This window comes from Perna viridis, chromosome 8, assembly GCF_037379345.1.
Source record: "Perna viridis isolate PV_CMFRI_1.1 ecotype Kerala chromosome 8, ASM3737934v1, whole genome shotgun sequence".
NCBI classification, from domain to species: domain Eukaryota; kingdom Metazoa; phylum Mollusca; class Bivalvia; order Mytilida; family Mytilidae; genus Perna; species Perna viridis.
The window spans coordinates 15,467,389-15,539,477 of record NC_142452.1 but is presented as its reverse complement, the minus strand read 5'-3'; the positions used below and the strand labels follow the sequence as shown (position 1 = coordinate 15,539,477).

Here is a 72,089-nt window from a genome sequence, read left to right as displayed (position 1 = left end):
ACAACTCCTTCTTAAAGGAGTGTCTTATGAACAAGACAAAATGTGAATCTGTGTGCATAAAATGCAGTCTGTGCACTTGAAATATGCCAAATGCAGATTCCAATAAACATCAGACATATCAGATGTATTGATATGTACACTTGGACATGAAGAGAGTCATCCGTTTTTCTCAGTCAAATGTAAAAGTAAGATAATGGATGACTATACCAAATGTCAAATAAAGGGTAATCTGAGGGCTGAAAACACATTGTGAAATGATATCATTTTGTCAAAATGGGGAGTATTCTATTTAAAGTTGGGATTTTATAGTAGTTAGAGTATAAATAGCCAATTGATGCAAAATGATTTTACTTCCATGGTACGATAACAAAATATATATATAAAAAAAAAAAAAAAAAAAAAAAAAAAAAAAAATCCATGGGAGCACAATTATTTGTTGCAAATTGTGCTACATCAGTTAACATACATGTATATATACTTCTATTGGGAAAATAATTCTTGTGACTGCTCACTCTTTTGGGGAAACCTGAAATCACAACAAGGGTTGAAGTCGGGTTCAGTGTTGCTCAAATACTATCATTTTTCCAACTTAAGTGATTTCTGGATGTGTTTTGTTTTGTTTTCATAGATTACACAGCTTTTGGCACTGGTGTATGACTCTATTGTCTTCTACTTTCGTGACAAGAACAGTTCTAGAGGCTGTGAACTGCCAGCTTTGATGAAAACTTGAAACTTTCTTTTGAAATTGAGATCTATGTCCATATTTAGTTTAAATGGATTTTGAATTTTCATTTTCAAATATTTGAAGGCCATATATGAGGATGTCTTGTGTTAAAATTTTTGGAAATGGTATATTTTTGTTTGGAAAAATGTCATTTTTCCTCATCACAGAGAACATATAAACTGTTTGCTGTGTAGAGAAATAATCTAGCTATCAAAGGGGGATAATCCAACTTCCATGTTTACCATCTGTTTAGCCGTGAACTCCTTGAGATGGATTTTAATGAAACTTTACATGGATAAGGTTAAGCTTCATATGTGTATGAGCATAAAGCAAGGTACTGTTTAGTGTATGTAGATGCTGAGAAAGGAAGACCATCCAACTTACAGTCTTAAATGTTTGATTTCAATTTGCATGGAACTGGGTATCATTTTGTGAGATCACTGACAGTTTTTCTTAGGTACTAGTATTCGGATGTGCATGTGAAATATTTCTTGAAATATTGTGTGAAGATTTCAAAATAATGAACACCATGCAAGTTTTGGATATTGTAAGATAGTACAAATATTAGGTTAACATTGTATAAGCATTCTAATATTGATATAAAGGAAAATATCTAAATGGTAATATATGGAGGGGTCCGGCTATAGTTAATTTCAAGCTTAACTTAAAAGAGATGTGTTCCTGGGCCAGGCCTCACACACCAGTGTGAGGTGAATTAAAATCTTTTTATATACCAAAAGGGTCAGATGAAGTGAAGTTGGGCAGTGTTTTTAGTGCATGACCCGCCATGATGCATTTCCCGTTTTGCCCCATAATTTGTTCCATTTTGGTAATTTGGTAGTTAATGGGTCCAATCAGTTTGGCTATTTTCTGTTGTTTCTTATCTTTCAAGAAAACAAATTACTAGTTTATTTCAAAAACTACATTTCGTATTCACAATGTGCAAGCATGGAATTTTACTGTTTGGAGGAAAATTTCATTTTCATAAAACTGGTGAAAATTTCAGATAAAGTATGTTTATATTCCTTGTAAGTTTTTGGCTTAAAATTTCATTCAAGCTAAATCACCAAGTAATCTTTTTCATCTTAAGAATTTCTGGCGTGTTGCCTGTCGTTTCAATGTATTGTGTTAGGCGGAACTGTTCAAGAATAGTTTTTATATTATTACGATTCGTCCAAGTCAGAAAAGTATCTTGAGGGTAGTTTCACAAATGAGTAACACAGATCAAGGAGAAGTAGTTTTGTTCTACTTATTTATTAATTGCGACCGGTAACTAATTGATGGCGTGTCGTGTTTCAATATATCGCGTTATGCGAAATTGCTCAAGAATAGTTCTAATATTATTACGATTTGTCCAAGTCGGAAAACTATCTTGAGGGTAGTTTCACAAATGAGCAACACAGATCAAGGAGAAGTAGTTTTGTTCTACTTATTTATTACTCGCGATCGGTAACTAATTGATGGCGTGAATTGTGTGTTATTGAAATGCTTTAACTTTCAGAATTTTAACGATTTTCTTTTAAATATTTTAAAATGTGGGAGAAGGCAAGCAAAAGCTGATTGAATTACCACACAGATGGCAGAAGCCTGAACATTGCATGGTTGTGAACATCTGGATAAACAAGCATCCACATGCAGTTCTGACGATGTTCTTTTTCAACCTAGGATGACATCCTTACCATGAAGTAAGTTCAAAATTACTTCTATGGAATGTTGTTTAATTTAAAGCAACATTAATTTGTGGTTGCTAGATCTCCTACATTTATTGTGGAAGTTTAATGAAACTTTACACACTTAAGTTCAGTGAGAAGATGTGCAAAGCACATTTTAAGAAATTATTTTCTATGTTTTTCTTTTTCATACGACTGAATGTTTCTGTGTTACAGTAAAGATGCACTTATTAATTGGTGGCATTTGTGCCTTTAGGCAGAATTCTATAGAGAAAGTATCACTTAGTAGTGCATGGACAACACCATACTTCATCTCTGAGACCCCCCCCGTGGGACCCCCGGGGTATATAAATAGGACCCAGTATCTGCAACTGTGTGGTACAACTCCTTAAAGGAGTGTCTTATGAACAAGACAAAATGTGGATCTGTGAAGGTAGTTTCACAAATGAGTAACACAGATTTATTAATCGCGATCGTCAACTAATTGATGGTGTGTCGTGTGTCAATATATCGAGTTATGTGGAATTGCTCAAGAATAGTTTTTATATTATTACGATTTGTCCAAGTCAGAAAAGTATCGTGAGGGTAGTTTCACAAATGAGTAACACAGATCAGGGAGAAGTAGTTTTATTCTACTTATTTATTACTCGCAATCGATAACTAAATGATGGCGCGAATCGTTTGTTATATTTGAAATGCTTTAAGTTTCAGGTTTTGAACAATTTTCTTTTAAATGTTTTAAAATGTAGGAGAAGACAAGCAAAAGCTGATTGAATTACCACACATATGGGTGAAGCCTGAACATTGCATGGTTATGAACATCTGGATAAACAAGCATCCACATGCAGTTCTGATGTTCTTTTACAGCCTGGGATGACTCCCCTACCATGAAGTAAGTTCAAAATTACTTCTATGGAATGTTGTTTAATTTGAAGCAACATTATTTTGTGGTTGCTAGATCTCCTACATTTATAGTGGAAGTTTAATGAAACTTTACACATTTAAATTCACTGAGATGTACAAAACACATTTTTAGGATTATTTTCTATGTTTCTGTACTACAGTAAAGATGCATGGCATCTGTGTCTTTTAGGAAGACTTTTTTTTATAGAAAGTCTGTCTCTCTTTATAGTGCATCAACAACTCGTCTGAATATAGCTGAAATATTGCTGCTCGGACATTAAACCCCAACAAACAAGTGCATGAACAGCACCATACTTCATCTCTGAAACCCCTCGTGGGACCCCCGGGGTATATAAATAGGACCCAGTATCTCCTACTGTTTGGTACAACTCCCTCTAAAAAGAGTGTCTTATGAACAAGACAAAATGCCAATCTGTGTATACAATGCCATGTCTGGGCACATTAATCTTCTGATTAAGAACTTTGTAGAAGCATGCATTTGTGAAATGTAAGTTAGTAAATCTTAGTACAGATGTTATAAGGTTGAATGAAGGGAAAATGGTCAATAAATGGTGATGTCTTGGTGAGTAAGGCTATTGCTGATTTTAGGGTTCGTACTGGCCTAGGGACACATCTCGACTCCCCCCCCCCATTAAAATAAAAACCGTTTCCTTGAGATTAGTGTAGTCTTACTTTTCCATGCATCTGCTTTGTTGTCAATCTCCTTTTGTTTCTATCTGAAAACGACTGTGCAGAGTTTTGCTACCTTATGGTCCATAAGTGCATGCTTCATACAGTTCCCAATTAGAAAAGGACTTCCATGATGTGATGTCATCATATAGATTTCCTGAAATATGGAATATGCATTTTCAAGTATACATGAAATATTGTGAGGAGAATCGTGAGGTGATACCACACATTCCCACAGAACTCAATATTTCAGAAGAAAAAAGTTGAAATTGTGTGCATATCTCTAGATGTAATCCATCTTCTTGTGCATTTACACATGAATCTTAAGCTTTGTTTCGTTTCAAAATCCTTATGATTCCTGTAGCTGATGTGAAATCTTGCAAATATGATACTTATTAAAGTTGGATCTTACATATAGTTCTGAGAATTTCTTTGAACTTTATGAATAGGTATTTTGTAGATGGGCACAAAGAAGACACTAACATTATAAGTGTATGTCTCATTTCTGTCCATTTGTCATTGTTTCTTTTCACTTTTTCTTGTTTTTGTAAGAAAACATGTCATGAACTATAACTGCAAGTATATAATTTTGATTTTTAAATGCCTGCCAAAATGTTTTTCCCATCGTATAATGGTATCAGACTGTCGTCATTGCTCCTAGGGACATAGCAGAAGGTCCATTTTTTTTATATGAATGTTTTTTTTTTATGTAACCCCTTTTGAAAATAAGGATGCTAAAAGAGGAAAATAATTGTTATTATTAGACTTGACAATAGGTCAGATGAAGTGAAGTTGGGCAGTATTTTTAGTGCATGAGCTGCCATGGTGCATTTTCTGTTTTGCCCCATAATTTGTTCCATTTTGGTAATTTGGTAGTTAATGGGTCCAATCAGTTCGGCTATTTTCTGTTGTTTCTGATCTTTCAAGAAAACAAATTACTACTTTATTTCAAAAACTACATTTCGTATTCACCATGCACAAGCATGGAATTTTATTGTTTGGAGGAAAATTTCATTTTTATTAAATTTGTGAAAATTTCAGATAAAGTATGTTTATATTCCTTGTAAGTTTTTGGCTTAAAATTTCATTCAATCTTAAATCACCAAGTAATCTTTTTCATCTTGAGAATTTCTAGCGTATTGCATGTCGTGTTTCAATATATCGTGTTAGGCGGAACTGTTCAAGAATAGTTTTTATATTATTACGATTTGTCCAAATCAGAAAAGTATCGTGAGGGTAGTTTCACAGATGAGCAACACCATCAAGGAGAAGTAGTTTTGTTCTACTTATTTATTACTCGTGATCGGTAACTAATTGATGGTGTGCCGTGTTTCAATATATCATGTTAGGCGGAATTGTTCAAGAATAGTTTTAATATTATTACGATTTGTCCGAGTCGGAAAAGTATCGTGAGGGTAGTTTCACAGATGAGCAACACAGATCAAGGAGAAGTAGTTTTGTTCTACTTATTTATTACTCACGATCGGTAACTAATTGATGGTGTGTCGTGTTTCAATATATGGTGTTAGGCGGAATTGTTCAAGAATGGTTTAAATATTATTCGATTTGTACAAGTAGGAAAAGTATCGTGAGGGTAGTTTCACAAATGAGCAACTCAGATCAAAGAGAAGTAGTTTTGTTCTACTTATTTATTACTCGCGATCGGTAACTAATTAATGGCGTGAATTGTGTATTATATTTGAAATGCTTTGACTTTCAGGTTTTGAACAATTTTCTTTTAAATGTTTTAAAATGTAGGAGAAGACAAGGAAAAGCTGATTGAATTACCACACATATGGCTGAAGCCTGAACATTGCATGGTTATGAACATCTGGATAAACAAGCATCCACATGCAGTTCTGATGATGTTCTTTTACAGCCTGGGATGACTCCCCTACCATGAAGTAGGTTCAAAATTACTTCTATGGAATGTTGTTTAATTTGAAGCAACATTATTTTGTGGTTGCTAGATCTCCTACATTTATAGTGGAAGTTTAATGAAACTTTACACATTTAAATTCACTGAGATGTACAAAACACATTTTTAGGATTATTTTCTATGTTTCTGTACTACAGTAAAGATGCATGGCATCTGTGTCTTTTAGGAAGACTTTTTTTTATAGAAAGTCTGTCTCTCTTGATAGTGCATTGACAGCTCGTCTGAATTTAGCTGAAATATTGCTGCACAGACGTTAAACCCCAACAAACAAGTGCATGGACAGCACCATACTTCATCTCTGAAACCCCCGTGGGACCCCCGGGGTATATAAATAGGACCCAGTATCTCCAACTGTGTGGTACAACGCCCTCTAAAAAGAGTGTCTTATGAACAAGACAAAATGCCAACCTGTGCATACAATGCCACGTCTGGGCACATTAATCTTCTGATTAAGAACTTTGTAGAAGTGTGCATTTGTGAAATGTAAGTTAGTAAATCTTAGTACAGATGTTATAAGGTTGAATGAAGGGAAAATGGTCAATAAATGGTGATGTCTTGGTGAGTAAGGCTATTGCTGATTTTAGGGTTCGTACTGGCCTAGGGACACATCTCGACTCCCCCCCCCCCCCCACCCCCCAAACCCCCCACTAAAATAAAAACCGTTTCCTTGAGATTAGTGTAGTCTTACCTCTCCATGCATCTGTTTTGTTGTCAATCTCCTTTTGTTTCTATCTGAAAACAACTGTGCAGAGTTTTGCTACCTTATGGTCCATAAGTGCATGCTTCATACAGTTCCCAATTAGAAAAGGACTTCCTTGATGTGATGTCATCATATAGATTTCCTGAAATATGGAATATGCATTTTCAAGTATACATGAAATATTGTGAGGAGAATCGTGAGGTGATACCACACATTCCCACAGAACTCAATATTTCAGAAGAAAAAAGTTGAAATTGTGTGCATATCTCTAGATATAATCCATCTTCTTGTGCATTTACACATGAATCTTGAGCTTTCTTTCGTTTCAAAATCCTTATGATTCCTGTAGCTGATGTGAAATCTTGCAAATATGATACTTATTAAAGTTGGATCTTACATATAGTTCTGAGAATTTCTTTGAACTTTATGAATAGGTATTTTGTAGATGGGCACAAAGAAGACACTAACATTATAAGTGTATGTCTCATTTCTGTCCATTTGTCATTGTTTCTTTTCACTTTTTCTTGTTTTTGTAAGAAAACATGTCATGAACTATAACTGCAAGTATATAATTTTGATTTTTAAATGCCTTCCAAAATGTTTTTCCCATCGTATAATGGTATCAGACTCGTCATTGCTCCTAGGGACATAGCAGAAGGTCCTTTTTTTTATATGAATGTTTTTTTTTTATGTAACCCCTTTTGAAAATAAGGAGGCTAAAAGAGGAAAATAATTGTTATCATTAGACTTGACAATAGGTCAGATGAAGTGAAGTTGGGCAGTATTTTTAGTGCATGAGCTGCCATGGTGCATTTTCTGTTTTGCCCCATAATTAGTCCAATTTTGGTAATTTGGTAGTTAATGGGTCCAATCAGTTTGGCTATTTTCTGTTGTTTCTGATCTTTCAAGAAAACAAATTACTACTTTATTTCAAAAACTACATTTCGTATTCACCATGTACAAGCATGGAATTTTACTGTTTGGAGGAAAATTTCATTTTTATTAAATTCATGAAAATTTCAGAAAAAGTATGTTTATATTCCTTGTAAGTTTTTGGCTTAAAATTTCATTCAAGCTTAAATCACCAAGTAATCTTTTTCATCTTAAGAATTTCTAGCGTGTTGCGTGTCGTGTTTCAATATATCGTGTTAGGCGGAACTGTTCAAGAATAGTTTTTATATTATTACGATTTGTCCAAATCAGAAAAGTATCGTGAGGGTAGTTTCACAAATGAGCAACACCATCAAGAAGAAGTAGTTTTGTTCTACTTATTTATTACTTGCGATTGGTAACTAATTGATGGTGTGTCGTGTTTCAATATATCGTGTTAGGCGGAATTGCCCAAGAATAGTTTAAATATTATTCCGATTTGTCCAAGTCGGAAAAGTATCTTGAGGGTAGTTTCACAAATGAGCAACACAGATCAAGGAGAAGTAGTTTTGTTCTACTTATTTATTACTCGCGATCGGTAACTAATTAATGGCGTGAATTGTGTATTATATTTGAAATGCTTTAACTTTCAGGTTTTGAACAATTTTCTTTTAAATGTTTTAAATATAGGAGAAGACAAGCAAAAGCTGATTGAATTACCACACATATGGCTGAAGCCTGAACATTGCATGGTTGTGAACATCTGGATAAACAAGCATCCACATGCAGTTCTGATGATATTCTTTTACAGCCTGGGATGACTCCCCTACCATGAAGTAGGTTCAAAATTACTTCTATGGAATGTTGTTTAATTTGAAGCAACATTATTTTGTGGTTGCTAGATCTCCTACATTTATAGTGGAAGTTTAATGAAACTTTACACATTTAAATTCACTGAGATGTACAAAACACATTTTAAGGATTATTTTCTATGTTTCTGTACTACAGTAAAGATGCATGGCATCTGTGTCTTTTAGGAAGACTTTTTTTTATAGAAAGTCTGTCTCTCTTTATAGTGCATTGACAACTCGTCTGAATATAGCTGAAATATTGCTGCTCAGACATTAAACTCCAACAAACAAGTGCATGAACAGCACCATACTTCATCTCTGAAACCCCCCCGTGGGACCCCCGGGGTATATAAATAGGACCCAGTATCTCCTACTGTTTGGTACAACTCCCTCTAAAAAGAGTGTCTTATGAACAAGACAAAATGCCAATCTGTGCATACAATGCCACGTCTGGGCACATTAATCTTCTGATTAAGAACTTTGTAGAAGCGTGCATTTGTGAAATGTAAGTTAGTAAATCTTAGTACAGATGTTATAAGGTTGAATGAAGGGAAAATGGTCAATAAATGGTGATGTCTTGGTGAGTAAGGCTATTGCTGATTTTAGGGTTCGTACTGGCCTAGGGACACATCTCGACTCCCCCCCCCCCCCCCCATTAAAATAAAAACCGTTTCCTTGAGATTAGTGTAGTCTTACTTCTCCATGCATCTGCTTTGTTGTCAATCTCCTTTTGTTTCTATCTGAAAACGTCTGTGCAGAGTTTTGCTACCTTATGGTCCATAAGTGCATGCTTCATACAGTTCCCAATTAGAAAAGGACTTCCATGATGTGATGTCATCATATAGATTTCCTGAAATATGGAATATGCATTTTCAAGTATACATGAAATATTGTGAGGAGAATCGTGAGGTGATACCACACATTCCCACAGAACTCAATATTTCAGAAGAAAAAAGTTGAAATTGTGTGCATATCTCTAGATATAATCCATCTTCTTGTGCATTTACACATGAATCTTAAGCTTTCTTTCGTTTCAAAATCCTTATGATTCCTGTAGCTGATGTGAAATCTTGCAAATATGATACTTATTAAAGTTGGATCTTACATATAGTTCTGAGAATTTCTTTGAACTTTATGAATAGGTATTTTGTAGATGGGCACAAAGAAGACACTAACATTATAAGTGTATGTCTCATTTCTGTCCATTTGTCATTGTTTCTTTTCACTTTTTCTTGTTTTTGTAAGAAAACATGTCATGAACTATAACTGCAAGTATATAATTTTGATTTTTAAATGCCTGCCAAAATGTTTTTCCCATCGTATAATGGTATCAGACTCGTCATTGCTCCTAGGGACATAGCAGAAGGTCCTTTTTTTTATATGAATGTTTTTTTTTTATGTAACCCCTTTTGAAAATAAGGAGGCTAAAAGAGGAAAATAATTGTTATCATTAGACTTGACAATAGGTCAGATGAAGTGAAGTTGGGCAGTATTTTTAGTGCATGAGCTGCCATGGTGCATTTTCTGTTTTGCCCCATAATTAGTCCAATTTTGGTAATTTGGTAGTTAATGGGTCCAATCAGTTTGGCTATTTTCTGTTGTTTCTGATCTTTCAAGAAAACAAATTACTACTTTATTTCAAAAACTACATTTCGTATTCACCATGTACAAGCATGGAATTTTACTGTTTGGAGGAAAATTTCATTTTTATTAAATTCATGAAAATTTCAGAAAAAGTATGTTTATATTCCTTGTAAGTTTTTGGCTTAAAATTTCATTCAAGCTTAAATCACCAAGTAATCTTTTTCATCTTAAGAATTTCTAGCGTGTTGCGTGTCGTGTTTCAATATATCGTGTTAGGCGGAACTGTTCAAGAATAGTTTTTATATTATTACGATTTGTCCAAATCAGAAAAGTATCGTGAGGGTAGTTTCACAAATGAGCAACACCATCAAGAAGAAGTAGTTTTGTTCTACTTATTTATTACTTGCGATTGGTAACTAATTGATGGTGTGTCGTGTTTCAATATATCGTGTTAGGCGGAATTGCCCAAGAATAGTTTAAATATTATTCCGATTTGTCCAAGTCGGAAAAGTATCTTGAGGGTAGTTTCACAAATGAGCAACACAGATCAAGGAGAAGTAGTTTTGTTCTACTTATTTATTACTCGCGATCGGTAACTAATTAATGGCGTGAATTGTGTATTATATTTGAAATGCTTTAACTTTCAGGTTTTGAACAATTTTCTTTTAAATGTTTTAAATATAGGAGAAGACAAGCAAAAGCTGATTGAATTACCACACATATGGCTGAAGCCTGAACATTGCATGGTTGTGAACATCTGGATAAACAAGCATCCACATGCAGTTCTGATGATATTCTTTTACAGCCTGGGATGACTCCCCTACCATGAAGTAGGTTCAAAATTACTTCTATGGAATGTTGTTTAATTTGAAGCAACATTATTTTGTGGTTGCTAGATCTCCTACATTTATAGTGGAAGTTTAATGAAACTTTACACATTTAAATTCACTGAGATGTACAAAACACATTTTAAGGATTATTTTCTATGTTTCTGTACTACAGTAAAGATGCATGGCATCTGTGTCTTTTAGGAAGACTTTTTTTTATAGAAAGTCTGTCTCTCTTTATAGTGCATTGACAACTCGTCTGAATATAGCTGAAATATTGCTGCTCAGACATTAAACTCCAACAAACAAGTGCATGAACAGCACCATACTTCATCTCTGAAACCCCCCCGTGGGACCCCCGGGGTATATAAATAGGACCCAGTATCTCCTACTGTTTGGTACAACTCCCTCTAAAAAGAGTGTCTTATGAACAAGACAAAATGCCAATCTGTGCATACAATGCCACGTCTGGGCACATTAATCTTCTGATTAAGAACTTTGTAGAAGCGTGCATTTGTGAAATGTAAGTTGTAAATCTTAGTACAGATGTTATAAGGTTGAATGAAGGGAAAATGGTCAATAAATGGTGATGTCTTGGTGAGTAAGGCTATTGCTGATTTTAGGGTTTGTACTGACCTAGGGACACATCTCGACTCCCCCCCCCATTAAAATAAAAACCGTTTCCTTGAGATTAGTGTAGTCTTACTTCTCCATGCATCTGCTTTGTTGTCAATCTCCTTTTGTTTCTATCTGAAAACGTCTGTGCAGAGTTTTGCTACCTTATGGTCCATAAGTGCATGCTTCATACAGTTCCCAATTAGAAAAGGACTTCCATGATGTGATGTCATCATATAGATTTCCTGAAATATGGAATATTCATTTTCAAGTATACATGAAATATTGTGAGGAGAATCGTGAGGTGATACCACACATTCCCACAGAACTCAATATTTCAGAAGAAAAAAGTTGAAATTGTGTGCATATCTCTAGATATAATCCATCTTCTTGTGCATTTACACATGAATCTTAAGCTTTCTTTCGTTTCAAAATCCTTATGATTCCTGTAGCTGATGTGAAATCTTGCAAATATGATACTTATTAAAGTTGGATCTTACATATAGTTCTGAGAATTTCTTTGAACTTTATGAATAGGTATTTTGTAGATGGGCACAAAGAAGACACTAACATTATAAGTGTATGTCTCATTTCTGTCCATTTGTCATTGTTTCTTTTCACTTTTTCTTGTTTTTGTAAGAAAACATGTCATGAACTATAACTGCAAGTATATAATTTTGATTTTTAAATGCCTGCCAAAATGTTTTTCCCATCGTATAATGGTATCAGACTCGTCATTGCTCCTAGGGACATAGCAGAAGGTCCTTTTTTTTATATGAATGTTTTTTTTTTATGTAACCCCTTTTGAAAATAAGGAGGCTAAAAGAGGAAAATAATTGTTATCATTAGACTTGACAATAGGTCAGATGAAGTGAAGTTGGGCAGTATTTTTAGTGCATGAGCTGCCATGGTGCATTTTCTGTTTTGCCCCATAATTAGTCCAATTTTGGTAATTTGGTAGTTAATGGGTCCAATCAGTTTGGCTATTTTCTGTTGTTTCTGATCTTTCAAGAAAACAAATTACTACTTTATTTCAAAAACTACATTTCGTATTCACCATGTACAAGCATGGAATTTTACTGTTTGGAGGAAAATTTCATTTTTATTAAATTCATGAAAATTTCAGAAAAAGTATGTTTATATTCCTTGTAAGTTTTTGGCTTAAAATTTCATTCAAGCTTAAATCACCAAGTAATCTTTTTCATCTTAAGAATTTCTAGCGTGTTGCGTGTCGTGTTTCAATATATCGTGTTAGGCGGAACTGTTCAAGAATAGTTTTTATATTATTACGATTTGTCCAAATCAGAAAAGTATCGTGAGGGTAGTTTCACAAATGAGCAACACCATCAAGAAGAAGTAGTTTTGTTCTACTTATTTATTACTTGCGATTGGTAACTAATTGATGGTGTGTCGTGTTTCAATATATCGTGTTAGGCGGAATTGCCCAAGAATAGTTTAAATATTATTCCGATTTGTCCAAGTCGGAAAAGTATCTTGAGGGTAGTTTCACAAATGAGCAACACAGATCAAGGAGAAGTAGTTTTGTTCTACTTATTTATTACTCGCGATCGGTAACTAATTAATGGCGTGAATTGTGTATTATATTTGAAATGCTTTAACTTTCAGGTTTTGAACAATTTTCTTTTAAATGTTTTAAATATAGGAGAAGACAAGCAAAAGCTGATTGAATTACCACACATATGGCTGAAGCCTGAACATTGCATGGTTGTGAACATCTGGATAAACAAGCATCCACATGCAGTTCTGATGATATTCTTTTACAGCCTGGGATGACTCCCCTACCATGAAGTAGGTTCAAAATTACTTCTATGGAATGTTGTTTAATTTGAAGCAACATTATTTTGTGGTTGCTAGATCTCCTACATTTATAGTGGAAGTTTAATGAAACTTTACACATTTAAATTCACTGAGATGTACAAAACACATTTTAAGGATTATTTTCTATGTTTCTGTACTACAGTAAAGATGCATGGCATCTGTGTCTTTTAGGAAGACTTTTTTTTATAGAAAGTCTGTCTCTCTTTATAGTGCATTGACAACTCGTCTGAATATAGCTGAAATATTGCTGCTCAGACATTAAACTCCAACAAACAAGTGCATGAACAGCACCATACTTCATCTCTGAAACCCCCCCGTGGGACCCCCGGGGTATATAAATAGGACCCAGTATCTCCTACTGTTTGGTACAACTCCCTCTAAAAAGAGTGTCTTATGAACAAGACAAAATGCCAATCTGTGCATACAATGCCACGTCTGGGCACATTAATCTTCTGATTAAGAACTTTGTAGAAGCGTGCATTTGTGAAATGTAAGTTGTAAATCTTAGTACAGATGTTATAAGGTTGAATGAAGGGAAAATGGTCAATAAATGGTGATGTCTTGGTGAGTAAGGCTATTGCTGATTTTAGGGTTTGTACTGACCTAGGGACACATCTCGACTCCCCCCCCCATTAAAATAAAAACCGTTTCCTTGAGATTAGTGTAGTCTTACTTCTCCATGCATCTGCTTTGTTGTCAATCTCCTTTTGTTTCTATCTGAAAACGTCTGTGCAGAGTTTTGCTACCTTATGGTCCATAAGTGCATGCTTCATACAGTTCCCAATTAGAAAAGGACTTCCATGATGTGATGTCATCATATAGATTTCCTGAAATATGGAATATGCATTTTCAAGTATACATGAAATATTGTGAGGAGAATCGTGAGGTGATACCACACATTCCCACAGAACTCAATATTTCAGAAGAAAAAAGTTGAAATTGTGTGCATATCTCTAGATATAATCCATCTTCTTGTGCATTTACACATGAATCTTAAGCTTTCTTTCGTTTCAAAATCCTTATGATTCCTGTAGCTGATGTGAAATCTTGCAAATATGATACTTATTAAAGTTGGATCTTACATATAGTTCTGAGAATTTCTTTGAACTTTATGAATAGGTATTTTGTAGATGTGCACAAAGAAAACACTAACATTATAAGTGTATGTCTCATTTCTGTCCATTTGTCATTGTTTCTTTTCACTTTTTCTTGTTTTTGTAAGAAAACATGTCATGAACTATAACTACAAGTATATTGAGATATGCATATTAAGATTTTGGTCAGAATTAGATAAATATACCTGTCAAAGAATTGGTTTTGAGCAGAAAATCAGGGTATTCACACTGTTGAACTAAAATATTTTGTTAATGTATCAAATTGATGAAGGTATGCATAGTAAGGTTTGGTACCAGTTGAAGAAAAAGGTGTGTGCAAACTTAAACTTCATTTGTTGTTAATGTGACTAGCTTGTGTGCAGCCGGATTCAGATTTCTTCTCCATCATACCAAAGACTTTAAAGATGGTGCTCACTGTTCCATGAATGCAGTATATTAGTGATAGAGTAAACACTTGTTTGCTCTGATCGGGATGTTATTCTTGCCTGTATGTTGTTACTTCTGCAAAGTAGCACATGAAAAATTTGGCTCAGCATGTTAATCTGGTACAAAACATGTCTATTAGATTGAATTATGGTCATGCAAAGGAGATTTTAACACAATCAGACAACTTATATTTATATTTTAATTGCTATGTGAAAGTGTTTATTTTTGAGTTTAGTAGTTTTTACAGCAAAATCTCTTAAAAATACATCTGAAAAAATATTTTTATTACATTAATTACCACGTTCAATTGGTGGTTAACATTTGGATCAATATTTTATTAAGTAACAGATTTTTAAAATCAGATGTGACAGCTGCTTGTTCCACCAAAACAAAAAACAAAACAGTCCTATGACGACTGAACTAATAAATGTATAATGATGTGCAATATGGAGTGATTACAGTTGAATGAATCTTTATGTAAATTTTCATGGAGGAAATATTTGTTTCAAATGACCCTGTATTTTTTTTTCTATTGTATAATGATATCACTGTTATCATTAGCATCCATTAACTTCTGTTTAATTTATTAAGTTGAGCTAATTTACATGATCTTTTTTTAATATTAACACAACATACCTAGGGAAATGGCAGAAGGCCTTGTTACACATAAAGGTTTTTGAAAAATCAGAGAGTTAAGGGAAAAAATAGTTATCAGAATTTATAGAATAAATTGTTTATCTGATTTTGATGACTCAAATGTTAATGTTTTCTTTGTATATTCTGTTTTAAATTCTTTTACTTTAAGGAAATTAACTTCTTTTTTTTTGTGTCCATAAATTTTTTTATTGATTCCATACCAAAATGTCTCCTTATAGACATCTTTTATACATTATTTTAGGGGCACATCCCCCCCCCAAAAAAAAAAAATCTAATTTCTGGTTCGATTTTTAAACTTTTTTGCATAATAGATACCTGATGAAAGCCCAGCCCACAGCTTTCAAATCAGACAATATCTTAATTGATATACACAAGTGTTAACTTTTCAGTTCATTAGTTTTTACTGCCAAATCTCAAGACTCATCCGAACATTGTGTTGAGCTGAAGTATGTAACCTTATAAAGATGTATCAAACTAACCACAGTTCAAAAAGAGGACACTTCAAACTGCTTTATTTCTTCAAGAAAAAATTTAATTCTGTTACAATTTGTATCAAAATGACATTATTTACCAATATAATTTCTGTTCTTCATTAAAAAATGAAAAATGTTAACCATTGCTTTCAAATATATTGAAGTAGGGAGTTCAATGAAGTGGAGATCTTGTTAAATAATGCTTTTCCATTTACTGACACATGAATAGCACTATCTGTCAATACTAAATAACTGCCTCTTTTCTATATAATTGTAGTGAGTAGTGAAGATTTATATATTTAACTTGGGTAATAGTTTGGCCAACACTCTTGTAAAGTCACATATCATGAATAAATGCTTTCAAAGAAAGTCATTCCAACTGACATGACTTTAATTATAGTATCTGGGATCATCTTGTGAGTCTGCTCACAGTATTTTGTATGTATGTGTGTGCTTGTTACATATATCATGAAATGTTTTATGAAGGTACATATCATGTTAGTCCTCTTCTGATTAAAAACTTTGTAGTAGTATGCTTTTGTGAAACTTGAGTTAGTAAAATTTAGTACAGATGTTATAAGATTGAATGAAAGGGGTCAATTAATGGTGATGTTTGGTTGAGTAAGGCTATTTCTGATTTCAGGGTTTGAACTGACCCTGGGACACATCTCTACACCCCCATTTTACTTGAGATTAGTGTAGTCAGTCTTATCCATTCATCAGTTATGTTGTCAATCTCCTTTTGTTTTGATCTAAAAACAACTGTACTGAGTTTTGCTAACTTCTAGTCCATAAATGCATGCTTCTAACAGTTCTCAATTAGAAAATGACTTTCATGGTATGATATCATCATTAACATTTCATGAAATATGGAATATGCATTTTCTAGTATATATAAAATATTGGGAGGAGACTCATGAAGTTATCCCACTGACTCCGCTGAACCCTTGAAATTTAAATATTTTTAAATGATCACTTTTCTGTGCAAACTGTATTTCTATTGTTAAACACAATATTATGATAAAACCAGGTGTACAGTATAACATTCGGCTAAACATTTTTTTAGTAAATTATTGTCTTTTGAAAATAAGAATACTTCTCCAAAAGAAAAATTGTTGAATTCTATTTTACATCATTTAAAAAAAAAAAAAACAGACCTTGACTGTGTCCTGTGATCCGCTCATATTTAGTAAGTTTTTCTATTTTAATGGTTAAGAGATGTAACCTCTTTCTGTAACATAAAGCATTTAATTGAAGTAATATTTACATAGGATCCATTTGTCCATCTGTAAGATCTTGTGAAGACGACACCTAAAACCACTGGTTAAATTTCTTTCATAATTGGTAGGTCTGTTAAGAAGTGTGGCTGGGCATGCTATGCCATATATTTTATTTTGGTTCAACAATCATAAGGTATTAATACATTAAAACATGTAAACTTAAGCTTTAATTAACAATTTAAGAGTTTATAAGACTGCTTTTGATTAAGGTTCAATTGATGAAAGTTCATGGTAGTTCAAAGTCATATATACTTAAAGAAGTATTTTGTAAAATAAGAAATTACTTTCTTGCCTTTACATCTGAACACATAAATTTGTGTATTTTCACACAATTTGTACTAAATAGCCTGATAGATATTGATTCATTTTTGGGCAGTAAGTTCATGTTTGAGGTCTCCTAGTAGGTAAAGAATTAAAATTTGGTATTCCAAACTTAATTATTTTTTAATTTTCAATTTCTTTTAAAATCTTTTAGGAGTGAGAGAGTGAGTGATTCATTCATGACAGGGTCAGTAGCTCAAAGATCAAGATTTAAAGTACATTTCAGAAATAAAATATTTTTTGGGGAAAACATGCATTCCAGAGAATAAGTATAACCGGTGAGCATGTATGAAAAAAAATTTCAATTATAAAGTTTAGCATTTAAATAGATCAGCTGAAAAAAATTATGTCACAAAGTTGATACTTTTCTAGTTCTGTTGACACACTTAAAGTATTTTTGTTTGGTTGTATTTTTGGAATCCTAACTGCTGTTTGTTTCAATTTGGGCTTTCATTTTTTTTCTATGGTAGGGTAAATATTGCTATGTGCAGAAATACTTTCTATTTTGAAATTGATTATCTTGTTTTTGGACTTTAATCCTTTCTATTTTAAAATTTGTTTTCTTGTTTTTGGACTTTAATCCTTTCTGTTTTGAGATTCATTATCTTGTTTTTGGACTTTAATCCTTTCTATTTTGAAATTTGTTTTCTTGTTTTTGGACTTTAATCCTTTTAATTTTGAAATTTGTTTTCTTGTTTTTTGGACTTTATTTCAGTTTTGATCAATTTTTTAATCTTGACACCAAATTGTGGCATTCTGAAATGGTTATACACCTGTCAAACCTGCAAATTGGCTCAGGCTTGCAGTGTAGACACTATTTTGAATGTTCACACTATCAGCACATGATGATGAGGATTATTGAACAGATTCAAGTCAAGACACATACAGGTCATGCAACAATTACTTTCCAGGTATGTTAACCTGAATTACCAGAAACTACACAATATAAAATTAAAAGAATATGCTTGCCAACCTACACAATTTATACCAACTTGAAAAAAAAATGATACTATTTTCAAAACAAAAATATTTAAAGAATAATAAACTCATGACATGACAAGGACACTTCTTTAATATAAACTAAAAGTCCAATAAAATCATCAAAATACATTAATGAACAACATCTACACAAATGTACACTTAAAACATAAAAGAGTTAAAGTTCAGCTGAAAACTAATTTCAAGCTGAACTTAACAAAATCTTTTTTTGTACCAAAAGGGTCGAATGAAGTGAAGTCAGGCAGTGTTTGGGGTTCACTGCAGCAGCCATCGGCTGCCACGTCCCCCAATTCGACCCTATGCTAAGTAATTATAGGGTGGCATCAGGAGATGTGGCAGACTGTTCAGCTTCCATGAACAAGTTTTGTTCAGCTTCCATGAACAAATTTTCTACTACCTTTTTGTTTTTTGTCAAACGATGTGTTAACAGTGGGTTTTTTTAGTCAAAATTAATTCAAGTAAACTGTCTTCTGTCCTTTTCAGGACTACCCAAGCATTTCAAGCTGATTGTTAGTCCAATGTTTCATCAACAAGTATGACCTGTTTCTCTGTCTATTAGGCTATTCCTCAGTCCACCCATAGGACAAAGATATTTTCTATGTGCACAACACTTCTTTCACTGTTGAAATGATTGAATTGATGAAACTAACATCAGATGTACATTTGCTAGTTGCAATGAAATATTGTAACAATACTTGAATAAAGGAATACATAGAATATGATGCTAGAAAATATAGCATTACTTATACAGTTTAAAGGATTTTGATGAAACTTTATATGGAGGTGATATAGAAGTCCATTATATAAGGTTAAAAAAAAATTCAATGCTTTTAAAGGGGGTAGTCCAACTTCCATATTTTGACACCATAGTTTTTGCCTGGAACTCCTCCTTCAGATGGATTTAAATGAAACTTTACATGGATAAGGTCACGCTTCATATGTATATGTGCATAAAGCAAGACTACACGAAGTTGCTGGCAAAGGAAGACCATCCAATTTACAGGATATATAGAGGAGTCAGGCTACAGCTAATTTCATGCTTAACTTAAAAAGAGATGTGTTCCAGGGTCAGGCCTCACACACTAATGTGAGGTGAAATAAAATCCTTTTAAGTATTAAAAGGGTCCCCTGATTCAACCCTATAATTACTATTTCAGTAATTATAGGGTTGCATCAGGAGATGTGGCAGATTGTTCAGCTACCATGAACACATTCTTTTTCTGTCAAAAGAAGACAAAAGGCTACAGCTGATTTTATGCTTAACTTAAAAGAGATGTGTTCCAGGGTCAGGCCTCACATACTAATGTGAGGTGAATTAAAATCTTTTATGTACCAAAAGGGTCCCCTGATTCAACCCTATAATTACTATTTCAGTAATTATAGGGTTGCATTAGGAGAACTTTTCTTTTGTGTCTTTAGTCCAAGTACTTGCAATTTTAAGAACCAAAAATTGTATTGCCAACAGGTTGTGAGTCAGGTCATAGTATATCTGTCTAGGTAGTTCAGTAGGATTTTAATCAAAAAGTACATTGACTTCCATTTTTTTTAAAAAACAGATCGAGATTTGGTTACTTTCCTTCTTTGGGTATTTTTTTTTTTTCTAAAATAAAATAATAACATGTAAAACGATTTTCTCACGGCGTATTTCTTGTCAAAATCAGTTCAAGTAAATTATCTGTAGGATCATGTGAAGACTTGGCATGCTATGCCATATATTTTATTTTGGTTCAACAATCATAAGGTATTAATACATTAAAACATGTAAACTTAAACTTTAATTAACAATTTAAGAGTTTATAAGACAGCTTTTGATTTAGGTTCAATTGATGAAAGTTCAAGGTAGTTCAAAGTCATATATACTTAAAGAAGTATTTTGTAAAATAAGAAATTACTTTCTTGCCTTTACATCTGAACACATAAATTTGTGTGTTTTCACACAATTTGTACTAAATAGCCTGATAGATATTGATTCATTTTTGGGCAGTAAGTTCATGTTTGAGGTCTCCTAGTAGGTAAAGAATTAAAATTTGGTATTCCAAACTTAGTTTTTTTTTAATTTTTCAAATTTTTTAAAAAATCTTTTAGGAGTGAGAGAGTGAGTGATTCATTCATGACAGGGTCAGTAGCTCAAAGATCAAGATTTAAAGTACATTTCAGAAATAAAATATTTTTTGGGGAAAACATTCATTCCAGAGAATAAGTATAACCGGTGAGCATGTATGAAAAAAATTTTCAATTATAAAGTTTAGCATTTAAATAGATCAGCTGAAAAAAATTATGTCACAAAGTTGATACTTTTCTAGTTCTGTTGACACACTTAAAGTGTTTTTGTTTGGTTGTATTTTTGGAATCCTAACTGCTGTTTGTTTCAATTTGGGCTTTCATTTTTTTTTCTATGGTAGGGTAAATATTGCTATGTGCAGAAATACTTTCTATTTTGAAATTGATTATCTTGTTTTTGGACTTTAATCCTTTCTATTTGAAAATTTGTTTTCTTGTTTTTGGACTTTAATCCTTTCTATTTTGAAATCTGTTTTCTTGTTTTTGGACATTAATCCTTTCAATTTTGAAATTTGTTTTCTTGTTTTTTGGACTTTAATCCTTTCTATTTTGAGATTCATTATCTTGTTTTTGGACTTTAATCCTTTCTATTTTGAAATTTGTTTTCTCGTTTTTGGACTTTAATCCTTTCAATTTTGAAATTTGTTTTCTTGTTTTTTGGACTTTATTTCAGTTTTGATCAATTTTTTAATCTCGTCACCAAATTGTGGCATTCTGAAATGGTTATACACCTGTCAAACCTGCAAATTGGCTCAGGCTTGCAGTGTAGACACTATTTTGAATGTTCACACTATCAGCACATGATGATGAGGATTATTGAACAGATTCAAGTCAAGATACATAATGATTATGCAGCAATTACTTTCCAGGTATGTTAACCTGAATTACCAGAAACTACACAATATAAAATTAAAAGAATATGCTTGCCAACCTACACAATTTATACCAACTTGAAAAAAGAAAATGATACTATTTTCAAAACAAAAATATTTAAAGAATAATAAACTCATGACATGACAAGGACACTTCTTTAATATAAACTAAAAGTCCAATAAAATCATCAAAATACATTAATGAACAACATCTACACAACTGTACACTTTAAACATAAAAGAGTTAAAGTTCAGCTGAAAACTAATTTCAAGCTGAACTTAACAAAATCTTTTTTTGTACCAAAAGGGTCGAATGAAGTGAAGTCGGGCAGTGTTTGGGGTTCACTGCAGCAGCCATCGGCTGCCACGTCCCCCAATTCGACCCTATGCTAAGTAATTATAGGGTGGCATCAGGAGATGTGGCAGATTGTTCAGCTTCCATGAACAAATTTTCTACTACCTTTTTGTTTTTTGTCAAACGATGTGTTAACAGTGGGTTTTTTTAGTCAAAATTAATTCAAGTAAACTGTCTTCTTTCCTTTTCAGGACTACCCAAGCATTTCAAGCTGATTGTTAGTCCAATGTTTCATCAACAAGTATGACCTGTTTCTTCGTCTATTAGGCTATTCCTCAGTCCATCCATAAGACCAAGATATTTTCTATGTGCACAACACTTCTTTCACTGTTGAAGTGATTGAATTGATGAAACTAACATCAGATGTACATTTGCTAGTTGCAATGAAATATTGTAACAATACTTGAATAAAGGAATACATAGAATATGATGCTAGAAAATATAGCATTACTTATACAGTTTAGAGGATTTTGATGAAACTTTATATGGAGGTGATATAGAAGTCCATTATATAAGGTTAAAAAAAAATTCAATGCTTTTAAAGGGGGTAGTCCAACTTCCATATTTTGACACCATAGTTTTTGCCTGGAACTCCTCCTTCAGATGGATTTAAATGAAACTTTACATGGATAAGGTCACGCTTCATATGTATATGTGCATAAAGCAAGACTACACGAAGTTGCTGGCAAAGGAAGACCATCCAATTTACAGGATATATAGAGGAGTCAGGCTACAGCTAATTTCATGCTTAACTTAAAAAGAGATGTGTTCCAGGGTCAGGCCTCACACACTAATGTGAGGTGAAATAAAATCCTTTTAAGTATTAAAAGGGTCCCTGATTCAACCCTATAATTACTATTTCAGTAATTATAGGGTTGCATCAGGAGATGTGGCAGATTGTTCAGCTACCATGAACACATTCTTTTTCTGTCAAAAGAAGACAAAAGGCTACAGCTGATTTTATGCTTAACTTAAAAGAGATGTGTTCCAGGGTCAGGCCTCACATACTAATGTGAGGTGAAATAAAATCCTTTTATGTACCAAAAGGGTCCCCTGATTCAACCCTATAATTACTATTTCAGTAATTATAGGGTTGCATCAGGAGATGTGGCAGATTGTTCAGCTACCATGAACACATTCTTTTTCTGTCAAAAGAAGACAAAATGCTACAGCCGATTTTATGCTTAACTTAAAAGAGATGTGTTCCAGGGTCAGGCCTCACATACTAATGTGAGGTGAAATAAAATCCTTTTATGTACCAAAAGGGTCCCCTGATTCAACCCTATAATTACTATTTCAGTAATTATAGGGTTGCATTAAGAGGACTTTTCTTTGTGACTTTACTCCAAGTACTTGCAATTTTAAGAACCAAAAATTGTATTGCCAACAGGTTGTGAGTCAGGTCATAGTATATCTGTTTAGGTAGTTCAGTAGGATTTTAATCAAAAAGTACATTGACTTCCATTTTTTTTTAAAACAGATCAAGATTTGGTTACTTTCCTTCTTTGGTAGTTTTTTTTTTCTAAAATAAAATAATAACATGTAAAACGATTTTCTCACGGCGTATTTCTTGTCAAAATCAGTTCAAGTAAATTATCTGTAGGATCATGTGAAGACAACACCTAAAACCACTGGTTAAATTTCTTCCATAATTGGTAGGTCTGTTAAGAAGTGTGGCTGGGCATGCTATGCCATATATTTTATTTTGGTTCAACAATCATAAGGTATTAATATATTAAAACATGTAAACTTATGCTTTAATTAACAATTTAAGAGTTTATAAGACAGCTTTTGATTCAGGTTCAATTGATGAAAGTTCAAGGTAGTTCAAAGTCATATATACTTAAAGAAGTATTTTGTAAAATAAGAAATTACTTTCTTGCCTTTACATCTGAACACATAAATTTGTGTATTTTCACACAATTTGTACTAAATAGCCTGATAGATATTGATTCATTTTTGGGCAGTAAGTTCATGTTTGAGGTCTCCTAGTAGGTAAAGAATTAAAATTTGGTATTCCAAACTTAGTTTTTTTTTAATTTTTCAATTTTTTTTAAAAATCTTTTAGGAGTGAGAGAGTGAGTGATTCATTTATGACAGGGTCAGTAGCTCAAAGATCGATTTAAAGTACATTTCAGAATAAAATATTTTTTGGGGAAAACATTCATTCCAGAGAATAAGTATAACCGGTGAGCATGTATGAAAAAAAATTTCAATTATAAAGTTTAGCATTTAAATAGATCAGCTGAAAAAAATTATGTCACAAAGTTGATACTTTTCTAGTTCTGTTGACACACTTAAAGTATTTTTGTTTGGTTGTATTTTTGGAATCCTAACTGCTGTTTGTTTCAATTTGGGCTTTCATTTTTTTTTCTATGGTAGGGTAAATATTGCTATGTGCAGAAATACTTTCTATTTTGAAATTGATTATTTTGTTTTTGGACTTTAATCCTTTCTATTTGAAAATTTGTTTTCTTGTTTTTGGACTTTAATCCTTTCTATTTTGAGATTCATTGTCTTGTTTTTGGACTTTAATCCTTTCTATTTTGAAATTTGTTTTCTTGTTTTTGGACTTTAATCCTTTCAATTTTGAAATTTGTTTTCTTGTTTTTGGACTTTTATCCTTTCTATTTTGAGATTCATTATCTTGTTTTTTTGGACTTTAATCCTTTCTATTTTGAAATTTGTTTTCTTGTTTTTGGACTTTAATCCTTTCAATTTTGAAATTTGTTTTCTTGTTTTTTGGACTTTATTTCAGCTTTGATCATTTTTTTAATCTCGTCACCAAATTGTGGCATTCTGAAATGGTTATACACCTGTCAAACCTGCAAATTGGCTCAGGCAGCTTTTAAAGGGGGTAGTCCAACTTCCATATTTTGACACCATAGTTTTTGCCTGGAACTCCTCCTTCAGATGGATTTAAATGAAACTTTACATGGATAAGGTCACGCTTCATATGTATATGTGCATAAAGCAAGACTACACGAAGTTGCTGGCAAAGGAAGACCATCCAATTTACAGGATATATAGAGGAGTCAGGCTACAGCTAATTTCATGCTTAACTTAAAAAGAGATGTGTTCCAGGGTCAGGCCTCACACACTAATGTGAGGTGAAATAAAATCCTTTTAAGTATTAAAAGGGTCCCTGATTCAACCCTATAATTACTATTTCAGTAATTATAGGGTTGCATCAGGAGATGTGGCAGATTGTTCAGCTACCATGAACACATTCTTTTTCTGTCAAAAGAAGACAAAAGGCTACAGCTGATTTTATGCTTAACTTAAAAGAGATGTGTTCCAGGGTCAGGCCTCACATACTAATGTGAGGTGAAATAAAATCCTTTTATGTACCAAAAGGGTCCCCTGATTCAACCCTATAATTACTATTTCAGTAATTATAGGGTTGCATCAGGAGATGTGGCAGATTGTTCAGCTACCATGAACACATTCTTTTTCTGTCAAAAGAAGACAAAATGCTACAGCCGATTTTATGCTTAACTTAAAAGAGACGTGTTCCAGGGTCAGGCCTCACATACTAATGTGAGGTGAAATAAAATCCTTTTATGTACCAAAAGGGTCCCCTGATTCAACCCTATAATTACTATTTCAGTAATTATAGGGTTGCATTAAGAGGACTTTTCTTTGTGTCTTTACTCCAAGTACTTGCAATTTTAAGAACCAAAAATTGTATTGCCAACAGGTTGTGAGTCAGGTCATAGTATATCTGTTTAGGTAGTTCAGTAGGATTTTAATCAAAAAGTACATTGACTTCCATTTTTTTTTAAAACAGATCAAGATTTGGTTACTTTCCTTCTTTGGTAGTTTTTTTTTCTAAAATAAAATAATAACATGTAAAACGATTTTCTCACGGCGTATTTCTTGTCAAAATCAGTTCAAGTAAATTATCTGTAGGATCATGTGAAGACAACACCTAAAACCACTGGTTAAATTTCTTCCATAATTGGTAGGTCTGTTAAGAAGTGTGGCTGGGCATGCTATGCCATATATTTTATTTTGGTTCAACAATCATAAGGTATTAATATATTAAAACATGTAAACTTATGCTTTAATTAACAATTTAAGAGTTTATAAGACAGCTTTTGATTCAGGTTCAATTGATGAAAGTTCAAGGTAGTTCAAAGTCATATATACTTAAAGAAGTATTTTGTAAAATAAGAAATTACTTTCTTGCCTTTACATCTGAACACATAAATTTGTGTATTTTCACACAATTTGTACTAAATAGCCTGATAGATATTGATTCATTTTTGGGCAGTAAGTTCATGTTTGAGGTCTCCTAGTAGGTAAAGAATTAAAATTTGGTATTCCAAACTTAGTTTTTTTTTAATTTTTCAATTTTTTTTAAAAATCTTTTAGGAGTGAGAGAGTGAGTGATTCATTTATGACAGGGTCAGTAGCTCAAAGATCGATTTAAAGTACATTTCAGAATAAAATATTTTTTGGGGAAAACATTCATTCCAGAGAATAAGTATAACCGGTGAGCATGTATGAAAAAAAATTTCAATTATAAAGTTTAGCATTTAAATAGATCAGCTGAAAAAAATTATGTCACAAAGTTGATACTTTTCTAGTTCTGTTGACACACTTAAAGTATTTTTGTTTGGTTGTATTTTTGGAATCCTAACTGCTGTTTGTTTCAATTTGGGCTTTCATTTTTTTTTCTATGGTAGGGTAAATATTGCTATGTGCAGAAATACTTTCTATTTTGAAATTGATTATTTTGTTTTTGGACTTTAATCCTTTCTATTTGAAAATTTGTTTTCTTGTTTTTGGACTTTAATCCTTTCTATTTTGAAATCTGTTTTCTTGTTTTTGGACATTAATCCTTTCAATTTTGAAATTTGTTTTCTTGTTTTTTGGACTTTAATCCTTTCTATTTTGAGATTCATTATCTTGTTTTTGGACTTTAATCCTTTCTATTTTGAAATTTGTTTTCTCGTTTTTGGACTTTAATCCTTTCAATTTTGAAATTTGTTTTCTTGTTTTTTGGACTTTATTTCAGTTTTGATCAATTTTTTAATCTCGTCACCAAATTGTGGCATTCTGAAATGGTTATACACCTGTCAAACCTGCAAATTGGCTCAGGCTTGCAGTGTAGACACTATTTTGAATGTTCACACTATCAGCACATGATGATGAGGATTATTGAACAGATTCAAGTCAAGATACATAATGATTATGCAGCAATTACTTTCCAGGTATGTTAACCTGAATTACCAGAAACTACACAATATAAAATTAAAAGAATATGCTTGCCAACCTACACAATTTATACCAACTTGAAAAAAGAAAATGATACTATTTTCAAAACAAAAATATTTAAAGAATAATAAACTCATGACATGACAAGGACACTTCTTTAATATAAACTAAAAGTCCAATAAAATCATCAAAATACATTAATGAACAACATCTACACAACTGTACACTTTAAACATAAAAGAGTTAAAGTTCAGCTGAAAACTAATTTCAAGCTGAACTTAACAAAATCTTTTTTTGTACCAAAAGGGTCGAATGAAGTGAAGTCGGGCAGTGTTTGGGGTTCACTGCAGCAGCCATCGGCTGCCACGTCCCCCAATTCGACCCTATGCTAAGTAATTATAGGGTGGCATCAGGAGATGTGGCAGATTGTTCAGCTTCCATGAACAAATTTTCTACTACCTTTTTGTTTTTTGTCAAACGATGTGTTAACAGTGGGTTTTTTTAGTCAAAATTAATTCAAGTAAACTGTCTTCTTTCCTTTTCAGGACTACCCAAGCATTTCAAGCTGATTGTTAGTCCAATGTTTCATCAACAAGTATGACCTGTTTCTTCGTCTATTAGGCTATTCCTCAGTCCATCCATAAGACCAAGATATTTTCTATGTGCACAACACTTCTTTCACTGTTGAAGTGATTGAATTGATGAAACTAACATCAGATGTACATTTGCTAGTTGCAATGAAATATTGTAACAATACTTGAATAAAGGAATACATAGAATATGATGCTAGAAAATATAGCATTACTTATACAGTTTAGAGGATTTTGATGAAACTTTATATGGAGGTGATATAGAAGTCCATTATATAAGGTTAAAAAAAAATTCAATGCTTTTAAAGGGGGTAGTCCAACTTCCATATTTTGACACCATAGTTTTTGCCTGGAACTCCTCCTTCAGATGGATTTAAATGAAACTTTACATGGATAAGGTCACGCTTCATATGTATATGTGCATAAAGCAAGACTACACGAAGTTGCTGGCAAAGGAAGACCATCCAATTTACAGGATATATAGAGGAGTCAGGCTACAGCTAATTTCATGCTTAACTTAAAAAGAGATGTGTTCCAGGGTCAGGCCTCACACACTAATGTGAGGTGAAATAAAATCCTTTTAAGTATTAAAAGGGTCCCTGATTCAACCCTATAATTACTATTTCAGTAATTATAGGGTTGCATCAGGAGATGTGGCAGATTGTTCAGCTACCATGAACACATTCTTTTTCTGTCAAAAGAAGACAAAAGGCTACAGCTGATTTTATGCTTAACTTAAAAGAGATGTGTTCCAGGGTCAGGCCTCACATACTAATGTGAGGTGAAATAAAATCCTTTTATGTACCAAAAGGGTCCCCTGATTCAACCCTATAATTACTATTTCAGTAATTATAGGGTTGCATCAGGAGATGTGGCAGATTGTTCAGCTACCATGAACACATTCTTTTTCTGTCAAAAGAAGACAAAATGCTACAGCCGATTTTATGCTTAACTTAAAAGAGATGTGTTCCAGGGTCAGGCCTCACATACTAATGTGAGGTGAAATAAAATCCTTTTATGTACCAAAAGGGTCCCCTGATTCAACCCTATAATTACTATTTCAGTAATTATAGGGTTGCATTAAGAGGACTTTTCTTTGTGACTTTACTCCAAGTACTTGCAATTTTAAGAACCAAAAATTGTATTGCCAACAGGTTGTGAGTCAGGTCATAGTATATCTGTTTAGGTAGTTCAGTAGGATTTTAATCAAAAAGTACATTGACTTCCATTTTTTTTTAAAACAGATCAAGATTTGGTTACTTTCCTTCTTTGGTAGTTTTTTTTTTCTAAAATAAAATAATAACATGTAAAACGATTTTCTCACGGCGTATTTCTTGTCAAAATCAGTTCAAGTAAATTATCTGTAGGATCATGTGAAGACAACACCTAAAACCACTGGTTAAATTTCTTCCATAATTGGTAGGTCTGTTAAGAAGTGTGGCTGGGCATGCTATGCCATATATTTTATTTTGGTTCAACAATCATAAGGTATTAATATATTAAAACATGTAAACTTATGCTTTAATTAACAATTTAAGAGTTTATAAGACAGCTTTTGATTCAGGTTCAATTGATGAAAGTTCAAGGTAGTTCAAAGTCATATATACTTAAAGAAGTATTTTGTAAAATAAGAAATTACTTTCTTGCCTTTACATCTGAACACATAAATTTGTGTATTTTCACACAATTTGTACTAAATAGCCTGATAGATATTGATTCATTTTTGGGCAGTAAGTTCATGTTTGAGGTCTCCTAGTAGGTAAAGAATTAAAATTTGGTATTCCAAACTTAGTTTTTTTTTAATTTTTCAATTTTTTTTAAAAATCTTTTAGGAGTGAGAGAGTGAGTGATTCATTTATGACAGGGTCAGTAGCTCAAAGATCGATTTAAAGTACATTTCAGAATAAAATATTTTTTGGGGAAAACATTCATTCCAGAGAATAAGTATAACCGGTGAGCATGTATGAAAAAAAATTTCAATTATAAAGTTTAGCATTTAAATAGATCAGCTGAAAAAAATTATGTCACAAAGTTGATACTTTTCTAGTTCTGTTGACACACTTAAAGTATTTTTGTTTGGTTGTATTTTTGGAATCCTAACTGCTGTTTGTTTCAATTTGGGCTTTCATTTTTTTTTCTATGGTAGGGTAAATATTGCTATGTGCAGAAATACTTTCTATTTTGAAATTGATTATTTTGTTTTTGGACTTTAATCCTTTCTATTTGAAAATTTGTTTTCTTGTTTTTGGACTTTAATCCTTTCTATTTTGAGATTCATTGTCTTGTTTTTGGACTTTAATCCTTTCTATTTTGAAATTTGTTTTCTTGTTTTTGGACTTTAATCCTTTCAATTTTGAAATTTGTTTTCTTGTTTTTGGACTTTTATCCTTTCTATTTTGAGATTCATTATCTTGTTTTTTTGGACTTTAATCCTTTCTATTTTGAAATTTGTTTTCTTGTTTTTGGACTTTAATCCTTTCAATTTTGAAATTTGTTTTCTTGTTTTTTGGACTTTATTTCAGCTTTGATCATTTTTTTAATCTCGTCACCAAATTGTGGCATTCTGAAATGGTTATACACCTGTCAAACCTGCAAATTGGCTCAGGCAGCTTTTAAAGGGGGTAGTCCAACTTCCATATTTTGACACCATAGTTTTTGCCTGGAACTCCTCCTTCAGATGGATTTAAATGAAACTTTACATGGATAAGGTCACGCTTCATATGTATATGTGCATAAAGCAAGACTACACGAAGTTGCTGGCAAAGGAAGACCATCCAATTTACAGGATATATAGAGGAGTCAGGCTACAGCTAATTTCATGCTTAACTTAAAAAGAGATGTGTTCCAGGGTCAGGCCTCACACACTAATGTGAGGTGAAATAAAATCCTTTTAAGTATTAAAAGGGTCCCTGATTCAACCCTATAATTACTATTTCAGTAATTATAGGGTTGCATCAGGAGATGTGGCAGATTGTTCAGCTACCATGAACACATTCTTTTTCTGTCAAAAGAAGACAAAAGGCTACAGCTGATTTTATGCTTAACTTAAAAGAGATGTGTTCCAGGGTCAGGCCTCACATACTAATGTGAGGTGAAATAAAATCCTTTTATGTACCAAAAGGGTCCCCTGATTCAACCCTATAATTACTATTTCAGTAATTATAGGGTTGCATCAGGAGATGTGGCAGATTGTTCAGCTACCATGAACACATTCTTTTTCTGTCAAAAGAAGACAAAATGCTACAGCCGATTTTATGCTTAACTTAAAAGAGACGTGTTCCAGGGTCAGGCCTCACATACTAATGTGAGGTGAAATAAAATCCTTTTATGTACCAAAAGGGTCCCCTGATTCAACCCTATAATTACTATTTCAGTAATTATAGGGTTGCATTAAGAGGACTTTTCTTTGTGTCTTTACTCCAAGTACTTGCAATTTTAAGAACCAAAAATTGTATTGCCAACAGGTTGTGAGTCAGGTCATAGTATATCTGTTTAGGTAGTTCAGTAGGATTTTAATCAAAAAGTACATTGACTTCCATTTTTTTTTAAAACAGATCAAGATTTGGTTACTTTCCTTCTTTGGTAGTTTTTTTTTCTAAAATAAAATAATAACATGTAAAACGATTTTCTCACGGCGTATTTCTTGTCAAAATCAGTTCAAGTAAATTATCTGTAGGATCATGTGAAGACAACACCTAAAACCACTGGTTAAATTTCTTCCATAATTGGTAGGTCTGTTAAGAAGTGTGGCTGGGCATGCTATGCCATATATTTTATTTTGGTTCAACAATCATAAGGTATTAATATATTAAAACATGTAAACTTATGCTTTAATTAACAATTTAAGAGTTTATAAGACAGCTTTTGATTCAGGTTCAATTGATGAAAGTTCAAGGTAGTTCAAAGTCATATATACTTAAAGAAGTATTTTGTAAAATAAGAAATTACTTTCTTGCCTTTACATCTGAACACATAAATTTGTGTATTTTCACACAATTTGTACTAAATAGCCTGATAGATATTGATTCATTTTTGGGCAGTAAGTTCATGTTTGAGGTCTCCTAGTAGGTAAAGAATTAAAATTTGGTATTCCAAACTTAGTTTTTTTTTAATTTTTCAATTTTTTTTAAAAATCTTTTAGGAGTGAGAGAGTGAGTGATTCATTTATGACAGGGTCAGTAGCTCAAAGATCGATTTAAAGTACATTTCAGAATAAAATATTTTTTGGGGAAAACATTCATTCCAGAGAATAAGTATAACCGGTGAGCATGTATGAAAAAAAATTTCAATTATAAAGTTTAGCATTTAAATAGATCAGCTGAAAAAAATTATGTCACAAAGTTGATACTTTTCTAGTTCTGTTGACACACTTAAAGTATTTTTGTTTGGTTGTATTTTTGGAATCCTAACTGCTGTTTGTTTCAATTTGGGCTTTCATTTTTTTTTCTATGGTAGGGTAAATATTGCTATGTGCAGAAATACTTTCTATTTTGAAATTGATTATTTTGTTTTTGGACTTTAATCCTTTCTATTTGAAAATTTGTTTTCTTGTTTTTGGACTTTAATCCTTTCTATTTTGAGATTCATTGTCTTGTTTTTGGACTTTAATCCTTTCTATTTTGAAATTTGTTTTCTTGTTTTTGGACTTTAATCCTTTCAATTTTGAAATTTGTTTTCTTGTTTTTGGACTTTTATCCTTTCTATTTTGAGATTCATTATCTTGTTTTTTTGGACTTTAATCCTTTCTATTTTGAAATTTGTTTTCTTGTTTTTGGACTTTAATCCTTTCAATTTTGAAATTTGTTTTCTTGTTTTTTGGACTTTATTTCAGCTTTGATCATTTTTTTAATCTCGTCACCAAATTGTGGCATTCTGAAATGGTTATACACCTGTCAAACCTGCAAATTGGCTCAGGCAGCTTTTAAAGGGGGTAGTCCAACTTCCATATTTTGACACCATAGTTTTTGCCTGGAACTCCTCCTTCAGATGGATTTAAATGAAACTTTACATGGATAAGGTCACGCTTCATATGTATATGTGCATAAAGCAAGACTACACGAAGTTGCTGGCAAAGGAAGACCATCCAATTTACAGGATATATAGAGGAGTCAGGCTACAGCTAATTTCATGCTTAACTTAAAAAGAGATGTGTTCCAGGGTCAGGCCTCACACACTAATGTGAGGTGAAATAAAATCCTTTTAAGTATTAAAAGGGTCCCTGATTCAACCCTATAATTACTATTTCAGTAATTATAGGGTTGCATCAGGAGATGTGGCAGATTGTTCAGCTACCATGAACACATTCTTTTTCTGTCAAAAGAAGACAAAAGGCTACAGCTGATTTTATGCTTAACTTAAAAGAGATGTGTTCCAGGGTCAGGCCTCACATACTAATGTGAGGTGAAATAAAATCCTTTTATGTACCAAAAGGGTCCCCTGATTCAACCCTATAATTACTATTTCAGTAATTATAGGGTTGCATCAGGAGATGTGGCAGATTGTTCAGCTACCATGAACACATTCTTTTTCTGTCAAAAGAAGACAAAATGCTACAGCCGATTTTATGCTTAACTTAAAAGAGACGTGTTCCAGGGTCAGGCCTCACATACTAATGTGAGGTGAAATAAAATCCTTTTATGTACCAAAAGGGTCCCCTGATTCAACCCTATAATTACTATTTCAGTAATTATAGGGTTGCATTAAGAGGACTTTTCTTTGTGTCTTTACTCCAAGTACTTGCAATTTTAAGAACCAAAAATTGTATTGCCAACAGGTTGTGAGTCAGGTCATAGTATATCTGTTTAGGTAGTTCAGTAGGATTTTAATCAAAAAGTACATTGACTTCCATTTTTTTTTAAAACAGATCAAGATTTGGTTACTTTCCTTCTTTGGTAGTTTTTTTTTTCTAAAATAAAATAATAACATGTAAAACGATTTTCTCACGGCGTATTTCTTGTCAAAATCAGTTCAAGTAAATTATCTGTAGGATCATGTGAAGACAACACCTAAAACCACTGGTTAAATTTCTTCCATAATTGGTAGGTCTGTTAAGAAGTGTGGCTGGGCATGCTATGCCATATATTTTATTTTGGTTCAACAATCATAAGGTATTAATATATTAAAACATGTAAACTTATGCTTTAATTAACAATTTAAGAGTTTATAAGACAGCTTTTGATTCAGGTTCAATTGATGAAAGTTCAAGGTAGTTCAAAGTCATATATACTTAAAGAAGTATTTTGTAAAATAAGAAATTACTTTCTTGCCTTTACATCTGAACACATAAATTTGTGTATTTTCACACAATTTGTACTAAATAGCCTGATAGATATTGATTCATTTTTGGGCAGTAAGTTCATGTTTGAGGCCTCCTAGTAGGTAAAGAATTAAAATTTGGTATTCCAAACTTAGTTTTTTTTTAATTTTTCAATTTTTTTTAAAAATCTTTTAGGAGTGAGAGAGTGAGTGATTCATTTATGACAGGGTCAGTAGCTCAAAGATCGATTTAAAGTACATTTCAGAAATAAAATATTTTTTGGGGAAAACATTCATTCCAGAGAATAAGTATAACCGGTGAGCATGTATGAAAAAAAATTTCAATTATAAAGTTTAGCATTTAAATAGATCAGCTGAAAAAAATTATGTCACAAAGTTGATACTTTTCTAGTTCTGTTGACACACTTAAAGTATTTTTGTTTGGTTGTATTTTTGGAATCCTAACTGCTGTTTGTTTCAATTTGGGCTTTCATTTTTTTTTCTATGGTAGGGTAAATATTGCTATGTGCAGAAATACTTTCTATTTTGAAATTGATTATTTTGTTTTTGGACTTTAATCCTTTCTATTTGAAAATTTGTTTTCTTGTTTTTGGACTTTAATCCTTTCTATTTTGAGATTCATTGTCTTGTTTTTGGACTTTAATCCTTTCTATTTTGAAATTTGTTTTCTTGTTTTTGGACTTTAATCCTTTCAATTTGAAAATTTGTTTTCTTGTTTTTGGACTTTTATCCTTTCTATTTTGAGATTCATTATCTTGTTTTTTTGGACTTTAATCCTTTCTATTTTGAAATTTGTTTTCTTGTTTTTGGACTTTAATCCTTTCAATTTTGAAATTTGTTTTCTTGTTTTTTGGACTTTATTTCAGCTTTGATCATTTTTTTAATCTCGTCACCAAATTGTGGCATTCTGAAATGGTTATACACCTGTCAAACCTGCAAATTGGCTCAGGCAGCAGTGTAGACCCTATTTTGAATGTTCACACTATCAGCACATGATGATGAGGATTATTGAACAGATTCAAGTCAAGACACATAAAGGTCATGCAGCAATTACTTTCCAGGTATGTTAACCTCAATTACCAGAAACTACACAATATAAAATTAAAAGAATATGCTTGCCAACCTACACAATTTATACCAACTTGAAAAAAAAAATGATACTATTTTCAAAACAAAAATATTTAAAGAATAATAAACTCATGACATGACAAGGACACTTCTTTAATATAAACTAAAAGTCCAATAAAATCATCAATATACATTAATGAACAACATCTACACAACTGTACACTTAAAACATAAAAGAGTTAAAGTTCAGCTGAAAACTAATTTCAAGCTGAACTTAACAAAATCTTTTTTTGTACCAAAAGGGTCGAATGAAGTGAAGTCGGGCAGTGTTTAGGGTTCACTGCAGCAGCCATCGGCTGCCATGTCCCCCAATTCGACCCTATGCTAAGTAATTATAGGGTGGCATCAGGAGATGTGGCAGATTGTTCAGCTTCCATGAACAAATTTTCTACTACCTTTTTGTTTTTTGTCAAACGATGTGTTAACAGTGGGTTTTTTTGTCAAAATTAATTCAAGTAAACTGTCTTCTTTCCTTTTCAGGACTACCCAAGCATTTCAAGCTGATTGTTAGTCCAATGTTTCATCAACAAGTATGACCTGTTTCTCCGTCTATTAGGCTATTCCTCAGTCCACCCATAGGACCAAGATATTTTCTATGTGCACAACACTTCTTTCACTGTTGAAGTGATTGAATTGATGAAACTAACATCAGATGTACATTTGCTAGTTGCAATGAAATATTGTAACAATACTTGAATAAAGGAATACATAGAATATGATGCTAGAAAATATAGCATTACTTATACAGTTTAGAGGATTTTGATGAAACTTTATATGGAGGTGATATAGAAGTCCATTATATAAGGTTAAAAAAAAATTCAATGCTTTTAAAGGGGGTAGTCCAACTTCCATATTTTGACACCATAGTTTTTGCCTGGAACTCCTCCTTCAGATGGATTTAAATGAAACTTTACATGGATAAGGTCACGCTTCATATGTATATGTGCATAAAGCAAGACTACACGTAGTTGCTGGCAAAGGAAGACCATCCAATTTACAGGATATATAGAGGAGTCAGGCTACAGCTAATTTCATGCTTAACTTAAAAAGAGATGTGTTCCAGGGTCAGGCCTCACACACTAGTGTGAGGTGAAATAAAATCCTTTTAAGTATTAAAAGGGTCCCCTGATTCAACCCTATAATTACTATTTCAGTAATTATAGGGTTGCATTAAGAGGACTTTTCTTTGTGTCTTTACTCCAAGTACTTGCAATTTTAAGAACCAAAAATTGTATTGCCAACAGGTTGTGAGTCAGGTCATAGTATATCTGTTTAGGTAGTTCAGTAGGATTTTAATCAAAAAGTACATTGACTTCCATTTTTTTTTAAAACAGATCGAGATTTGGTTACTTTCCTTCTTTGGTAGTTTTTTTTCTAAAATAAAATAATAACATGTAAAACGATTTTCTCACGGCGTATTTCTTGTCAAAATCAGTTCAAGTAAATTATCTGTAGGATCATGTGAAGACAACACCTAAAACCACTGGTTAAATTTCTTCCATAATTGGTAGGTCTGTTAAGAAGTGTGGCTGGGCATGCTATGCCATATATTTTATTTTGGTTCAACAATCATAAGGTATTAATATATTAAAACATGTAAACTTATGCTTTAATTAACAATTTAAGAGTTTATAAGACAGCTTTTGATTCAGGTTCAATTGATGAAAGTTCAAGGTAGTTCAAAGTCATATATACTTAAAGAAGTATTTTGTAAAATAAGAAATTACTTTCTTGCCTTTACATCTGAACACATAAATTTGTGTATTTTCACACAATTTGTACTAAATAGCCTGATAGATATTGATTCATTTTTGGGCAGTAAGTTCATGTTTGAGGTCTCCTAGTAGGTAAAGAATTACAATTTGGTATTCCAAACTTAGTTTTTTTTTAATTTTTCAATTTTTTTTAAAAATCTTATAGGAGTGAGAGAGTGAGTGATTCATTTATGACAGGGTCAGTAGCTCAAAGATCAAGATTTAAAGTACATTTCAGAAATAAAATATTTTTTGGGGAAAACATTCATTCCAGAGAATAAGTATAACCGGTGAGCATGTATGAAAAAAAATTTCAATTATAAAGTTTAGCATTTAAATAGATCAGCTGAAAAAAAGTATGTCACAAAGTTGATACTTTTCTAGTTCTGTTGACACACTTAAAGTATTTTTGTTTGGTTGTATTTTTGGAATCCTAACTGCTGTTTGTTTTAATTTGGGCTTTCATTTTTTTTCTATGGTAGGGTAAATTTTGCTATGTGCAGAAATACTTTCTATTTTGAAATTGATTATCTTGTTTTTGGACTTTAATCCTTTCTATTTGAAAATTTGTTTTCTTGTTTTTGGACTTTAATCCTTTCTATTTTGAGATTCATTATCTTGTTTTTGGACTTTAATCCTTTCTATTTTGAAATTTGTTTTCTTGTTTTTGGACTTTAATCCTTTCAATTTTGAAATTTGTTTTCTTGTTTTTTGGACTTTATTTCAGTTTTGATCAATTTTTTAATCTCGTCACCAAATTGTGGCATTCTGAAATGGTTATACACCTGTCAAACCTGCAAATTGGCTCAGGCTTGCAGTGTAGACACTGTTTTGAATGTTCACACTATCAGCACATGATGATGAGGATTATTGAACAGATTCAAGTCAAGACACATAAAGGTCATGCAGCAATTACTTTCCAGGTATATTAACCTCAATTACCAGAAACTACACAATATAAAATTAAAAGAATATGCTTGCCAACCTACACAATTTATACCAACTTGAAAAAAAAAAGATACTATTTTCAAAACAAAAATATTTAAAGAATAATAAACTCATGACATGACAAGGACACTTCTTTAATATAAACTAAAAGTCCAATAAAATCATCAATATACATTAATGAACAACATCTACACAACTGTACACTTAAAACATAAAAGAGTTAAAGTTCAGCTGAAAACTAATTTCAAGCTGAACTTAACAAAATCTTTTTTTGTACCAAAAGGGTCGAATGAAGTGAAGTCGTGCAGTGTTTGGGGTTCACTGCAGCAGCCATCGGCTGCCACGTCCCCCAATTTGACCCTATGCTAAGTAATTATAGGGTGGCATCAGGAGATGTGGCAGATTGTTCAGCTTCCATGAACAAATTTTCTACTACCTTTTTGTTTTTTTGTCAAACAATGTTCGTTTATAATCTAATACTACTTTGATATCAACAGTGGTTTTTCAGTCAAAATTAATTCAAGTAAACTATCTTGTCCTTTTCAGGACTACCCAAGCATTTCAAGCTGATTGTTAGTCCAATATTTCATCAAGGAGTATGACCTATTTCTCCGTCTATTAGGCTATTCCTCAGTCCATCCATAGGTCCAAGATATTTTCTATTTGCATAACTTTGGTTCCCTTGATTATTCTTTCACCGTTGAAGTGATTGAATTGATGAAACTAACATCAGATGTATATGTGCTAGTTGCAATGAAATATTGTAACAATACTTGAATAAAGGAATACATATAATATGATGCTAGTAAATATAGCATTACTGATACAGTTTAGAGGATTTTGATGAAACTTTATATGGAGGTGATGTAGAAGTGGATTCCATAAAGTAGAAAAAAATCTTTAATGCTGAAAAAGGGGGATAATACAACTTCAATGTTTTGACACCACAGTTTTAGCCCTGATTCCTCTTTCAGATGGATTTTAATGAAACTTTACATGGATAAGGTTAAGCTTCATAAGGATATGTGAATAAAGCAAGACTATATGTAGTTGCTGGCAAAGGAAGACCATCCAATTTACAGAGTCTAAGATGCTTGAGTTTAATTGGCCTGGAACTGGGTACAATATTTCATAGGTTTTTGTATGTTGATGTACATGTAAAACATTTCACAAAACATTGTTTGAAGATTTCAAAATTATGAATGTCATGCAAGTTTTGAAACTTGGAGGATGGTACAAATGTAAGTAAAATTTTGTATAGACTTTATAATATCAATACAAATGGAGAAGATAACTAAATGTAATGCATGGGGAAGTCAGGCCACAGCTAATTTCAAGCTTAACTTAAAACACTGTTACAAGGTCAGATGTCACGCACTAGGTTGAGATGAAACAAAATTTTTTTATGCACCAAAAGGGTAGAATGGAGTGAATCCAGGCAGTGTGCCATGTCCCCCCATTTAACCCTAAAATTACTATTTTAGTAATTTTAGGGTTGCATTTCGTCAAAAGAAGACAACTAAAGCACATTTTTAATGAACTACTACTTTAGCATCAATGGTTTTAATTATGAACTATTCAAATCTGATAAATTCTTTATTGAGTAATTTTGTCATAAAAAAACTTAAGCTGTTCATGTAAAAATTAGGCAGATCCTATGATATAAGTACAGGATAAATTTTATCCAACTGAATTATTTGTTCCAGTGTAATGCCTTATTTGTATAAATTCCATGGGAGTCAGGTAGCTGTCCATTTAACTGATTTTGGGTAATTTAGTTGAGTATAAACTTGTCAAATGTCAAAGAATTCACTACTGACATTTTTTTCCTTATAATTCTCTTTAGTTATAGTCAAAATTTATGGGACTTTAAAAGAACCTAACAAATCTGGTTTTATAGACATATGCAAAAAACTTCTGTCTGACCCCTATGTTCTATTTTTAGTAACAAGAGTCATGTTTTTCAATGAATCAAAAATCCCCATTTCCGTTCTAAACAGAGTACCCTAAGGAACTTAAGTAATATCATTAAAAATAACAAAAAAGTAAAAAAAGGGCAATAACTCCAACGTGGTTTGACAGATTTAGACGAAAATTTGACCACATGTAGAGCTAATCACGAAAAACTGTTGTCTGACCATATGTTCTATATTTAGTAACCGTGGCCAATTTTGTTGAGGAATTAAAATCCCCACTATGCAGAATATCCTAACTTAAGGAACATTCATACCAAAGTTGGTTGTACTTGGGTGCATCTGAGGAGAAGTATTTAGAAAAATTGTAAATGACGACTACAACAATGACAGACACTGAGTCATGGCAATAGCTCATATGGCTATTTGGGCCAGGTGAGCTAAAAAAGGGTCCAAAAAGCGAAGTCAAACAGTATAAATATCATCACAGTTTTCTGTGTTATAACTTAGGAGGCCAACATACAATTTCACATATTTTTCAGTGTACAGTTGAAATCATGGAAAATTCCTTAACAATCAAGTATTTTTCTGGCTGTTACCATGGCAACATTTACAGAAATATTTCAGTTTGATTTTGTAATTTATCAAAATAATCGTGAAAATTTGTTTTATAGGTTATTAGGTTACTATTACAACTACAATAGCAAAAATTAATAAAAAAATAAATATTGAGGTTTACATCCTATGCTTGATGCTTACTGACATGCTCTCTGAAGTATTCAAATTGAATACTTTCTCCACTTCTAGTTTCCAGATTTTCAAGTTTTTGAAGTAAAAAAAAACTTTTTGTTGACACAGTTCTTAGATTTATATTTTGCTTGATTCAATATGTAGATTACAATCAGATTATTTACTATTCTATAATAGTCAATTTGATCACAGTTCTCGATCTCATTATATAAATTAATTTATTATATTTTTTTAAAAGTTAACTATGTGGCGACCTGCAAACTCAATCAGAGTTCACACTACCAGCACAGCATGACAGCTGTTCCTAACAGATAATATTTGGAACACATAAAGAAGGTATATAGGTATATTCTACCTTTTTAATTAGATTTAATTTGTTTTTAACAATGAGACAGACTTGTTTTTAATTTTGAGACAGATTTGTCTTTATATTATAGAACAAGACATCTGTTGTTCAAACAAATGTGCAAAATTTATTTTATCTTTTTTTATTGTTTTCACACATACCTGTTAACCCTCCCTCTTTTGGATGGAGAATTTCTCTCTTTGGGTCACATAGGAGACTTTTAAAATAGGAAGATTGATCCAAAAAGAGGGAGTCTCCTTCCTAAATTGGGAGGGTTAACTGGCTCATTCTTTCCACCATAGACCAGTTTTTTATATTTAGAATTACAGGTCTATGTCTCCATGCATTATATTTATATAACGGGCTCCAATCCTTTCTACTATAAAAATTCTTCCTTGGTTATTTGTATCAGTGTTCCAGCTAGGATTTTAAAAGGGCAGGGTGCAGGTCCTGAATGGGACACATTTTCAAATTTTCAAAAGGGCATATTAAGTGAAATACAAAAGTGTACATGTAAGGTTTACAGTCATATGTGTATATAGACTATTATTTTCAAGAAATTAGTAACGGGGCAAGTTTATAAATAAAGTAAATAACAGAGCGCTTCATGACACTTCTTGGTGCAATAAAAGTTTAACATTTAAAATATTTTTAATGTGATTTGTTTCATCTTAATGTTTCTATGACTACAATTAATTCTCCACTTAGTAGTGACCTGAAAAATGGCAGGGCGCCAGGAAAAGGGCACAAGGTGACTCTCGGAAAAGGGCAATCGCGACGCCCTGTGATAACAACTAGCTTACCTGGATCACTGTGTATAATACATAATTTTCCTTCATACTTATAAAATAGCAGGGACTTGATAAAGCCATTAAAGGGGTAAGGACTAAGCTTGCATAAATGGGTAATGAGCAAACTATGCACAAAACAAAAAAGAACCTAAAATTCTACAAAGAAAAAAAACAACACAAACCTCAATAAAAATGGACCAAACCCAGATGTTTGGAAAGTTGCACCAGCAGGTCACCCATACATTTCATAATATTGCGCTAAAAAAGTTCTGGAGAATATTCGGAAGTTTTGACTTTATCCCTTTTCTTCGTAGTCATCCGGAAGTCTCTGCCCTGGCCCTTACGACGGTCTGTGATACATACATGGTAGGTTGCAATTGACTGCAATTTTTCATGAAAAACGAAAGCCACATTTCAAACAAAAAGGAAAACATCAATTCATGATCAGGTGATATATCGCTTTATTTGGCAAGGTAGAGGGACTGGGGTGTTGACATTAAAGTTGCGACTGATATACATCATCAGTTAATTTTACGTTTGTATACAACTATAATGCAACCCAATATGGACAAAAATCAATATTTTGTAATATTAGAAAATGATTTTTTAATATTATTAAATCATTTTTTTAATATTAGAAAATGTTTTTAATAATAAAAATTCATTTTCTAATATTACAAAATCCTGATTTAGTAATATTACAAATTGAATTTGTAATATTAGAAAATGAATTTGAAATATTAAAAAATCATTATTTAATGTTAGAAAACACTCATTTTTGTCCACTTGGGCTTGCCATAATATTTTATGTATGACATGTACATGTATGTCAATGAGTTTATGTTATAGAGCTAGCAATAGCTTCACCATGAATGGGGCCACTTTTCATGTATGCATTTATTGTTTTTTCTTTTCCAAAATACTTTGTTTTCCCCAAGACTTGCATTATTTCAAAATAAACAATAAATTTATTATTTTGACATTGTGTTTTAAATAATATCAAGGAATATATAAAAGTAGAAATACTTGTCTTCATGCACATCTTCAAACAACTGTTTCTTCCTCAGTAAAAGGTTTTATAAACATGTATTTGGAAAAACTTAATTTGTGTAAAAAAAATGCTATCCCAAAAAGGCTATTCCCGTAATGCCAGTTTTATTTTACATAATTTACAGATGGTTTAGTATAATTTACAAGAACTGTAGTCATTGTGTGCAATAATAATAATGGCTGAAAAGATCAAAATTTCATCATAAGAAATGGCATATAATTAAAGAAATACCCCTATTACCTAAAACAGCTGCTACTAAAAATAGAACAATGTCTGGTCAAAGTCACATACACATTTTTGGGAATCGCTTGTGAACTTCTTTTATTCCTAAAATAAAATTTACAGCAATTCTGAAATGACTTTCGGACGATTTTCCCAGTCTTGCATGGTTTTCTGTTAAACAGACTCTATTTTGACTTTTTGCAAAAAAAGATCAGCTTATGACTTTATTAATCATTTTTATATGGCATCTCATGAAAAAGCCTGGATCAGGAGATACAAATGTACATAGATAAAGGACATGATGTTACTTCAGCAGTGGAGATGAAACAAGTAAGTTTGAGCTTGCATCAATATGCCTTTTTTCACAACTGCAAAATTTTTGTTGTTGAATATTGTTATAGACATGTTGTTTGAATGTAAAGAGGGGAGGAGGACAATTTTTTTATAATTTCTAGGCTGATTTCAAAATTATTTCATTTGTGTTGATCCTAAGACATTTATTGATTAAGAATTAGGGGTTTAACATTGAAGATAATACAATATATGGAAGGAAACAATCAAGGGTTTTCTGAGGAGTTGTTTCACATGGTAGTGATGACAAATAAAATTTACTGAAAAAAACCTAAGTTCTCTAACTCCCACTGTATTTTTTTAACAAAAGATGATATAATAGTATGCACATGCATCTACACTTAATAACAATATGTTGTACCAAGTATTAGTAGAATCCAAGAAACATCTAATAAACAACAAGCTAGTGTGTTTACAGCTTGTTCTCTTATTACACAATTTGTTTTGCATGATAAGCAAAATGAAAAGAATTGTTTAATATTACAGGCTATAGATTCTAAGCAGAAAGGGTCAATTCGTACAAGAGTTATTGATATTGTGACCAATATTTACACAGAAAATCCCAACTGAAGGCAAAACCCGGAATAACCCAGCTACACAACTGTGTTAACTGCTGCAGGACTCACAGTATGGAGGGCTTACAGAGTTGGAAAAGGTATGGGAAGCTTTGTTAATTTTCAATCTAGCAATGTTCAGGGGTTTCATGGGCAGACTATTTAAGGATTGATCTACAGTCTCCATATTCGCACCTGATGGTTTTTTTATCAGCACTTAAGTTGCATACCAAAATGTCTTGTAGAATCTTTATCAAAGCATTTTCAGTTCTTATGTATGGATTAATAGGCAAATTATTACATTTAGTCAAAAAGTCAACATTCCTAAACTGATATATAGGCTGTTGATATTGTATTTGCCGACCAAGTATGATTGCCATACCATGTGTAGTTCCTGAGAAATGAACCTAGACCAAAGAACTTAACAGTCACTCAAGTGGGAAATGTAGGTCAAGTTGATCTGATTTATATTGAATCATATTGTACTAACTCAGATCTATCTATTGACCAAGTATTGTTGTCATACAATGTCTAGTACCAGAGAAACTGACCTTAAAGGTCCAGTTTTTGTAAATAAATGAAGGGTTTTTTTTATGCAAAGTGTGCTTAAACCTTATAAAATATGGAATTTTTTTTTATTTTGTATAGGAAAGCAATTATCATGGGAGAGTATAGGATTGACTGTACAGAGAACCAATTAGTGGTGAAAGTTGATTGGATAGCTGTACTTACTCAGTCATTAGAAGATGAAGGTATTAGATTTATATCGTGCACAAAAGTAGGGTGATACTGTGATGAGGTTACCTTTCAATAAATACTTCAGTGAAGTCACTTGAAAAATTGTATCCACATTTTACACTTGAATTTCCAAAAACTTAAAAAAAAAAAAAAAAAAAAGCATGGAAGTATGCATATCTTGAACACAACTGATGTTGTGATTTTTGATCTGTTGGAAAACAGGGCTGTCTGAACTGAATATAGAATATAATGATTAAAATAAGTTGCCCAAAATCTATCATGTAGTAAAACTGTTCAGCATGGTGAGATCCGTGCATATTTTTTTCCTGAAGAATCTAGTTACCAGAGTTTGAGTTATTCCCCTTTAATATTTGTTTTTGCTTTTGATTTTATCATATTGAAAAATGAACTTTTCAAATACTCTTAATGAATTGTAACAAAACTGTATATCAATGGTCGTTTACATTTCTTGCAAGTATAACTAATGTGTGGAATGTGTTGTTTGTTTTTTTATATGAAGACTGCAGGTTTCAAATAGATGTAGCACGCCAGAGCAGACAGATGTATATTAAAATACAAAAAGTATGTTTTGTTAAAAATTTAGGTTTTCTTATATCTCATTATCTCATTAGAAAAAAAATTAAATAATAATTCTTTTTCCTTTCCAGTTATGGAAGAAAATGGAGAGATTCCAGCCAAGCAAAATACAAGTGCAGTTACAGAGATTTATGACTGTCCAAAAGATGGATGCACCAGGTCATTCAAAGCACATAATGTTCTAGAACAACAAATCTTCATTGGAAACTGTGATTATAACACAGAAAAGTCATCACATGATTTAGCAAAAGTTATGTATGGTCAGTAAGTTAATTCATTATTGAAAACTCATCTAGAGCACTACTAAATTGTGATGTATGTTAGGGTCAACTTTCTGATTCCATGAAAGGCTGGGCCTTGAAATCAAAGAAAAAAAGAACTGTGTTTAATGAAAAAACAGATAAAATTTATGAAAGAAAAATTTGACATTGGCAAAATAACTGGGAGGAAAGTGGATCCCTTCCCTGTAGCTGATGAAATGAGGAAATTAAAAGAAAACAGAAAATATATTTTTGAAAGATAGGAATACCTAACAAGTCAGCAAAGTGCAGCATATTTTTCAAGGTTGACATTAAAAGACTCCAAGTCTGACCTTGAAGATTACAGATCAGCAGAAGACGATAAAAAGAGAGAACTTAAACATGAGATCCTGGACAATGTTACATTTTGAACAGGATGTTTCTTCCTGTTATTATGACATTGTGATTGGTGTTGGTATTGGAGGTATGTAGTTAATCATTTTGGCTATATTTACACTTAAGTGTATCAGTTTTAATAATTCTACTGTTATATAAAAAGTCAATTTTTGTATACAATAGGATGCAGTATTGATCAAAATTACCTTCAGCAACTATGCAAAGTTTTATTGTGCAAATTATCATTATTACTGATATTCTTCAATAACGTCCAGTTCATCTTCAACTTGAAAATTTAATGTATTTGTGAAAAATTCACATAGGCATTTGATTTCTAAAATGCTATGACTGTTCCTTCATCCAAATTTTTTTATGACTCAAAACTGTTCAAAGCCTTGTTAATTTGGTGAATTTTGTTCATGTTGCATGAATTTCTGAATGCCTCAATAGAATTTCCTGAATGTATTTAATGAAATAGATTTTTTAGTTAAAAATTATTTTTCATGGCATAACTGTAAAAATAATTCTTGAAACTTAATGAATTGAAATTTGAATTGAAAGAGTAATATGACTTAAGAATGAAAACCTATTGCATTTAGTGTCAGTAGGGCAAAGATAAATGTCTCAAGTACTTAATGAAATAGATTTTTTGTTGCAAGACAGGGGACATTGAGCACTATTACTGTATTTTATCTTCACCTTGTCTTTTGATTTCAATCTTTAAACAAAATGTAAATGTTTGCATAAACAATATCTACAATATTGTAATAGCCAAAGTGAAAATGTTCTTAACTTATGTCACACCTTGACCCTCATGGCATTTCTACTCAACATATATATTGTTGTTTTTTTTTAGGTTTTAGGAAAGGAATGTTTCTCGAGAGTCAAATATGACAAAATATGTACTTTGATGCAGAGATATTTAGAAAAAAAATCTCATCTTTAAATAAATGACATTTGACCTTGAATTTTGCAAAGAATTCTGAGTAAAGTATTAATTGGAACCTTTTACTGATTAACAAACATCTAGATATCAGTGAAATTAGATGCATTATTTTAATTCTTCATTCTGGAAATCTTAAGCTACAAAAACTATAAAAAGGCTAAAAACAATTTTAGAAATATCCAACAAGCTGCATGTGAAAACTTTGAAAAACAATGTTATGACGATTTAAATAGATATGCGGAATTAGACATTTGAATGTTCTGAAGTCGCTTAAACATTTTTCGAAAAAAAGGTCTAGTGTTTACCCAGAAATTATATATAATAACAAAGTATGTAAAACTCCTGAGACTGTAACAAATGCTTTTGCCTCATACTTTGAAAACATTTACACTGAAAAGGATCATGATTTATTTTATTCAAATTTTAAAAGTGACATAGACAATATGTATGACATTTTACTAACGTGCAGTGGTAAAGTAGGAAACCTACCAGGTGGACTGGTTACTGAAGATGAAGTTTCTAAAGCAATACTAAACTTGAAGCTAAAATGATTGTGTACAGAATGAGCATATAAAATATGATGGTCAAAAACTGGTGCAATTCATTACTACGCTGTTTAATCATATTGTATTTGAAGGTTGTATCCTGAGAAAGTGGAAGTGCAGTCTCATAGTTCCCATTTATAAAGGTGGAACAAAAAGTAAAACTACTCTGGAGTTATAGACCTGTTAGTCTTCTATTTGCTGTTCTAAAATTATTTGAGAGTGTTCTAAGATCACATATTACCTCTCATGTTCTATATGAAAAATTCCCAAAGCTGATGATATTTCTTGTATTAGCCTGTCTACTTTGGGGTTACACAAAATGCTTGATGTGTGCTCACAGTATGCTCATAAATGGAGATTTCACTTCAATGCTAAAACAATCAGCAGTTCTACAGTTGCACCACTAACTTTCAGAACAATAAACTATTTTATCTGTGAAAGATAAACCATGAGTTAGTTCCAATACAAAATGACTATATTCACCTAGGTGTGCCAATGAACTATGGATTCAAATCCTTAAAACACACTACGAATGCCTGCAGGAAAGGGCATAATGCATTCTTTGCCTTGAATAAACTTCATTCCAAGTTCATGAACCCGAATGTTCTTGTACGTTTGTATAAAACAATAGTGTTACCATCTACTTTATACGGAGGTGAAGTATGGACTAACCTAATAACTGCGGGAATAACAATACTTGAACGTTTTCAACATTTTATTGCAAAACAAATACTTCGATCGGACATGTGCAAAAGTCTGATAGGACTCTACCCGATAACTGCTAACATTGAAAAAAGAAAATTAATATTTTTACATAAACTTGTATCGTTAGATGACAACTGCCTAACAAGGAGGATATTCCTTATTTGTCTCTTTTCATTCCTCATCGATACAGAACACACTCATTTAGGTTTCATTCCTGACATTTTTGAAATTCTATTTTATTATGAGCTCCATGGGTACCTAAAAGATTTTTTATTTACTTGCCATTTTCCAAGTAAACGTGAATGGAAAGCAATCGTGAATAATTCAGTTCAAGACTCTTTTTGGGACCTTATTATTGAACATTTTCCGTTGTGTTTGTTTATCAACCCGTATGTACATGATGAATCTGACTTATTTGAAATATTTCTGGGTAAATTGGTAAATACATCTGATGAAATAGATTTCTTCAATTTTATGAAACTTTGTCACATTCATGTGGTGCAAAGCCTTGGACAATATAATAGGCTCCTGAGATTTGCTAATTACGCAGAAAATATCAACCCCACCCCACCCCCACCCGATGAGTAATTAGTCTGTATCATGAAATATGTTTTGTTGCAATATAGATAAACTGTAAATTTAGAAGTCATGCAAGTTGAATTGTAACATTATTCTTATTTTATAATTTACATACATGTATTACTGATATTTATTTGTAAATTGGTATGTCATTATATCTCTTCAAGAGGAAATAAAGGCAATGAATGAATGAATGAATGTTGAACTTGACTCTTTATGTTCCAACTTTGAATTGATCTTTCTTTTATTTTTTTTCTCTTAATGCCCTTCTATCTAAGAACTATTTGATTAACTTAAATGTGAAAATTATTGCTAAAAATAGCCACATTCTTGACAATTTAAAAAAAAAAATATTGGTCACAATGGCATTTTTGGGGGTTCAGTAGGAATATAAAAACTTCTTACCCCTCTGAAATTTTATTGATTTTGGATAATGATAAAGGTTCTTAAAATTATTTTTGATTTATTTTTTTATTTTATTGGTGCAGTTTTTTTTCTTCTATTTTGAATGATAAAGTATTGCTTTAATAATTGTATTATGGCTATCATATCACTTAAGTATAATTCATATTAAATGACTGAAAATTGCAAAAAAAAAGTTGTTTTTTTTCCTGAATTTTTTTATGAAAATTGCCAAGGTTGGTTTCCATAGCAACGGTAGTGATTTTTTTTACTTATGAGAGGTTTTACTTTGTTACATGGTGGTAACAGATAATGTATAATGTATGCAAGAATGATCCAATTTTGAGACTGCATGTCTGATCCCCTATGTAAATAGTCTTGTTCTTACAGAGAATTTGTCTTAAGTCCTTGATAATATCAGTATCAATATTTATTTGCTCAAACACTTATGAGGAAGGTAAAACCTTAAATGCTCTTGAAGAAACATAAATTTAAACACATTTCCAAATTTTTGCCTGTACGCATAGTTTTCATTGTCCTAATGCATAGAGGTTTCCCTAGACCAATTTAGCATGGCATATCGCACCATGCCTACTTCTTCTAGCACCATGCCTACATTCTCTAGAATCATGCCTACATCTTCTAGCACCATGCCTTCATCCTCTAGCACCATGCCTACATCCTATAGCACCATACAATCCATTTGAGAATGAAGCTCCTTATTTTACATGCACAAACAAGATGTTGATGGTTTTTCTTGCCCTTAATTACACTGAACCCAGTTGATAATACAACCATAGGAGCAGATAAATGTGTTATTAAAAAATACACTGTAAATAAGTTATATAATACATACATGTAATAAGGAACATAGTCTACGGTGAGCGACGTGTTACTGTACATTGTTAAACCATACATTGGTATCATTTTTTAAGGTATTGCTAGTCATATCAGTGATTGGGTTGATAGTTTTGAGAATGAGCGATTTTTAAAGACTAAAATTTATCTTTTACATGACAATGTTTCCACTAATTTCAGATTCAAAACAAGAATTTTTTTTTAAATTGGAAGATTGATGGATTTGATAAGACCTATGTAAAATCGCAAAAGCAGAAAAAACAATGAGATATATGACAAATATATATGAAATTAATTGGTATCATGTTTTCAGTGATTTAAAACTTTCTTCTAAGGCACTATAGTGATGCTAACTTTCTCGCTGATGGCCAAGGTTATGTATCTGAAGGTCAAACTGATTGTAATGGAGTTCTATGTAACTTCTAGTATGTATCAAATCGTATACATAATGTAAAGTCAAACTGATTGTATAAATTATGGGGTGTTAATAGTTTAAAAGTACATCTGTATTTGAGAATGAGTTTCTTGTATTGGGTATAAATTTTGTAAATGTTTTTATGAGCTTGTGATACTGAAAACCTTAATATACTAATTTCTCCATTGTTTAAAGATTGCCCTCATTAAAATTTGAAACATTGTTACAAGTGCAAGTGAATTGAACCAATTGTGATATATAAACACCATATGATGGGACAAAGGGATATAAAAAGAATGTTATATACCTTAAGTAGTAGTCTTTGAAAGAATCATGCAAATTTTGTAATATATGACACATCCCAAAAACAGCTACAAAAGTTGCTGTATAGGTCTATATGATGAAATGTATTGTTATTCATTCCAATCTGTCTGCTCTTCAGAGGTAATCCACATAGAAAATTTAACAATTTTCATTGTTGTATTTTAGTGTCATTAACAAAATTATCTACCTTTATTTTTAATTTTACAGCAGATTTTCCTACCAGGTGTTTCATGATGAACACGTTGAATATGATGCAGTACAATTGTAATCGGGGATGCTCATACTGCTTAGCCCCAGGTGAAAGTCATTCTATCAGTGAAAAGGGGCATTCTTGAATATACAGATATGAAGTACAGAGCAATTCAGGCCATGCAGTACCAAGGACCCATGAGTCGACAATGTATTTTACCAGAGAAGCTACTGAAGGTGTTCAATCAGATAGTAAGATGCAGCCAATTACTTTCAATATCTTATTACAGATATGCAAAGTTTTGAGAAATGGACTCTTTAATCCATATTTGGATTTATTAATGCTAGTTATGTGCCAAATGGCCTTTTTTGGCTTTTTAAAATGTAGTGAATTTACAGCTAAGTCTTCTGTTGATCTTGACAATTGTATTCAGGTGAAAGATATTATAATAGCTACAGATAACACTTTTTATACTTTTTTGCTGAAAGCCTCTTGAACTGATCCTTTTAGGAAAGGAGTTCAAATTCATATTTTCGAGAAAGATAAATTAAGTCCTGTTAAAGATATGGTAGAATTTTTGGTTAAGACAGTTGCAAGGTGCAATTGATTCTTCCTTTTTATTTGTAGATAGTTCTGGTATATTCATGACTAGAACTAATTTTTTAGATTGTTTTAAAAATGTTTTGTCTGTGATTGGTTTAGATGATACTTATTATTCAGGACATTCTTTTAGAATTGGGGCTGCTACCTCAGCTACGGCAGCTGGAGTAGAAGATCACTTAATTCAGACACTTGATCGTTGGTCATCTACTTGTCATGTACGATATATCCGAACTAGTCTAGATCAGTTAAAATTGACACAAAACATGCTATGTAAGGGTTAATTAATGTCTGGCAATATTCTTGGGGCTTTCATGTTTCTTCATTTTACTCAGTACAATTAATTTGGCACATAAATTTACTTGGCAAGAAATTTTTTATCCCCAATTCATATTGCAAAAGTTTTTCTGTTAAGCCTGCTGGGCTCTCCCAGGTATTCAAAATCTCATTTTCTAAATTCTTATTTCTTAATTACTGATCTACATTACATGTATCTGCTGGGCTTCCCCCAGATACAATGTAACAGTACCTGCCCCCCCCTTACAGGTATTTCAATGCATGGTTCATTAAGGAAATTTTCTAGTGCATGTACATGTATCTGCTGGGCTCCCCCCAGATACAATGTTAGGGTCACCTGCCGGGCTCCCCCAGGTGTTGGTAAACTAGCAGACCCCAGAATGCCAAAATATATTAGAGTATATAAGAGTAGAATTATGTTATAGGTTTTGAATGTGTTAAGAGCTGATGTTATGTTTATGTATATATGTTACCAAGTTAATGATATTTTTGTTTTATGCAAATATTGTTAATAGATTTATTTAGCTGAAATTGTATTTTTGCATGAGTGATACACATGCCTTAGTTTTGGTCGGATTGATATCAGGCAGTAAGATCTTCTTAAAGTACAATGTACAAGGGAAATATTTAGAAGGAGTATGAGTTACATCATAACACATAGTTCAAGTAAGGGCTTATTACCCAAAAGAAGGCTCATTAAGAGACAGGTACATGTATGGAGGAATCATATGTAGCTATCAGCATGATGACAGTTGTATGATTTTCAATAGGTCAAATTTAGTGTACACTGTATAATTTCATGGTTCTTGATAGTGTTTACACTGTATTAATTTCATGGTTCTTGATAGTGTATAAAACCAGAGAAGCTACTGAAAACTTAAAATGTAGTCAGAGAGGAAATCCAGAGGCTGTGAAAGGTATTAAAGTCTTGTCAACAGTGTGTAAAGAACCAGATTATGACATACATTTGTAATTATAGGAACAACTAATGACTTTATGCATTGTTTTATACTTGGAGTTGTAAAAATGATGCTGATTGTGTGTTGTGATGTTTCTCACAGGATAAAACCAAGGCTCGTTTTTAATGTTTTACTCTGCAGCTGTATTGTATGGTATTCTCCATTATGAACATTTCCTGTACCTACAAAGAGCTATTTACATTCAATTAATGGACTCGTTTAGTTTAAGTGACTTAAAAAAGATCGAAGACTTTTCTTCAAATGTTTTGCTGGTCAATGGAGAAGTTGTATGAAGATAAGTACCTGACTTTTGTTGTAAACTGTCTTCATCTTTCAAAGAAAGTAGAAGATTTAGGACCATTGTGAAGCCACTCCTGCTTCATTTTTGAGGACTTAAATTGCGACCTGAGGTCACTGTTCCATAAAACCAAGTTACCAGATTTCTAGCAGCAACTGAACACCAGTATATAGGCCTAAGTTTTTTAGACTTTCAAAGAAGAAGTATACCATATATTCAATGGACTACACCCAAGTGACCTGTAGAAATAGCTACACAGTATTTATGGATATAATGGTGAAATTGGTGCAGTTCAAGTCTTCCTAAAGGTCATCCTGAACATTGGAGATATCAAGTACCTAGCTTTGATCAACAATATGACACCACTTACCACAGGTAAATTAATATGTGTAGCTATAATTTTTTTATGTATGCATGATTTCTCACATAAACTCTACAATGAATTGGATTATTTGAATTTTGATATAATAAAAATTGATCTTACAGCCTTTTTAATGCTTGAAGTACAATTTCTAACAACCAACTGCAGTGCTTGCCTTTAGCTATCTTTATTAGCTTTAACAATATTAAATTATTCGAATAAAGTTTCACAAAATCTTTAGCATAAGACCATTTTATTACCTCACCAGCATTATTAAGCTAATGGCCAATGGCATCAACTAAAAGTAATTAAATATGGTACCAATGTCCTTGCAAGTAGTTTTAAAATTTTACATGTTCATTGTACATACATACATGTAGTATTTAGTTAACATGTAGTAATGTATGAAAATATTGAAGACATTAGTCAACTAACGCCATCAGATTATTAGATATACATGAATATATTATGAATGATATGGTGAACTATGCTAGTCTCATTACGGCAAGGAATTAAGAATAATTATTTTACACTTTTAGGCAATTTCTTGGACAAAGTAGAAAACTTGAAAGCAGTGCGAAGGTCCAATACTTGGATTGTAGAAACAATACCAGAGATATGTGTTTATATGGACTTCGGAAATCAGAATTATGGATTTGTTGCTGGTTCTCCAAATCGTGTAGAAAGAGGGTGAAGAGACTTTTTGCGACACGTTATTCTTCGATACATATTATGTAATTGTTGGGAAGGTTTAAAATTCTTTTTAAATTAAAAATGAACAGGAAAATAAAAAAATAACGATTAGCTTGAGGTAAAAGATTTTAATCCACGAGCTTTCCTATAGAAAATTTTCCACCAAAAGTCTACCCTTAAGAGAGGTTTTTATGTTATACATAGGTACAACAGTGGTCAGCAGATGACTTGTTTTTGCTGTTCATATATTTTTTTCCTATTTACATACATTTGTATAATTTTTTAACAGTTTATAAGACATTATTTGGTTTTTGAATTGCTCATGCATTTTTCATTATTTTAGGTGTTCAGTATATTACATCATACATTGTAATTTGTATAAAGGTAATTTTATTCATTGCCTTCTCAAAGTTTAGACCTGGTTGTTTTTGGCTTAAAACATACATGTAATTCCACTTTTCCAAATTCGGATTCACCTTTTGAATTATACAACCAACAGTGGAAGCAGATCTACGACTAGTAGGTGCTGCACTCTGTCCATCTGTCATCCTGAATTGGTTTCTATTTAATCTGTAACTTGAAAAGTAATAAATAAGTGTAACTGAAACTTAGCACAATATTTATATACATATACATGAATAATGTATGCATAATTTCCCCCCATTCCTTGTTGAACTTGACAATTTTTGTCACTTTATAATGTGAATGGTGTCTGTACTTAATCATAATGTTAATCTGTCAATTTCTGCTTTGTTTTTTTTTATCTCATAAAATTAGGTCCTGTGAAATTTTTTCTTTGTACATAATACACATGTATATAATAGTGTACAATCATACTTCTTTACCAGTACATTTGTATGTAATGACTTTTTTTTCTGTACCTATTAATAAATATTTTTACTTGCTGTATGTCTTCTTCATTGCCTAGTGAAGTAGGAATATTTTCTGTAGTCCATTTCTGTTTATTAATCAAATACAAGATATCTTTTTAAAACGTTCCTACACCCTTATAAAGACAGCATCAAAAGTATAGAAAAGTTTGTCATATAGAAAGTAGTAAATGTACTGCTAAAAGTACATTAGAATAAAATATATTAATTTCGACATTATCTACTGCAAGAGATAAAAAGTCATTTTAGCAGAAATAAGCGACAATACAATTATACTAAAAAAATTGGAAAATTCCTCCAAATATACTTTGCTACAGCTAAAATGGTAAACATATGTTAGTATAAATTAGCAATGCTAGAACTATACTAAAATAAATTTGACAAACTCCTCCAATTATACACTGGAACAGGTAAAAAGTTTAACATATTCTAGCATAAATTAGCACTGCTAGAAACATGCTACATAAAGTTAAAAAAAATTCTCACAATAACTTTTTGTTAGCGTAAATTAGAAGGGTAATGATGAAATCAGTAATACCCGCTAATTCAGTTGAAATTAACGTTAAATTTAGCAATTTCCTAGCACTGCTAATTCATACACTACAATACAGCGTGACCCGCACTTGTGCTAAACCACAGATATTTTTTTTTAAATTTACTTTATAATTAACGGCTTGGAGCGTGAAGTACGTATTGACTAAGCGCGGCGAGTCTGTGATTTCTCCTTTCTGTCTTCTACAAATTTCCCTTTCTTTCCTGTATATTCCGTGTTAAAAACACTCTTTGAGGGTTCCCTTTCCCGTTTGGTGGCTTCGTGGTTTTTTTTACTACATGATAGCTGATTGCGTTGATTTACTAAGATTTGGGACAGTTACAGTTTGGGTTATTCTGGAAATAAGTCATTATTGTATAGTTGAGTTGAGGTCACCAGTCAAGTTTGGAACAGTTACAATCTGACTTATTCTGGAAAAAAGTAATAATTTTGTAGTTGAGGTCATCGGTCAAGTTTGTGGAAAGCACTAGAAGTGACTGATTAACATAAATATGGTGTATATTCGAAAGAGTAATCAAGGGAACCAAGGTTATAGTGGTAATCAAAAGTATGTAATCCAGGGACAAAGACCAGACATGGAAAACAGACATACACAACAAAGAACATAAAGTAACTAAAATCATACATACTAAAATCATGCATACAAAGTAACAAAAGTAAATGAGCAACTTGGACTCCACTAAAAACTGGGAGCATGGACCAGGTGCATCGGTAGGGTAAGCGTCCTCTGCTTTTCTAGAAACACCCGCCGAGTTGCTCATAAAAAGTCAAGTCCGGGGTAGACAAACGAGGAAAGGAAAACTATGACCCGTTGAATAAATCAGTTTTCATGGCGCTGATGGATACACCATAACGATCCACGAGTTCATGATGACGACCATAGAACTTCTGTAGTGATGACTTCAATCTTGTAGCAACATAACCCTGTTCCAGAAGCCTATTTGTTAGAGTTCTAGCGCGATAGAAAAAGTCTGCGTAGTTTCGGCAAGCTCTGGCATAACGTATGAGTTGTGATATGAACACTCCATACGCAGGAGCCGAAGGGATGTTGCCACAGATGAAAGGAAAGTTGACAATTCTGAATGAAAAGTCATCACGTTTGTCGTAAAGTTTGGTCAATAGTTTTCCTTTACCATCGATTTCTAAGTGTAGGTTAAGATATGAGGCTGACTTCACAGTGTCTGTAGTATCTTTTATCTCAAGTTCTTTTGGGTAGATGCGAAGTAAGTAGTTGATATTGTTGTTAAACTGAAAAGAATGTATTGGACTTGTTGTTCATCATCATAGAATCTGGAACGCATTATATATATTTTTTTTTTATTTAATACTGAAAACTCATAGTTGCTCCATGATTTCCGTAAAAAGATTTTTGTCGATCAGAGTGTTATGGTATTAAACTCAATACAATCCAGTCAAAGCTATTAACAATGTATGTGCACGTAGTAGCTCCAGTCTCTGTATGTGTTCTAAGTAGAATGTGGCATATCCGGCTTTTGTTTTTATTCGACTACAAGTTTTTGTTCGGTCATGTAGTGCTGTCATCCTGTCGTCGTGTCGTCATCGTGGTCGTTGTTTTCGTCCGTTTACTTTTCGTCATCTCAGACCTTAATTACTTATCTACTTTGTAGCGGATACCAGCTATGGCATGTGGAAATATTCTCCGGGCACTAATGGATACACAGATGTCTCTGGAGGACAGTCATGCATTAACTGTGACTGTAGTACATTGACTAAAGAATCTGTGCTAACATCATGCTGGAACAGTGTGTAAGTCAGTTTGGTTTGATAAAATACTACATCAGGATAGGCTAGGCTTGGGAAGTAGTAAGTTCAAGTATGACTGGTCAAATTGAATTGAAATGGCAAACCAGAGTTGAGCTGTGCACTGATGAAGTTTAATTTGTGTTTACAAAACAAATACATGTGGTAATATGATGGGGAATGAAAGCATGATAATGGATTCAAGTAAAGAAAAGTAAACTTTGTGGACTAATGAAATGAGAAGAATTTGATGGATAAAATTCAGAGCAGATTGTCAATCTGGAGCAGGAAAGTAAAACATTAAAATGACAAAAATAATAGTCACTTTCCCATTCTACTTAGCAAAATGCTTTAATGGTGCAACTGGTTTTTAGTGGAGTCCGAGTTACTTATTTACTTTTGTTGCTTTGTACTTATTATTTCGGTTATTTTATTTTCTTTGTTGTGTGTGTCTGTTTTCCATGTCTGGACATTTCCCTGTATTACATTCTTTTCATTACCGCTAGAATCTTGGTTCTCTTGATTATGGTCTTCCTCTGAGGAGCCATTTTTTTGTGTTTGTAAATACTGCATGATTCCTACCTTTTCTTTAACTATAATATCTATAAAAAACCTTGGACAGTGTAAACATATGACTTTTGACTTTGAAAGGAAAACTTTGAAATGGACAGAGTCTTTCATATTGTGCATTCAATGCCAAAATGCAAAAATAAATATCTCTTCAAATTTATATATTTTTTTCAGAACCATTCACGTTGATGGTTATAAACCGCCTTATGTTTAAGGTTGATACCCTTAAACTTTTAAAGGATCGAGCATGCAGCAATTGCTAAGATTCGCCTAAGCGCTCAGACCCGTGCAGATCTGGGTGTCAAAAGAATAGGCCTGCAGCAGCGCTAAGCTTGCTGTAAAAGGCGACTAAATAGTGCCCAAATCCCTAGCCGGGGGCTAGCGCGCTCTCCCTACAGAGCAACTGGGTTGTGTGCCCCAGACGGTGGAATGGGATACCCCTGGCGTGTTACATGCTGGGGTTGTCAGGCTATAATACGGAAAACTTGACCGCAAAACCATAGTGGTGCACCATAGGAGGCAAAAGTGCCCGACCCTATCCATCCCTTCCTTTTTCTAGTGGCAATCAAAATTTGTCGACCCCATTATCCTTCTGTCCCATCCCTTTTTGTGTTCTTCGTCATCTTCATTTCATGTTCATTTTATCATCCATTTCATGCATGTTCATCGCCTGAATAGAGCTGAAATATTGCTGCTCGTTCATTAAAGCCCAATAATCAATCAATCAATCATAATGTAATGGTAGAAAAGTGCAGACATTTAATATAAAATATGTAAATAGAAATTTACCATATACGTTCTACCTGGGTCATAAACATATTTCCGTTATGAGTTTTGTGATGAAGGATTTCTACAAGTTAGTCCAAGTTAGATACGTACGTAGACAGAATTCAAAAGTGCCATCGTCTTTACTTATTTAATTGTGTGTTCACACCATTCATTGCTAAAGCATCAACCATTTGATTTTCTGGGGCGGGGGCTATAGACTTAAAAATGACAAATAAGATGATATGCAGTAGTTAGATGACCAAAAGGGAGATTGTTTTCAATAGATGATGAACAAAAATACTTGTTTTGATTTCGCTCAAACTAAAAAGGTCTGTGTCAGAAAAAAATCCAAAGCCCCCCCTCCAGAAAATCAAATATTGTTGCCGCCTGATAGCTGGTGCCTAGTCATATATATGTATCAACAGTACATCAATTATACATGTAATCCCTATATACATATTAATACATGTAGAAGTGATACCCCAACCCGAAGAGTCGAAGTCAGTTCGATGAGGGTAGCTCGAGATCGATGGCTCTGCCCAACAGCTGATCATGATTTGCAAGAGAAGCTGGGGCTGTGGAACGCCAGATCTTGTCCCATATATATTAAAAGAGCATGGGATTTTGCGCACCAATTTGGTGCGCGGTTCTTGACTTATCTATCGGCTCTTGAAAAGTTAAAACTGGATATGTAATGAAAGTTTATACAATTAACAATATTATGTATATGCTTTTCTGCGGTAATTCGTTTTTGGTGACTAGAAATTAAAAAAGAAGAAGAAGAACAAAATATTGTAGTTCAAGATCACAGAGTAAAAACCTATGAACTTTTGTAAAACTAAGCAGTGTGCAAAGAATGGAAAAATGTCAATAGCGTTTTATATTGAAGATGCAACAACAAATAGCTTCCTTTCTTAGAATTTTCAGAATTTATATATCAAGCCTTATCCCGTGTTTTTGATATGGGGCTAGCTCCGACGTAATCTCTTTTGGGATTCTGCCCTGGAGATATTTTTTGTTTTGACCACCACCGAATGGTCAAAACAAAAGATAACTTCAGCGTCGAATCCCAAAAGGGATTACCTCTGACCATTCATTGCACGGCCCCAGCTGCTTGTCTGGAAAATCAGCCGACGGACGTCAGAGCAATCTCGGATTAGGCGAGGCATGCAAGGGATGGAGGCTAAAAACCACTAATTCCACTTCCCATAGGCTTCTATGCTAATTTCACAATATTCAATGGCTTCTCTGGACTTTACCTTAACTTTAACCTGCAGATGACTATATATCAGCATGATTCTACATATGTCAGCTCACAATCCTCAGAATGGCATGTGGGGTTAGCAGACTTGCAGTGCAATACTGGTCACCGGAAGTGAAGGGTCTATAAATAGCATGGGAAATCCAAGTGTTTTCACAAGATAGGGGTATATTTAAAAATCATTATGGAGATTAGGCTTCACATCACAAGAAGCAAAATGCACCTATAAAATGTACAGAAATGTTTTTCCTTTCAGAAACTGTTTCAATTTTTTAAATAAGATGAGAACTTTTTTCACAGCACTATGAGGAACAGGGGTAATTTCTGCGTAGGACTATTTTTGCGTACGTTCCAAATGCTCATTGGTTGAATTGGTGGTCTGTAACCTAAAGGGTCACTTTTTGTCTTAGAAAAAATAAATAGCTATACAGGTATCTTCCTACACACATACTGAATGCATTTGCAAAGTTTCAGTGAAATGTGACAAGCACTTTTTTAAATATTTGATTTTTAAATATAGGGTAACCAAGTTGTGCGAGCAAAAAAGTGAAAATATTCTACCATACTGAAATGCATTAAATATTTGCAAAGAACTTTTTCTGACTTTTCAAATAAAAAATATCAATCACAACTTGTTTTTTAACAATATTAATGAAGAAATAGTTTTAAAAGTAATCATTTTCTGAGAAATTGGTCTATTTTTAAAAATTTATTTCTGACATGCCTCCCCCTTTTTCTTGATCACATGTCAAAAATCCTAAATCTTTAAATTTTCACAAAAGGTGATATATTTGGCTTTAAATTTGTAAATACAGTGTTTTCACATTAAAACATGACCAGTAAAGGGCACCTAAAGCAAAAAAAGTGCTCAATAATGGATTTTCCATGTTGCCATAGGGGAATGCTTATATGGCCTTAACCGCAGTAATGAAAGTGAGTTTTTCCTCATTTCTAACCTAATTTTTGCTCAAATCTACACAAAACTTGATTTCAAGTGCTTATTACTACCATATTTAGGTAAATATAGCCCTCAAAGTTTAATATTTGATATTTTTACTAAATTTTCTACACTTTTTACAAGATAGGACATAAAAATCAGCCAAAAAGACCAATTTTCCATAATTTGGACCTATAACTTAAAAAAATGCATATTTTGAAGGATTTTTGTAGTGTATTCCTCTCATGGCAAAGTTAACAAGATCTTCAAGTAGTTTAAAGCTATTTCAAGAAACTTTTCATTTTGCCATGGCTTCATCTTAAGGGTCACTTTTTGTCTTAGAAAAAATAAATAGCTATACAGGTATCTTCCTACACACATACTGAATGCATTTGCAAAGTTTCAGTGAAATGTGACAAGCACTTTTTTAAATATTTGATTTTTAAATATAGGGTAACCAAGTTGTGCGAGCAAAAAAGTGAAAATATTCTACCATACTGAAATGCATTAAATATTTGCAAAGAACTTTTTCTGACTTTTCAAATAAAAAATATCAATCACAACTTGTTTTTTAACAATATTAATGAAGAAATAGTTTTAAAAGTAATCATTTTCTGAGAAATTGGTCTATTTTTAAAAATTTATTTCTGACATGCCTCCCCCTTTTTCTTGATCACATGTCAAAAATCCTAAATCTTTAAATTTTCACAAAAGGTGATATATTTGGCTTTAAATTTGTAAATACAGTGTTTTCACATTAAAACATGACCAGTAAAGGGCACCTAAAGCAAAAAAAGTGCTCAATAATGGATTTTCCATGTTGCCATAGGGGAATGCTTATATGGCCTTAACCGCAGTAATGAAAGTGAGTTTTTCCTCATTTCTAACCTAATTTTTGCTCAAATCTACACAAAACTTGATTTCAAGTGCTTATTACTACCATATTTAGGTAAATATAGCCCTCAAAGTTTAATATTTGATATTTTTACTAAATTTTCTACACTTTTTACAAGATAGGACATAAAAATCAGCCAAAAAGACCAATTTTCCATAATTTGGACCTATAACTTAAAAAAATGCATATTTTGAAGGATTTTTGTAGTGTATTCCTCTCATGGCAAAGTTAACAAGATCTTCAAGTAGTTTAAAGCTATTTCAAGAAACTTTTCATTTTGCCATGGCTTCATCTTAAGGCTAAAAACCACTAATTCCACTTCCCATAGGCTTCTATGCTAATTTCACAATATTCAATGGCTTCTCTGGACTTTACCTTAACTTTAACCTGCAGATGACTATATATCAGCATGATTCTACATATGTCAGCTCACAATCCTCAGAATGGCATGTGGGGTTAGCAGACTTGCAGTGCAATACTGGTCACCGGAAGTGAAGGGTCTATAAATAGCATGGGAAATCCAAGTGTTTTCACAAGATAGGGGTATATTTAAAAATCATTATGGAGATTAGGCTTCACATCACAAGAAGCAAAATGCACCTATAAAATGTACAGAAATGTTTTTCCTTTCAGAAACTGTTTCAATTTTTTAAATAAGATGAGAACTTTTTTCACAGCACTATGAGGAACAGGGGTAATTTCTGCGTAGGACTATTTTTGCGTACGTTCCAAATGCTCATTGGTTGAATTGGTGGTCTGTAACCTAAAGGGTCACTTTTTGTCTTAGAAAAAATAAATAGCTATACAGGTATCTTCCTACACACATACTGAATGCATTTGCAAAGTTTCAGTGAAATGTGACAAGCACTTTTTTAAATATTTGATTTTTAAATATAGGGTAACCAAGTTGTGCGAGCAAAAAAGTGAAAATATTCTACCATACTGAAATGCATTAAATATTTGCAAAGAACTTTTTCTGACTTTTCAAATAAAAAATATCAATCACAACTTGTTTTTTAACAATATTAATGAAGAAATAGTTTTAAAAGTAATCATTTTCTGAGAAATTGGTCTATTTTTAAAAATTTATTTCTGACATGCCTCCCCCTTTTTCTTGATCACATGTCAAAAATCCTAAATCTTTAAATTTTCACAAAAGGTGATATATTTGGCTTTAAATTTGTAAATACAGTGTTTTCACATTAAAACATGACCAGTAAAGGGCACCTAAAGCAAAAAAAGTGCTCAATAATGGATTTTCCATGTTGCCATAGGGGAATGCTTATATGGCCTTAACCGCAGTAATGAAAGTGAGTTTTTCCTCATTTCTAACCTAATTTTTGCTCAAATCTACACAAAACTTGATTTCAAGTGCTTATTACTACCATATTTAGGTAAATATAGCCCTCAAAGTTTAATATTTGATATTTTTACTAAATTTTCTACACTTTTTACAAGATAGGACATAAAAATCAGCCAAAAAGACCAATTTTCCATAATTTGGACCTATAACTTAAAAAAATGCATATTTTGAAGGATTTTTGTAGTGTATTCCTCTCATGGCAAAGTTAACAAGATCTTCAAGTAGTTTAAAGCTATTTCAAGAAACTTTTCATTTTGCCATGGCTTCATCTTAAGGCTAAAAACCACTAATTCCACTTCCCATAGGCTTCTATGCTAATTTCACAATATTCAATGGCTTCTCTGGACTTTACCTTAACTTTAACCTGCAGATGACTATATATCAGCATGATTCTACATATGTCAGCTCACAATCCTCAGAATGGCATGTGGGGTTAGCAGACTTGCAGTGCAATACTGGTCACCGGAAGTGAAGGGTCTATAAATAGCATGGGAAATCCAAGTGTTTTCACAAGATAGGGGTATATTTAAAAATCATTATGGAGATTAGGCTTCACATCACAAGAAGCAAAATGCACCTATAAAATGTACAGAAATGTTTTTCCTTTCAGAAACTGTTTCAATTTTTTAAATAAGATGAGAACTTTTTTCACAGCACTATGAGGAACAGGGGTAATTTCTGCGTAGGACTATTTTTGCGTACGTTCCAAATGCTCATTGGTTGAATTGGTGGTCTGTAACCTAAAGGGTCACTTTTTGTCTTAGAAAAAATAAATAGCTATACAGGTATCTTCCTACACACATACTGAATGCATTTGCAAAGTTTCAGTGAAATGTGACAAGCACTTTTTTAAATATTTGATTTTTAAATATAGGGTAACCAAGTTGTGCGAGCAAAAAAGTGAAAATATTCTACCATACTGAAATGCATTAAATATTTGCAAAGAACTTTTTCTGACTTTTCAAATAAAAAATATCAATCACAACTTGTTTTTTAACAATATTAATGAAGAAATAGTTTTAAAAGTAATCATTTTCTGAGAAATTGGTCTATTTTTAAAAATTTATTTCTGACATGCCTCCCCCTTTTTCTTGATCACATGTCAAAAATCCTAAATCTTTAAATTTTCACAAAAGGTGATATATTTGGCTTTAAATTTGTAAATACAGTGTTTTCACATTAAAACATGACCAGTAAAGGGCACCTAAAGCAAAAAAAGTGCTCAATAATGGATTTTCCATGTTGCCATAGGGGAATGCTTATATGGCCTTAACCGCAGTAATGAAAGTGAGTTTTTCCTCATTTCTAACCTAATTTTTGCTCAAATCTACACAAAACTTGATTTCAAGTGCTTATTACTACCATATTTAGGTAAATATAGCCCTCAAAGTTTAATATTTGATATTTTTACTAAATTTTCTACACTTTTTACAAGATAGGACATAAAAATCAGCCAAAAAGACCAATTTTCCATAATTTGGACCTATAACTTAAAAAAATGCATATTTTGAAGGATTTTTGTAGTGTATTCCTCTCATGGCAAAGTTAACAAGATCTTCAAGTAGTTTAAAGCTATTTCAAGAAACTTTTCATTTTGCCATGGCTTCATCTTAAGGCTAAAAACCACTAATTCCACTTCCCATAGGCTTCTATGCTAATTTCACAATATTCAATGGCTTCTCTGGACTTTACCTTAACTTTAACCTGCAGATGACTATATATCAGCATGATTCTACATATGTCAGCTCACAATCCTCAGAATGGCATGTGGGGTTAGCAGACTTGCAGTGCAATACTGGTCACCGGAAGTGAAGGGTCTATAAATAGCATGGGAAATCCAAGTGTTTTCACAAGATAGGGGTATATTTAAAAATCATTATGGAGATTAGGCTTCACATCACAAGAAGCAAAATGCACCTATAAAATGTACAGAAATGTTTTTCCTTTCAGAAACTGTTTCAATTTTTTAAATAAGATGAGAACTTTTTTCACAGCACTATGAGGAACAGGGGTAATTTCTGCGTAGGACTATTTTTGCGTACGTTCCAAATGCTCATTGGTTGAATTGGTGGTCTGTAACCTAAAGGGTCACTTTTTGTCTTAGAAAAAATAAATAGCTATACAGGTATCTTCCTACACACATACTGAATGCATTTGCAAAGTTTCAGTGAAATGTGACAAGCACTTTTTTAAATATTTGATTTTTAAATATAGGGTAACCAAGTTGTGCGAGCAAAAAAGTGAAAATATTCTACCATACTGAAATGCATTAAATATTTGCAAAGAACTTTTTCTGACTTTTCAAATAAAAAATATCAATCACAACTTGTTTTTTAACAATATTAATGAAGAAATAGTTTTAAAAGTAATCATTTTCTGAGAAATTGGTCTATTTTTAAAAATTTATTTCTGACATGCCTCCCCCTTTTTCTTGATCACATGTCAAAAATCCTAAATCTTTAAATTTTCACAAAAGGTGATATATTTGGCTTTAAATTTGTAAATACAGTGTTTTCACATTAAAACATGACCAGTAAAGGGCACCTAAAGCAAAAAAAGTGCTCAATAATGGATTTTCCATGTTGCCATAGGGGAATGCTTATATGGCCTTAACCGCAGTAATGAAAGTGAGTTTTTCCTCATTTCTAACCTAATTTTTGCTCAAATCTACACAAAACTTGATTTCAAGTGCTTATTACTACCATATTTAGGTAAATATAGCCCTCAAAGTTTAATATTTGATATTTTTACTAAATTTTCTACACTTTTTACAAGATAGGACATAAAAATCAGCCAAAAAGACCAATTTTCCATAATTTGGACCTATAACTTAAAAAAATGCATATTTTGAAGGATTTTTGTAGTGTATTCCTCTCATGGCAAAGTTAACAAGATCTTCAAGTAGTTTAAAGCTATTTCAAGAAACTTTTCATTTTGCCATGGCTTCATCTTAAGGCTAAAAACCACTAATTCCACTTCCCATAGGCTTCTATGCTAATTTCACAATATTCAATGGCTTCTCTGGACTTTACCTTAACTTTAACCTGCAGATGACTATATATCAGCATGATTCTACATATGTCAGCTCACAATCCTCAGAATGGCATGTGGGGTTAGCAGACTTGCAGTGCAATACTGGTCACCGGAAGTGAAGGGTCTATAAATAGCATGGGAAATCCAAGTGTTTTCACAAGATAGGGGTATATTTAAAAATCATTATGGAGATTAGGCTTCACATCACAAGAAGCAAAATGCACCTATAAAATGTACAGAAATGTTTTTCCTTTCAGAAACTGTTTCAATTTTTTAAATAAGATGAGAACTTTTTTCACAGCACTATGAGGAACAGGGGTAATTTCTGCGTAGGACTATTTTTGCGTACGTTCCAAATGCTCATTGGTTGAATTGGTGGTCTGTAACCTAAAGGGTCACTTTTTGTCTTAGAAAAAATAAATAGCTATACAGGTATCTTCCTACACACATACTGAATGCATTTGCAAAGTTTCAGTGAAATGTGACAAGCACTTTTTTAAATATTTGATTTTTAAATATAGGGTAACCAAGTTGTGCGAGCAAAAAAGTGAAAATATTCTACCATACTGAAATGCATTAAATATTTGCAAAGAACTTTTTCTGACTTTTCAAATAAAAAATATCAATCACAACTTGTTTTTTAACAATATTAATGAAGAAATAGTTTTAAAAGTAATCATTTTCTGAGAAATTGGTCTATTTTTAAAAATTTATTTCTGACATGCCTCCCCCTTTTTCTTGATCACATGTCAAAAATCCTAAATCTTTAAATTTTCACAAAAGGTGATATATTTGGCTTTAAATTTGTAAATACAGTGTTTTCACATTAAAACATGACCAGTAAAGGGCACCTAAAGCAAAAAAAGTGCTCAATAATGGATTTTCCATGTTGCCATAGGGGAATGCTTATATGGCCTTAACCGCAGTAATGAAAGTGAGTTTTTCCTCATTTCTAACCTAATTTTTGCTCAAATCTACACAAAACTTGATTTCAAGTGCTTATTACTACCATATTTAGGTAAATATAGCCCTCAAAGTTTAATATTTGATATTTTTACTAAATTTTCTACACTTTTTACAAGATAGGACATAAAAATCAGCCAAAAAGACCAATTTTCCATAATTTGGACCTATAACTTAAAAAAATGCATATTTTGAAGGATTTTTGTAGTGTATTCCTCTCATGGCAAAGTTAACAAGATCTTCAAGTAGTTTAAAGCTATTTCAAGAAACTTTTCATTTTGCCATGGCTTCATCTTAAGGCTAAAAACCACTAATTCCACTTCCCATAGGCTTCTATGCTAATTTCACAATATTCAATGGCTTCTCTGGACTTTACCTTAACTTTAACCTGCAGATGACTATATATCAGCATGATTCTACATATGTCAGCTCACAATCCTCAGAATGGCATGTGGGGTTAGCAGACTTGCAGTGCAATACTGGTCACCGGAAGTGAAGGGTCTATAAATAGCATGGGAAATCCAAGTGTTTTCACAAGATAGGGGTATATTTAAAAATCATTATGGAGATTAGGCTTCACATCACAAGAAGCAAAATGCACCTATAAAATGTACAGAAATGTTTTTCCTTTCAGAAACTGTTTCAATTTTTTAAATAAGATGAGAACTTTTTTCACAGCACTATGAGGAACAGGGGTAATTTCTGCGTAGGACTATTTTTGCGTACGTTCCAAATGCTCATTGGTTGAATTGGTGGTCTGTAACCTAAAGGGTCACTTTTTGTCTTAGAAAAAATAAATAGCTATACAGGTATCTTCCTACACACATACTGAATGCATTTGCAAAGTTTCAGTGAAATGTGACAAGCACTTTTTTAAATATTTGATTTTTAAATATAGGGTAACCAAGTTGTGCGAGCAAAAAAGTGAAAATATTCTACCATACTGAAATGCATTAAATATTTGCAAAGAACTTTTTCTGACTTTTCAAATAAAAAATATCAATCACAACTTGTTTTTTAACAATATTAATGAAGAAATAGTTTTAAAAGTAATCATTTTCTGAGAAATTGGTCTATTTTTAAAAATTTATTTCTGACATGCCTCCCCCTTTTTCTTGATCACATGTCAAAAATCCTAAATCTTTAAATTTTCACAAAAGGTGATATATTTGGCTTTAAATTTGTAAATACAGTGTTTTCACATTAAAACATGACCAGTAAAGGGCACCTAAAGCAAAAAAAGTGCTCAATAATGGATTTTCCATGTTGCCATAGGGGAATGCTTATATGGCCTTAACCGCAGTAATGAAAGTGAGTTTTTCCTCATTTCTAACCTAATTTTTGCTCAAATCTACACAAAACTTGATTTCAAGTGCTTATTACTACCATATTTAGGTAAATATAGCCCTCAAAGTTTAATATTTGATATTTTTACTAAATTTTCTACACTTTTTACAAGATAGGACATAAAAATCAGCCAAAAAGACCAATTTTCCATAATTTGGACCTATAACTTAAAAAAATGCATATTTTGAAGGATTTTTGTAGTGTATTCCTCTCATGGCAAAGTTAACAAGATCTTCAAGTAGTTTAAAGCTATTTCAAGAAACTTTTCATTTTGCCATGGCTTCATCTTAAGGCTAAAAACCACTAATTCCACTTCCCATAGGCTTCTATGCTAATTTCACAATATTCAATGGCTTCTCTGGACTTTACCTTAACTTTAACCTGCAGATGACTATATATCAGCATGATTCTACATATGTCAGCTCACAATCCTCAGAATGGCATGTGGGGTTAGCAGACTTGCAGTGCAATACTGGTCACCGGAAGTGAAGGGTCTATAAATAGCATGGGAAATCCAAGTGTTTTCACAAGATAGGGGTATATTTAAAAATCATTATGGAGATTAGGCTTCACATCACAAGAAGCAAAATGCACCTATAAAATGTACAGAAATGTTTTTCCTTTCAGAAACTGTTTCAATTTTTTAAATAAGATGAGAACTTTTTTCACAGCACTATGAGGAACAGGGGTAATTTCTGCGTAGGACTATTTTTGCGTACGTTCCAAATGCTCATTGGTTGAATTGGTGGTCTGTAACCTAAAGGGTCACTTTTTGTCTTAGAAAAAATAAATAGCTATACAGGTATCTTCCTACACACATACTGAATGCATTTGCAAAGTTTCAGTGAAATGTGACAAGCACTTTTTTAAATATTTGATTTTTAAATATAGGGTAACCAAGTTGTGCGAGCAAAAAAGTGAAAATATTCTACCATACTGAAATGCATTAAATATTTGCAAAGAACTTTTTCTGACTTTTCAAATAAAAAATATCAATCACAACTTGTTTTTTAACAATATTAATGAAGAAATAGTTTTAAAAGTAATCATTTTCTGAGAAATTGGTCTATTTTTAAAAATTTATTTCTGACATGCCTCCCCCTTTTTCTTGATCACATGTCAAAAATCCTAAATCTTTAAATTTTCACAAAAGGTGATATATTTGGCTTTAAATTTGTAAATACAGTGTTTTCACATTAAAACATGACCAGTAAAGGGCACCTAAAGCAAAAAAAGTGCTCAATAATGGATTTTCCATGTTGCCATAGGGGAATGCTTATATGGCCTTAACCGCAGTAATGAAAGTGAGTTTTTCCTCATTTCTAACCTAATTTTTGCTCAAATCTACACAAAACTTGATTTCAAGTGCTTATTACTACCATATTTAGGTAAATATAGCCCTCAAAGTTTAATATTTGATATTTTTACTAAATTTTCTACACTTTTTACAAGATAGGACATAAAAATCAGCCAAAAAGACCAATTTTCCATAATTTGGACCTATAACTTAAAAAAATGCATATTTTGAAGGATTTTTGTAGTGTATTCCTCTCATGGCAAAGTTAACAAGATCTTCAAGTAGTTTAAAGCTATTTCAAGAAACTTTTCATTTTGCCATGGCTTCATCTTAAGGCTAAAAACCACTAATTCCACTTCCCATAGGCTTCTATGCTAATTTCACAATATTCAATGGCTTCTCTGGACTTTACCTTAACTTTAACCTGCAGATGACTATATATCAGCATGATTCTACATATGTCAGCTCACAATCCTCAGAATGGCATGTGGGGTTAGCAGACTTGCAGTGCAATACTGGTCACCGGAAGTGAAGGGTCTATAAATAGCATGGGAAATCCAAGTGTTTTCACAAGATAGGGGTATATTTAAAAATCATTATGGAGATTAGGCTTCACATCACAAGAAGCAAAATGCACCTATAAAATGTACAGAAATGTTTTTCCTTTCAGAAACTGTTTCAATTTTTTAAATAAGATGAGAACTTTTTTCACAGCACTATGAGGAACAGGGGTAATTTCTGCGTAGGACTATTTTTGCGTACGTTCCAAATGCTCATTGGTTGAATTGGTGGTCTGTAACCTAAAGGGTCACTTTTTGTCTTAGAAAAAATAAATAGCTATACAGGTATCTTCCTACACACATACTGAATGCATTTGCAAAGTTTCAGTGAAATGTGACAAGCACTTTTTTAAATATTTGATTTTTAAATATAGGGTAACCAAGTTGTGCGAGCAAAAAAGTGAAAATATTCTACCATACTGAAATGCATTAAATATTTGCAAAGAACTTTTTCTGACTTTTCAAATAAAAAATATCAATCACAACTTGTTTTTTAACAATATTAATGAAGAAATAGTTTTAAAAGTAATCATTTTCTGAGAAATTGGTCTATTTTTAAAAATTTATTTCTGACATGCCTCCCCCTTTTTCTTGATCACATGTCAAAAATCCTAAATCTTTAAATTTTCACAAAAGGTGATATATTTGGCTTTAAATTTGTAAATACAGTGTTTTCACATTAAAACATGACCAGTAAAGGGCACCTAAAGCAAAAAAAGTGCTCAATAATGGATTTTCCATGTTGCCATAGGGGAATGCTTATATGGCCTTAACCGCAGTAATGAAAGTGAGTTTTTCCTCATTTCTAACCTAATTTTTGCTCAAATCTACACAAAACTTGATTTCAAGTGCTTATTACTACCATATTTAGGTAAATATAGCCCTCAAAGTTTAATATTTGATATTTTTACTAAATTTTCTACACTTTTTACAAGATAGGACATAAAAATCAGCCAAAAAGACCAATTTTCCATAATTTGGACCTATAACTTAAAAAAATGCATATTTTGAAGGATTTTTGTAGTGTATTCCTCTCATGGCAAAGTTAACAAGATCTTCAAGTAGTTTAAAGCTATTTCAAGAAACTTTTCATTTTGCCATGGCTTCATCTTAAGGCTAAAAACCACTAATTCCACTTCCCATAGGCTTCTATGCTAATTTCACAATATTCAATGGCTTCTCTGGACTTTACCTTAACTTTAACCTGCAGATGACTATATATCAGCATGATTCTACATATGTCAGCTCACAATCCTCAGAATGGCATGTGGGGTTAGCAGACTTGCAGTGCAATACTGGTCACCGGAAGTGAAGGGTCTATAAATAGCATGGGAAATCCAAGTGTTTTCACAAGATAGGGGTATATTTAAAAATCATTATGGAGATTAGGCTTCACATCACAAGAAGCAAAATGCACCTATAAAATGTACAGAAATGTTTTTCCTTTCAGAAACTGTTTCAATTTTTTAAATAAGATGAGAACTTTTTTCACAGCACTATGAGGAACAGGGGTAATTTCTGCGTAGGACTATTTTTGCGTACGTTCCAAATGCTCATTGGTTGAATTGGTGGTCTGTAACCTAAAGGGTCACTTTTTGTCTTAGAAAAAATAAATAGCTATACAGGTATCTTCCTACACACATACTGAATGCATTTGCAAAGTTTCAGTGAAATGTGACAAGCACTTTTTTAAATATTTGATTTTTAAATATAGGGTAACCAAGTTGTGCGAGCAAAAAAGTGAAAATATTCTACCATACTGAAATGCATTAAATATTTGCAAAGAACTTTTTCTGACTTTTCAAATAAAAAATATCAATCACAACTTGTTTTTTAACAATATTAATGAAGAAATAGTTTTAAAAGTAATCATTTTCTGAGAAATTGGTCTATTTTTAAAAATTTATTTCTGACATGCCTCCCCCTTTTTCTTGATCACATGTCAAAAATCCTAAATCTTTAAATTTTCACAAAAGGTGATATATTTGGCTTTAAATTTGTAAATACAGTGTTTTCACATTAAAACATGACCAGTAAAGGGCACCTAAAGCAAAAAAAGTGCTCAATAATGGATTTTCCAT

At 32.3% G+C, this 72,089-nt stretch overlaps 1 protein-coding gene across 1 annotated transcript; it reads left to right on the top strand.

The window, feature by feature from the left end:
- The first annotated feature begins 41,834 nt into the window (after positions 1-41,834).
- On the top strand, positions 41,835-54,715 carry LOC148609488 (uncharacterized). The gene is made up of 8 exons (XM_088540527.1): positions 41,835-41,938; positions 43,024-43,093; positions 43,601-43,638; positions 43,719-43,769; positions 44,317-44,420; positions 45,075-45,726; positions 50,620-53,131; positions 53,657-54,715. The coding sequence occupies exons 1-6, from the start codon at positions 41,931-41,933 to the stop codon at positions 45,269-45,271; spliced, it is 468 nt and encodes a 155-aa protein (XP_088396653.1). The 5' UTR covers positions 41,835-41,930; the 3' UTR covers positions 45,272-45,726; positions 50,620-53,131; positions 53,657-54,715.
- The last annotated feature ends 17,374 nt before the right edge of the window (positions 54,716-72,089 follow it).

What these genes read in the sequence shown, in the direction of transcription:
- LOC148609488 (XM_088540527.1), top strand. An exon ending in CAGCAGTGGAGATGAAACAA is followed by an intron (nt 43,094 to 43,600) that starts GTAAGTTTGAGC and finishes TTAATATTACAG; the next exon opens with GCTATAGATTCTAAGCAGAA. An exon ending in GGCTTACAGAGTTGGAAAAG is followed by an intron (nt 43,770 to 44,316) that starts GTATGGGAAGCT and finishes TATTTTGTATAG; the next exon opens with GAAAGCAATTATCATGGGAG.